This window comes from Haliotis rufescens, unplaced genomic scaffold (assembly GCF_023055435.1).
Source record: "Haliotis rufescens isolate VD_foot unplaced genomic scaffold, xgHalRufe1.0.p SCAF_18, whole genome shotgun sequence".
Lineage (NCBI taxonomy): Eukaryota > Metazoa > Mollusca > Gastropoda > Lepetellida > Haliotidae > Haliotis > Haliotis rufescens.
Window position 1 is genome coordinate 10,799,521 of NW_025963868.1, and position 72,089 is coordinate 10,871,609.

The following is a 72,089-nucleotide window of genomic DNA, read 5'->3' on the forward strand; positions in this document are numbered from 1 at the left end:
TTAACAACTTCATGAATGTGTAAAATCTGTCAGATAACATGTTTATATACATCGGGAAGCTGAACTTGTATTGACTTTTCAAGTGAGCAAATATTTGTTAGGATATATGCTTGTTTTCACAAAGTTATTTTTTTTTATTATCCTGCCTGATTAAGAAACCTTCTACTTCTTGGGGGATACGAGACTTTATCAACCCCTACAGCGTTGTAGGCAGAAAGAATGATAGATAGTAAGATAGATAGAAAGAATGAAAGATGAAACATCCAACAATAAAACACAAAAAGCCAACCTTAATTGTTATAATATTGTAATAATACTATGGTATTGTTTGTTGTTTATCTCCGCACTCAGCAATATTCCAGCTATATGACGGCAGTCTGTGAATAATCGAACCTGAACCAGACAATCAAGTGAATGACATCATGAGCATCGATCCACGCAATTTGGGGATCAATGACATGCATCAACCAAGTCAGCGAGCCTGACCACCCGATCCCGTTAGTCGCCTCTTACGACAATCATAGGTTGCTGAAGACCTTTTCCCTACCAAGATCTTTAGGGGTCGTGTAGTACATGTAGCATGTGTAGTGTCTCCTTAGGCAAGTGAGATTTGTTTCATTATTTTTTTTTTAATGGGCCTCTGTTCACCCAGGATTGATGCGCATGATGTCAATCACTCCAGTCTCGATTATTTACAGACTGCCGTCATATAGCTGGGAATATTGCTGAGTGCGGCGTTAAACAACATACAAACAAAGTTCACACTGAATCAAATTATTTAAGGGGTGCACATGATACCCAAGTCACGCAGTTAATATGTTAGGTGTCTGACAAAAGGGGATCCACACCCTTCCTAAGGTACTGTCGGAAATCCTAGAAAAATGCTTTTTGCCTGTTAAAAAGGGATGTAATTTTTCACAGACTATTGTTATTGAAATATCGAGTATTTGCCGATCGACCTACCTGTGGTTTGAAGTATTTCAGTCACAAGGAGTCCTATCGACAATTTTATAGGAGATAGATTCGAACGGAAACAGTAAGTTTACATTTATTCTAAGTCCAATGATGGCAGTCTGAAACGGACTACAAAAATATGCGCACGTGACGCCGTTATAATGACAATAATGTAGTCTTCATAAAACATCTAATCCACACTCAAAAATCATTTGGAGAAAAGTCTATTTGTGCATCTTCTAAAATGACAAAATGTCGCTGCGTTTGTTGTGTTAACATTGCTCCCATGATGCATGTTACATTACACTTGCATAGCCATAGCCATGGTACACGACATGGAGTTTGTACTGGGAAATATATACAAGTTCTTTCCACTTTAGAGAGATAAAGGGAAACCATTTATTAATTTAGCCCAAGCTATGGGGTTTTCAATTCATACTATCAAGTCTACGGAATGAAAAATAAAACAAAACTATAGAGCTGGTCTCAAAAACAAAACTGGTAAGTAAAGGATATTAGACATCTTTGTTACAGGGGGATTAGGCGTATAGTGTACAAGCATTGTGAGCAGAAAATACCCTGACTTTTAGTAGAATGTGGAAGAAAATTAAAGATACAATTAATGTTTCCCATACTGCAGTAACTATTGCTCTCCAAGAGATAGGATGAAATTCGGCTAAATAAGAATCCAGTTACGTACGGGGCATATGTGCTGGCGGCACAACACGGTCACGTTGTCTTACGTCTGTCAGTCAGACATTGTGAGCTTAACCCCGTTGTGCCCATCTTGGCTAAGTGTAAAGGATTCATGGCAAGACATAACACAACATCCAAAAGTACAGGTTCATATACTTTATCAGCGGACATTTATAAATGCTCCCTCAAGAAACCATCTGTAGAACAACAAATACTTCTTGATTCCAAAACCGCAACTTTCCAATACTCATCCCGTTTCATAGCTCTTAACTATTCCATCATGTTTCCAAGCAAATATAATGCAGTACATATCCTTAATTGTTACCCTATCAACGCACATGTCAATTAAGTACCATAACAGCAATATTTTGAAACCACCCCCAACTCGGTGACATTTGCACCTGGGAGAATGCACGGGACGGTGTGAGGTCATCACCTCAGGTTATAGGCCAGTTCATACATTCATGACAACACGAATGCTTCTAAGTTTATCATGATTTTACATGTAAAAGTACATTTTAAGGGTAATTACAATGTCTGTTAGGACAGGCTAGATAGGTCAATTTGCGTTATTTTGCTATATGCTCTTTTCATAGTCCTATGACTCTTATTTATTAAATGAAGCCAGAAAAGCATTTTTCCCTCATTTCCGACAGTACTTTAGATTCCCCCCCCCCGGCCAAATATCCAACACCGAACCCCGGACCACACAAGTCCTGGGGATTTTAAGTGCGCATGAAGCACTATTATCCCGCAACCACTTGTACACGCGACAGAAAACTGCTATACGATACTTTACATGATATTTCGCCATCATTTATATGGATATAAATTATACTATAACTATATACGCACACAGAAATAAGGTAAATGTTCACTCGGTGTACATGTGATATATAACAAAATAATAATAACATAATAATTTATATATATTACAGAAACACTGTATTTATGTTTTTGTAAATATAATTTGATTAACACTTCTGAAATTCGAAAGAAATAAACAGTCGCATACATGTAATTCACAACTGCTGATGGGTATCTAAGATTTGTATCTTTATCTTTGATCCATAACTCCTTTTGAGTTGTATATTTACGAGTTCTCTGAACTCGTCTATTAGGGCCCTAGACATTGAAATGGATTTCCCAGTGTGCACACTGTACTAACAACAAAGACAATAATATATAGTTTCTGTATAGTCTAATGTTTATCAAGGATGGGATCCGGGGTAGAATAGGCCTTCAGCAACCCATGCTTGCCGTAAAAGGCGACTTTGCTTGTCGTAAGAGGCGACTCACGGGATCGGATGGTCAGGCTCGCTGACTTAGTTGATGCAAGTCATTGTAGCACAATTGCGTGGATCAATGCTCATCCATAACTGGATATAACAATGATACTAGTATTTGAATCAGCGAGCTTCAATGCCAACATACTGCATCCTTAAACTAGTACATGTGCACACAACTGCATCAGAACCCGTGGCCAAGGATCAACACACCCAGCAGGGTTGAGATAGCTGTTACTTGTGCGGGTGCTCCAGACGAATGTCCTGAAAGAAAAGGCACCAGAAATACTGAGTGAGTTGGGTTCAACACGACCTTGAAGCTTGTAGTAACCTGTTCTCCTGTCAATCGTACGATCGATAAAGAATGAATATGTATCCGTGTCTGTAGTCATCCCTGTTGCCCGACCTTAGAATGTACTAAGTGAAAGCGAGAAGCTGTTTCAGATTAACCTAAAACATTAAAAACATTCTAAAAATTCTTCAACCAATCGTCATTCTACCCAATGCCGCACTTCGCAATGGGTAAACAAAATTAATATAAAATATATCCGATTTTAAGCAAACCATCTGCGATCATTTTCCTACAAACACCTATGGGTGTGATGTCCTATGAAGATTCCGGGGTAGAATAGATCTTCAGCAACCCATGCTTGCCGTAAAAGGCGACTATGCTTGTCGTAAAAAGGCGACTAACGGGATCGGGTGGTCAGGCACGTTGACTTGGTTGATACATGTCATCGATCCCAATTGCGTGGATCGATGCTCATGATGTCAATCACTGGATTTCTGGTCCAGACTCGATTATTTTACAGACCGCCGTCATATAGCTGAAATAATGCTGAGTGCGGTGTTAAACAACAAACAAACAAAACGTCCTATGCATCATGAGACCAATGTATGATAATATGACCCTGTAGCGACCTTTGTAAACCCCCAGTGAAGTTATCCGATTTTCTAGTCTGGTTAAAGCTCATATTCATGCCTGGGATATTGTAACGTGTGAAAGTCACTCGCTGGAGATTTATTTATTTTACATGTGAACACAATCTACAGAAGGAAATGTGTGGAATGATGTTCAGTCAAATGACCAAAGTCTTCTGAATCTTTCAGCGGATGGAGCTTGCTACCTTCGTATCTGTAGTCCTTCGAGTGACCTACTTGGCTACAGAGGTCTTTTAAGTATATTTTTGTACAACTGCTGACAAAGAACACTACAAGAAGACATTGACATCAGGAGACACCAGCCAGCCATAAACCGTGACCAGGGAACCTATATATCTGCCCAGTGCTTGGGACTTATTGCTTTGATCATTGTCGGTGCCAATTATCTCACGTCCAACTTGATCTTTGTTGTTTGGTTGGTTGTTTTGTTGTTTTACGCCGCACTCAGCAATATTCCAGCTATATGACGGCGGTCTGTAAATAATCGAGTCTGGACCAGACAATCCAGTGATTGACATCATGAGCATCGATCCATGCAATTGGGATCGATGACATGCATCAACCAAGTCAGCGAACCTGACCCCCCGATCCCTTAAGTCGCCTTTTACGACAAGAATAGTCACCTTTTACGGCAAGCATGGGTTGCTGAAGACTTATTCCAGCCCGGATCTTCACGGGTCACTTGATCTTTGTACATGTTCGCCCGGAAAAGATATTTTACGCCCGTTTCCTACGATTCATGGAAAGTATGTTTGAAACATAAGAATGTTGACGAATACTGTGTCAGATCTTTTGTCAGTTTATAAGTTAGATAAAACACTTCCTTCAGGTATTTTTATGAGATTTGAAAAAGCCTCATTTTCGGAACGCCCATCGGTTGAATCCCTCATATTTGGATTTTGAATATGACAAAAACCGTAGGAGGTGTTTTATTCAACACATTCACTCCTGAACTAAACATGAGGGAACCTACTTCAACAACGAACACTGGTCTGAGACTACACCTTAGAAATATCGCACTCTCCACATGACATATGCTTTACATGGGGTCGAAAACAGATGATAAAATTAGGAACATCTTATGAAAGGAAGCAGTTTAACTTATCGTTCAGTAACCATCCAATAGCCGATTCCCTTTTTCTCGTGCCCACCCCTCCCACATAAAGAGATAGTTCAATAGTGAGTGAGTGAGTGAGTTGGGTTTAACGCCGCTTTTAACAGTATTACAGTTATATCACGGCGTGTCAGCTTAATGTGGGAGGAAAGCCCGAAGTGATGCAGGTCTCAGACGTTTACCACTTCGGTTAAACCCACGAGCACGGGTATGGTGCTGACAAACCTAGAAACATAATCGGGGCGAAACGGGATTCGAACCCACAATCATAGGTTTCTGGCGTGCCCAAGGGACGCAACTCTGCACAGCGAATCGCGGCGCCTTAGACGACGAGCCCCCCCCCCCCCCCCCCCCCCCCACGAAAGTTCAATACGAATTAAACTTGTATATATGTATGTAGAAGGTACGGTTAGTTGTTGTTTTTTTAATTAGGATAACAAATGTAAAACGTCACCGTCTGGGATGAATTGTTCTAGCTAATACAATCTTCTTTGATTCTTCGCCGACCGAATTTCATATTAAATTTCATATGTCATATTTTTAACAAAAAAGTAGTCACATATCTTACTTGGGTGCCTAATCCGCGGGGCTCCAGAGTTTGTTGAAACTAGAAACATACAAACCATGTATGTATTGAGTAGTAAAAGTAGGAAAGCCTCATGGTCCCAGTTTCGTAGTATAATTGTATTTTTTTAATCGATATTTCGAGTAGTTTTCTAGATTTTCAATAATTACTTCTATTTCCGAAACTTCGAATACTTTCTCATTAGTGAAATACTTTTTAAAGTTTGTCTGGTAATTTTATTTATGATTCGTTTTTTTCACAATTCTGTTTTTGTATGGGAAAACAAGAGACAAGGTGTATACGATGGACGGAGGAACGGACATATTTCAACTGCATAAAAGAGAGAAAGAAATCGAGAAAATAATCGAAATTAAGAACGGGAAAAAATGCAAAATTCGAAAATAAATTAAATAATTGAAATAACGTGAAAATGATTAAAATACCACGAAAAACCCGAAATATCCGTATATAAATTAAATATTCAAAATAACGAGAAACTCGAAATTACGTTACCAAAGTGGCACAATTAGGCTTTCGTATAAAATAAAATTAAAAACAAAATAGTTTTCAAACGATTAAGTGATACAACACACCAGAAACACATGTTAAATATATTAAGATAAATACATTAAGAAATATACTTTTGACGAGTTTCCGACATGAGATGTGCCAAAAAGTTGAAAAGTCTGATTCCATGATTATGTTTGTGTTTGACTCAACTTTACACAGTGTCATTTTACAGACAATCTCTGTAGACATCGATGACAATGACACTTACGTGGATGTCTGGTCGTTAGGCGGGCTGTGGTTGTATCTGTGGAGTAAACAAACTGAGTGCAAACAGCCATGTCCGAATGCAAATAATAAAACTGGTTTAAAGTAAATGAACCTGGTTCCATTAAGTAACTGATTTATCCATGCTGTGTCATAATGTGTCCCCAGGCACTCCATAGCTACTCGTGAAAGGCGACTACAATATAAATTGGACTACCCGTAAAGATCGAGGTTAGAATTGATCTTCAGCAACCCATGCTTGTCGTAAAAGGCGAAGGATCGGGTGGTCAGACTCGCTGACTTGGATGACACATAGCATCGTGTCCCAATTGCGTAGATCGATCGATGCTGATGATGTCAATCACTGGATTGTCTGGTCCAGACTCGATCATTTACAGACCGCCATCATATTGCTGAAATATTGCTGAATGCGGTGGTATACAGCAAACAAACAAGCAAACGGATAACCAAGAGATCATGATGAAACGTCACCCTCAACCATTAAAGTGAGTGAGTTGGCTTTATTGCTGCTTTTGGATGTATTTTATCAGGACTGTCAGATTAATGGATGAGGTAAAGCTACAGTGACTCATGTCTTAGACATATACCCACAAGTAATGATACAGTACTGATAAGCCAAGGTGGATACTCGATCAGACTCTGGGACAACTAAGGAACACGCTCCCTTTATCACGTAAAGGCGTGTCACAGTTACCTTCAGATTATGCCTGGAACATGTTGAGGAAATTTAAAACAAAATTTAATGTTCGGTCCCCTTTCCAAATCGGGGATCGGTTGGCTTTAATGGATATACACCAATCTGCCCGTTTCTGGTAGGATGAGTGAGTGAGTATGGTTTTACGCCGCTTTTAGTGATAGTCCAGCAATATCACGGCGGGGGACACCAGAAATGGGCTTCACACATTGTACCCATGTCGGGAATCGAACCCGGGTCTTCAGCGTGACGAGCGTAGGCTTTGACCACTTGGCTACCCGACCGCCCCTTCTGGTGAAGTGAGGTGAGATGAGGTGAAGTAGAGTTTAACGTCACATTCAAGATTATTGCACTTAGATAGAGACGTGCATGCGCGCCTGAGTCTGATCGAGTATCCACCTTGGTCTATCAGCACTGTGTCCTTACTTGCGAGCGTGCGTGCGTGCGTGCGTGCGTGTGTGCGTGTGTGCGTGCGTGCGTGTGTGTGTGTGTGTGTCTGCTTTGTATTAATCCGGACTAAAGCTGAGTTGATAGTATCATGCACACCCCACTTAGACACAGTATACTGACTCCGAGCCAACTAACTCTTGTTTTAGTCCGTTATTGCCGAGCGCCAGGCAGGGTAACAACAAGTGCCATATTTTAACGTCTTTTGGACGCGTCCGAGGATCGAAATCACGACCTTCAGCTCTCCGGGCAAACGCTCTAGCTACTTGACCATGGAGGTGGTCGATGAGGGTAATAAACGTACAAAACTTACAATTTTCAAAAAAACAAAATGGATTTCATCTTTAATAAAAATCCATACGTTTTTATCAACGATAAATGCATTAACTTTCTTCGAATAGGCTTGGTTCTAAATAGTATTTCGTTTACATCCCTACGTGCCATCTTATAAAAAAATCACTTTTCGCACTTCATGTGAGGACAAGCGGTGATATTATCTTGAATCTTGGATTTGAATCCGTCACTTGGCTAAGGGAGGCTACTCTGCAAAGCATCTCAGATTACGTGTGGGAGCCTTCTCTTCGCCACGTCGCCCTTAAACTATAACACCACAACCTGCATGAGATGACGTGTACCCTCTATCCGATCCCTATCGATTACTTTTTTTCATAAGTCAAGGGTGAGTGAGTTGGATTTCACGACGCTTTGAACATTCTGGAAGTCAAATAATGGCGTCAGCTTGATGTCGGGGAAGGCCCGAAGTGATACACGTCTTGACGTTAATATTGCGTGTTTCTTTGTTGTTTAACGCCACACTCAGCAATATTCCAGCTATATGACGGCGGATTGTAAATAATCAAGTCTGGACCAGACAATCCAGTAATTGACCAATTGGGATTCGATGGGTCTAAACATCCGATCTCGTTAGTAGCCTCTAACGACAAGCAGTGAGTGAGTGAGTATGGTTTTACGCCGCTTTTAGCAATATTCCACCAATATCACGGCGGGGGACACCAGAAATGGGCTTCACACATTGTACCCATGTCGGGAATCGAACCCGGGTCTTCGGCGTGACGAGCGAAGGCTTTAACCACTAGGCTACCCGACTGCCCCTAAGACAAACAGAGTCACCTTTCACAGCATGGGTTTCTGAAGACCTATTTTTACCCGGATCTTCAGGGGTCCGTTCTGATAAGAAATGCATTCAATGCTCAGACTGTATTCACTCAGTCAGTATTCACTGAGTTGTAATTAATTAACAAGTCGCCTCTTCGGAAAGCATGGGTTGCTGAAGACCAGTTTTACCCCGGATCTTCACGGGTCTAGACGCTATTAAAAGATCATGGATTTTCTTCTTGACAATGTAGGGGAATCAGGGGTTACCTACCGTAGCATGTCCCCGTCACTTCTGAAGTGTCTTCAGTTGCCTTGACCTTTCCCCCTGAAGTGAACGTCGCCGTGCAGTAATATTCCGTGACGTCATTACACGTGGCCGGTGACAATGTTGCTTCTAACCGCGACATCGAAGAATTGTTAATTTCACCAATCAAAGTTAACCGTTTAGAAACAGACCCGTCCATGGGCACAACATGGGTGGTGTTGAGGGCGGCAATAAGCGACTTCTCGCCATGGTGTTTCCGCCCTAACTCAAACGTATGCAAATCCGATGTAAGCTTCTCAAAAATACACGTTATTGATATGTTGGTTGTCTGGCCCGGGACGAATGTAGACGGTGTTATTTCCATCGTGACATCAGATCCTGGGAAAAAATTAAACGGCAAAAATAAATTAATTTCATTTATTAGCATAAGATTGTAAATAAATGGAAAATGGAATAAAAAACTATTTAATTTTTTTGATGTTTTTGTAGAGAACAGTTGTTTTGCAGAAGAGTGTTTATTGTATTGTCTCTAAACGGATATTCAATCGTTGTGAGGTGAGGTGAAATGGGGTTTAACGTCGCGTCCAAGATTATTGCACTTATATAGCGACATGCATGTACGTGTGTGTGTTGGTGTGGCTGCTTGTACTAGTCCGGACTGATGCCGATTTATAGTGCTAGCTGACTGAGATACCATGCCGCAGTTTAACATGAATATCCCACTCAGACACAGTATACTGACTCCGAGCCGACCAGTCCTTGTTTTAGCCCTTTAATGCCGAGCGCCAGACAGGGTAACAACAAGTACCATCTTTTAATGTCTTTTGGTATGACGCGGCAGGGGATCGAACCCCGGACCTTCCGCTCAACGGGTGGACGCTCTACCACTAGACCACGGAGGCGGTCTCAATCGTTGTGAGATGAGTGGCGGGATCAGGACATCCTCACTCTTTCACAAGCACCACTACTTTGCCGTGTCCGTCACTCAATTGGTCAGTATACGAAGCATTCGTGACCGACTCGTGTTATTCCTGGACAAGCCGAATAGCGACTCGTGCCCGTCTCGTGGCCATTTTTGCGACTAGGTTCCGTCTTAGCGCAAACGGGCATACCTAAAACAATTGTCAACTCGTTGCGTAATGGTTCACATATATTTCCCCATATATTATATATATTTCTGATGCAATCTAAAGGACATCGGGACGTGCGGAATTATAAAGTATGATTGAACACATTTAACTGTGTCTTGGGTATATTTTTAGGTGCAAGACATATGTAAAATCAAAAATTATTTCTGAGGGATTATTTGACAAAGAACTCGAAATCATACGCGCATTCTGATTGGTTTGTCGTATTTTCGCACATAACATTCATCGAGAGGGGGACGAGTCTTCTTGCAGGTTACGGAAAGGGGCGAGTGGTGACGAATGTATACGAACCTTTTACCGACACCATCCTTCTATCCTCTTGAATACTCTTCCGCGAAGAGTTACCAAAGAATACCACACAGTAGTATGACGTCACGTCTTCACAGAGTACATCGGTGACGTTGACCTGAAGATGTGATGACGTTGCTTCGATTCGACCTTGAGATGATATGCGATGTCTGTTTGGTTTATCGAGGACGCGAGCTGCGTGGGGTTCCACAGCAGACAGATATGCCACTGGATAGTCTGCATGTGCATGACGTCCAATCTCCATAATGTAAACGTCTGTGACGTCGCTTGTATTACAGCTGAGAATGAACCATGGCGGACGAAGACCGTGTAAGTGAAGGTGATGTGGCTCGGCCGTGAATATAATATCACATCCTGCTTCAAAATATAAACTTTAAGATACTTTAGGTCACCGTGTATTAACGTTGTTCACATAAAACATTAAATGATGAAGCATTTTCGACATGTACTCAATCTGCAATCTGGTAATTTCGGCTCAAACAGCTATCGACAGCTGTCGACAATATCTGTCCGTCGACCCGGCTTATCCGCTGCTTGCCTTAAAATGTGACCACTCGGGTAAACTCGGCATATTCCGGAATCGTGGTAATGCATGACGTCACTGTAATCCGTGTAGTTTCGGATCCTGCCACATGTAATTAACGGTCGATTTTGTAAAGTATTTATTTATTGTTTCGGGATGATGACACGCTGTGATAGAACTGAAATACTGTTCCAAGCGGTGTTAAATCCAACTCACTCACTTCATCACAGAAAGGACTCTAATATATACGTACCTGATTCACAAACCCAGACTAGGGACAGAAGAGAAGCCCACATGGAATACATCCTCCCTGTTTGTGTATGTCCACAACAGCTTGGCTCCGCGCTACCCCGAACAGACACTGTGTACTGTTATAAGGCTATGGCAATCAACATTCGTTTCTTGTGCCTTGGTCGGCACTGTGACCCAATGGTGAAGGTCGCTGCATATTGCTGAGCAGAGTTGTTTCCCTTATCTCTGCCTTTCGGTTCGAGCCTCGGGTTTACCTAGTCCCATGTTACCTGTGAAGTTATGGGGCAGAATAGGTCTTCAGCAACCCATTGCTGTAAAGGGCGACTATGCTTGTCGTGAGGGGCGCCACCCGGGATCGGGTGGTCAGGCTCGCTAACGTGATTGATACATGTCATCGTATCTGAATTGCGTGGATCGATGCTCATGATGTCAATCACTGGAGTGTCTAGTCCAGACTCGATTATTTACAGACCGCCGTCACATAGTTGGGATATTGCTGAGCTCGTCGTTAAACAACAAACAGACAAACAACCTAGTCTCACATGAGCTAGTGAGAGTGAACAAACTTGGTTTAACGTCGTTTTGAACAGTACTCCAGTTATATCACGGCGTGTGAGCTTATTTGGTAAGGAAAGCCCGCAGTGATAAGGTTAAGCACCCAATTACGGGTTATTCAAACGTGATGTTGTCACGCCTCTATTTCACTGAGGGGGCACGGGTGGCCCAGTCGTCTAAGGCGCCGCGATTCGCTGTCCAGAGTTGCGTCTCCTAGGCATGCCAGAAACCTATGATTGTGGGTTCGAATCCCGGTTCGCCCCGATTATGTTTCTAGGTTTGTCAGCACCATACCCGTGCTCGTGGGTTTCACCGAAGTGGTAAACGTCTGAGACTTGCATCACTTCGGACTTTCCTCACACATTAAGCTGGCACGCCGTGATATAACTGTAATAATGTTAAAAGCGGCGTTAAACCCAACTCACTCACTCACATTATTTCACTGAAATAGTTTCAAGGTTGTTTTGCACTCAAATCGCAAGATGTCGAAAGGCAAAACAAAAAAGAAATATTTCTGCAATACCAATAGTATTTGCATTGCCATCATTAGGCGAACTATTGTGGCTCCGGGAATATAGCCTTCACCTAACACGACAGACTATTTTCCTCCGCTCGCGGCGCATTTCTTCATCTGCGGGGCGGTCGAGTAGCCTAGTGGTTAAAGCGTTCGCTCGTCACGCCGAAGACCCGGGTTCGATTCCCGACATTGGTACATTGTGTGAAGCCCATTTCTGGTGTCGCCGGCCGTGATATTGCTGGAATATTGCTAAAAGCGGCGTAAAACCACACTCACTCACTCACTCTTCATCTGCTCACTACTCGTTTAACATGACGCTGGGCGAAAGCAGCACACTTACTCGGGGACGAAATATGCTTCACACGGAGTCTACATGGAGGGACTCGAACACGGGTCTTCAGCGTGACAAGCCATCGCTTTAACAGCAGGACTAACCTGCCACCTTGTTCAGTATTATTACGTGTAAACGATGACGGGTAGAGTCAATCGCAGTGGGATGGTGTCAGCTGCAGTATCCTGCATAACGAGAGGCAGCGCCGTATGGCGTTGGTACCCCGTTGATCCGTTTATAAGGTGAGGTGAGGTGAAATTGGGTTTAACGTCGCGTCCAAGATTATTGCACTTATATAACGACGTGCATGCACGTGTGTGTGTGTGTGTGTGGCTGCTTGTACTAGTCCGGACTGATGCCGATTTATAGTGCTAGCCCACTGAAATACCATGCCGCAGTTTAACATGAATACCCCACTCAGACACAGTATACTGACTCCGAGCCGACCAGTCCTTGTTTTAGCCCCTTAATGTCGGGCGCCAGACAGGGCTACAACAAGTACCATTTTTTAACGTCTTTTGGTATGACGCGGCTGGGGATCGAACCCCGGACCTTCCGCTCTCCGCCGGGCGGACGCTCTACCACTAGACCACGGAGGCGGTCGATCCGTTTTAAGAGTGAATGAGGGATTGAGAATGAATATTCCCTTAAGTTGCATCAAGATGTACTAGGGTATGGTGCTGTCAAACCAAGGGTCGTACAGTAAACTACGGTTATAGCGAACACGCTTATAGCGAACTGACGGATATAACGAACTTACTTTTTGGGTCCCGATTATTTGCTGTAGTTATGATGTATATATGCTTATAACGAACTACGGTTATAACGAACTAAAATTAGTAGTCCCTTTGAGTTCGTTATAACCGTAGTTTACTGTACTTGGGCGACACTTGGATTTTTATAAACCCGTGTAGGTTAAGGTTTAACTGTTTTTTTCGGCTCTTGGTGAAGTCTTTTTTAAAATAAAGAAACCGATAAAAATATCAGTGTCATAGACATACTAAAAATGATATTTCCATTTTGGAATAAAGAGCAACATACGATCGGGGGGTTTTCACGTTGGAACCACCATTAGAAATATGCTTGTGATTACTGAATGCGTGAATGATGTTTCACGTCACATACAGACAGACATATTCCAGCTGAAATACGGCAGTCTGTTAATAATCGAATCTCGACCAGATAAACCAGTGATTACAATCAGGTTCACTGAGCAACGGCTCTCAGCCTCGGGGTACGATGACCTAATACTCCAGATCAAACAGTGCAACCACCAATATTTTTTTAGTAGACCGCCTTCGTGGTCTAGTGGATAGAGCGTCTGCCCAGAGAGCGGCAGTACGGTGGTTCGATCAGCAGCCCCGTCATACCAAAAGACGTTAAAATATGGTATGTGTTGTTACCCTGTCTTGAGCTCGCCATTAAGGGGCTAAAACACGGACTGTCGGCTCGGAGTCGATATACTGTGTTTGAGTGAGTGAGTGAGTGAGTGAGTTTGATTTTACGCCGCTTTACGCCGCTTTTAGCAATATTCCAGCAATATCACGGCGGGGGACATTGTACCCATGTCGGGAATCGAACCCGGGTCTTCGGCGTGACGAGCGAACGCTTTAACCACTAGGCTACCCGACCGCCCCTACTGTGTTTGAGAAGTGTATCCTGTCTGAGTGTTAAACTGCGGGATCGTATCTACGAGGTCTAAAACTACAAGATAGGACTTTTACACACACACACACACACGCACGCACACGCACACAAACACACACACACACACACACACACACACACACACACACACACACACACACACACACACACACACACACACACAAAATAACCATAAACGCTACGTTAAACCCCATTTTACTTATCAGCCTGGGAATTCCCAAGTGATCTTTATCATAACAATAATAACTGTAAGAATCTACAAAGAGTAACGGCGAGTTACGCGCGAGAGAGTGGTTGTGGTTCAACTTCCGCATTGAACCGTTTTCCTGTTATATCAGCTCTTAACTGGGGAGGAAAGCCCGAAGTGATGCAGGTCTCAGACGTTTACCACTTCGGTGAAACCCACGAGCACGGGTATGGTGCTGACAAACCTAGAAACATAATCGGGGCGAACCGGGATTCAAACCAACAATCATAGGTTTCTGGCGTGCCCAGGGGACGCAACTCTGGACAGCGAATCGCGGCGCCTTAGACGACTGGGCCACCCGTGCCCCCGATGCAGGTCTCAGACGTCTACCACTTGGTGAAATCCACGATCATGGCATGGTGCTGACCAACCTAGAAACACAATAAGGTCGAGCCGAGATTTAAAGTCGTCACGATCATAGGATTCTGTCACGGCAAAGGGAAGCAACTCTCTGAGCGACGCACGAATCGAGAAACATATAATCAAACATGGCCTCAGCTGAAGACAGCAATCTCCGTTATCAGAAGACATTATTATATACACATTACTTACTACGGCTACATGCGGCGAGTAGCGTTGCCTAGATCCAGGTACTCATTGTGCCTATAGGAGCAAGGAGTACATCTCGGCAACGCTATACAGGTTTGTCAGTTAACCAGTCAAGCAGGGTTAGCAATGCGATAAATGGAACACGTAATGGAGTTTTAAAGCTGAGATTTATTTTTGGTGAGATTTGAGTGTTGTCATGATCAGCAGCATACGGAAGCCCATTAGAGCCATTTGTTTTTTTTTGTTTTTTTTTTGTTTGTTTGTTGAATATCAAGGTATTGAGTTCAAATTTCAAGATACTAAGTTGATATTTCAAGATACTAAGTTAAAATTTCAAGATACCAAGTTGAAATTTCATGATACATAAGTTGATAAGATATTTTTAAATCGTCATTTCCCGGGCTAGTGCAAGCAAGCACACACACGTGCATGCACGTCGCTATATTAGTGCAATAATCTTGGACGCGACGTTAAACCCCATTTCACCTCACCTCACCACCTCAATGTATTTATAAGGACGAGGTCAGATAAGGATCCTATTTGGTCTACTGGTAATGTGTCGATTCAATATTATAACATTTTATGAGCCATACATCATTTCTAAAAGTTTGAATTAACTAAAGTTCAATGTATTTCAACTGATATAACCTTGTTTATTTTTTACCCTCACTATATTTTTGCTCGATATCAAAAGGTTGTCCCAACAGTTTAATCTTTTATTTTTGTTTCTTCATCGTTATATAATAAAAGTTGATTTTCCCAGTACAAACGCGTGGAAATGATATAAGAAAGGTGATGCTAGAGCCATGTCCCCTGATATAATCTTTCCCTGCGCCGATAGGGCACGGTGATATAATGGTTTACACCGTGGTATTGCGTGGTGTCCGGCGCAATGTAACTGCCCCGGGTCAAGCACCCCGAGGGTGGGTCTGATCTGAGCTTCCCCACCCAGGGGCTGTGTGCTATCTGTTACCTTATTCATGTTATCAACACATGAAGTGTTACCATTGTGGTCGCGGTTTCTGATAAGCCTATGTTAAAGAATGGGAGTTACGATCATCTTTGCGCTAAGATCGCTTTGTGCAAGGGGGCCCTGATGTAATTCAGACCTCGTGGATACCCGTGGAAGAATACGACTCCCTGCTTGTGGCAAGAGATGACGAAATGGATCGGGTGGTCAGTAACATTGGATTGGATCTTTGTTTGAGACTACTTTTCTCCTTAAAAGGAAGTGCGGCACAATTATACGTTTTTAAAAATACGTTATCAGAACATCTAGCATTTTTTCGTAACACACGAGGCACTATTAATTTGAGTTTGTATTTTATTCTAGCAATGTCGTCCTCAGCTGATAGTTGTCAGTATCTGGACGTGTATAAGAGAACGGTAAGACCCTGAATGTTTTTATATAAGAGGACGGTAAGGCCCAGAGTTGTTATAGATAAATAGCGAGGAGGAGACAGATTAAAATAAAAAAATGCAGCAAAGAGGGTTTGGATGATCCTGGCACAGTCAGGCTAGTTAGGCTCATCATCAGCTCAGGGCCCTTGCCCCCTCTACACGCAGCCCAGACATCAAATGGGACTTCTCCCAGGAAGCTCCGCCTTGTCAAACCCACCCAGAACGTTGGACCTCTGTGTCAAAACCACAAGCATGGCGAAGACGGCAACACACAACATCGTCATACTTGATATAGATACTGACACTGACACCACAACATCGCCATACTTGATATAGATACTGGCACTGACACCACAACATCCTCATACTTGATATAGATACTGTCACCGGCACCACAACATCATCATACTTGATATAAATACTGGCACTGACACCACAACATCGTCATACTTGATATAGATACAGGCACTGACACAACAACATCGTCGTCCTTAATATAGATACTGACACTGACACCACAACATCGTCATACTTGATATAGATACTGGCGCCGGCACCACAACATCGTCGCACTTGATATAGATACTGGCACTGACACCACAACATCGTCGTACTTGATATAGATACTGACACTGACACCACAACATCGTCGTACTTGATATAGATACTGACACTGACACTACAACATCGTCGTACTTGATATAGATACTGGCACTGACACCACAACATCGTCGCACTTGATATAGATACAGGCACTGACACCACAACATCCTCATACTTGATATAGATACTGACACTGACACCACAACATCGTCATACTTGATATAGATACTGGCACTGACACCACAACCACGTTATAAGGCGGCGTTAATCCTAATTCACGCATTTACTTAACCTTTGGTTGTAAGACCGTGTATTACAGCGTCGCTCTCAATAATTATCCACATGAGTGAACCACACAAGTATATTTAACAAGATTATATTGACAGCAACAATCAAACAAATTGCAATAAAATAAACAAACAGAATAAAAAAACTGTTTCCATTTTTTTAAATTAAAAGAGTACGCCAGTGACGTCATATGAAATATACCTCTAAATTCTTGAACTGTAAACTTATTTCAGCCTAACAAATGCCGCGCTAATTGCATCTGATATGATGGCGCCTGCAAGGACATGTATCCGTTAGCCACAACATCTATTTCTGATTGCCCTGACGTAATACGCCGATCTATGTCTCGGGGCAGGGGAGGCCATCTACCAGTATCGTGTAGTTACCATCATTCCCGAGGCTTAAGGTAGGAAATAACGATCCGATTGGCAGCCGAGATAAGTAATGCTGGCTGTATAAATACAGCCACAGAACTGAACAGTGTATCATTGACCACCTCGACAGCTCCATCACCCACAACTGTAAGTTATTCATCTCTTCACTTCTAAAAAAAGTTTGCGTGCTTGTTTGTTTGATTAACGCCACACTCCGGCTATTTCCAGCTGTATGGCGACAGCCTTTATAAATCAAGTTTGGACCAGATAATTCAGTGATTGACATCATGAGCATCTATCCAGTAAGGCGCATCTTACAACCAGGAGAGGTTGGGCACCAAATGTGTTCCACACAGAGATCAGTTAAAATGAATGGTTACCACATTTCTAAATCCGGAGAATAGCGCTGACCATTTCTTTTAACAATTCAATTCGACATCTGTGAGTACCTGGTGCATAGATACGTGTGTATGATACTCGGGTGACCAAATGAAAGTAGGGTGTTATTTATGCTATACGTGTCTTTAAATGGTTTACACATTTTCTAGTTCCAGAAATACTCCTCAGAATGGTTTCCAAACAAGTCCTTGTCGTCGCTGTGTTCTGCAGCATGTACGCAGTTGCCGGTATGTTCACTTTATTTATTTTTTTGGGCGGTGGTAGTCTAATGGTTAAAGCGTTCGCTTGTCACGCAAACGTCCAGGTTTGATCCCCAGATGGTGTCTTAGTATCTTAGTATTGCTAAGAGGGGCATGAAACCATGCCTGTACTGTGTATTGTATTCGTGTAATTAACGAGCGTGCCTGAAGTAAGGGGTCGAGTTGCCCAGGTGTGTTAGGCGCTGCCACTCTCTCTGTGACTGTGAAGTTGTCTCCCTTGGCTGTAACAGGATCCGCCTGTCGGGTTTTAGAAAACTTTTTCGTCCCGATAATGACACTTTGTGTGTCGGTACTTTAAACCTCGTGTTTCTTCCTACGTTATGCTGACACGTCGAGATGTAGGTACCACTGTACCAGACCCGTGAAGATCCGGGGTAGAATAGGTCTTCAGCAACCCATGCTTGCCGTAAAAGGCGACTATGCTTGTCGTAAGAGGCGACTAACGGGATCGGGTGGTCAGGCTTGCTGACTTGATGTCATCGTATCCCAAATACTGTCGCTTTGCTGCAATAACAGTATTGTTGTGGTGTGTTGTAACTAAAAAAAAATCACGATTTTACAATGCTCATTTAAATGTTTGAATATATCACCACGATATTAATGACGGGAACTCACACGCCATAATGGTCACTGCAAGAGAATAGACTATTTCTTGAAACACAGTGGCTTATTTATGCAGAAAAGTAGTTTTTGTGGTAATTAAAAAACAGAAAAGTTAATTATGACGTCATCGCACGTGTTAATAGTAAAATGAGGCTATTATTCATGACGTCACAAACGATTGTATCTGGTATCCTTAGGACAAAATCTGTACCCCAGTATATACAAAAAAACGATTAATAATGATAATAATAATGTCAGTAACTTCTACGGCACCGTTACCTTGCTCCTGTCCCGTGAAGATCCGGGATAGAATAGGTCTTCAGCAGCCCATGCTTGCCGCAAAAGGCGACTATGGTTGTCGTAAGAGGCGACTAACGGGATCGGGTGGTCAGGCTCGCTGACTTGGTTGATGCATGTCATCGTATCCCAATTGCGTGGATCGATGCTCATATGTCAATCACTGGATTGTCTGGTCCAGATTCGACTATTTACAGACAGCCGCCGTCATATAGCTGGAATATTGCTGAGTGCTGCGTTAAACAACAAACCAACAAACAAGGCCCCTGCTGAAGTCGCTATACACAAGAGTGAGTGAGTGAGTGAGTTAGGTAAACACCACTTTGACCATCATTTTAGCTACATGCATACCTCTATTCGGTCTAATACCCCACGCACTAAATTGACATCGTTTAGGCGAACACATTATTTAGACACTTTCCCTCCTTCAGTCGCCTCAAACCCGTGCATCGCAGCGTGTTCAGGCCGCCCCAACGGTGACTACCAATCCTGCAACGGCTGCGACGTGTACGCGACGTGTGCCAACGGTTACCTGTACGACAACCGACCCTGCGTTGCTGGCACAGTGTGGGATGACACACTCAAACGCTGCGAGATGACTTCAACCACCTGCCCCCCGTGAGTACAATGAGTGAGTGAGTGAGTGAGTTGGGTTTAACGCAGCTTTGAACAGGATAACAGTTATAACAAGGTGTGTCAGCTATATGCTGCATTTAGACGCTGAAATTCATGAGCATGGATAACCAAGAAACATCAGGGTGAACCCACTATCATGGGTTTCTGGGACTCCAAAGGGACGTTACTCTGCACAGCGAATTGCGGCGCCTTTGGCTACTGGGCCAGCCGTGGCCCCACTTTAACACCAGATATTAGTCATGACAAAAAGACTAATGTGGACCCCCACAGTGTGTCACCTGAATGTGTTATTGTAACTCGATGGCGGGGATCTCTACTTTTAACCTCTTTTGAGAGTAAATTATTTATATGGGCGGTTATATACCTGTAAGATTGCTGACTCACATGAAATTTACGCACTAGATATTTTTTAAAACAAACAATTTGAATTCCTTTGCAATCCAATCAAGTGTGTGTATTTAACTCCCTAAGTAAAGAATTACAAAATAAAGGGTCATGGTAGATTAAGGTTTGGGTACAAGACATGAAAAGTCCTACCCATTTAAACTGGTTCATTGCAATGCAAATATGAATATTTCTGCCTCAGAGACCCCTGTGTCAGTTCCTGCAACGGCCTTGCCAACGGTGACTACCAATCCTGCAGCGGCTGTAACGTGTACGCATCCTGTAACGGTGGCTTCATTATCGACAACCGACCCTGTCCCGCTACTCTAGTGTGGGACGACAGCCGCAAGGCCTGCGATACATCCTCCACAACATGTTCTTAAAACACAACCAGTTTGACATGTTCTGACAAGGCCGCCTGTGTGACCTGTTTTTCAAACACCACCTCTGTGACCTGTTTTGAAACACCACCTCTGTGACCTGTTTTGACACACCACCCCTGTGACCTGTTTTTGAAACACCACCTCTGTGACCTGTTTTTGAAACACCACCTCTGTGACCTGTTTTTGAAACACCACCTCTGTGACCTGTTTTTGAAACACCACCTCTGTGACCTGTTGTTGAAACACCACCTCTGTGACCTGTTGTTGAAACATCTCAGATTATTGATGTTAGCTTCTCGGTGATACAGTGACGAATGTATTTATTAGATAACAAATAAACTGCCAGTCGAATATATAATGTACTGAAATGTATTTAATAACAGGGGATGCATTTCTTCCTATAACGGGAAACGATAGTTTAACTATACTTGAGATTTTGAAAATAAGATACATGCATCTGTGTTTTAATTTCATCATTTTAAAAAACTTTTAATTCTCAATTTCACTTATTTCATTTCCTTGCCTGTTCAGGTATTTTGTTCGGTAGCATACCCGCACATCAGTATCACAACGTATAACGTTAATCAAGGACGGTAAACTGGCATTATAAATTTTGACGAAATCTGTCCATTTGTCAAAACAAATCTGATAGAAGTCATTTAATGAAACTATTTATTATTTCAAACAACAAATGTATCATTACCTGGCTACATTATTTTTATACCGTATTTCGCGCTTTTCACTTATTTAACGTTACTTAGTTTTGTTAATCCGTGTATGTTTTCAATATCTTTTTTGTACATCCATATTTAACAATTATTATCATTCAGTCGCGCTGTATTATTTATTATATATTATGATCAATAAAATTCATTTAAACTTTTGTTTTGTATATATATTTTTGCCGACAAGAACTGCCATCACACAAAGTCCGTGTTTGGAGAGGCTTGTCTGTGTTTTCAACTTTTATTAAACAGTGGATGGACCTCACCCCGAACTTACCTTGACTAATGTTCTCTGGCAGAACCAGCATTTGGTAATTGATTATTCGGTCATTGTCACTTAAGTTAGAACGCGGCTTTCAGTGAGTTAAGATTATAGCCAATGTCGCTTTGAACAGTATTTCAACTGGATGAAGACGCGTTGGCTGAATGTGTTAGTGAGATAATTCGGTTTAACTGAACTTTGAACAATATATCATTTACGTCACGACGTGACTGTGAGTGACTGTACGTGCGTACGGGTTAACGCCGCGTTAGTGTTATGTGGCAGTGTATATTATTGTATTGTTTGTTTGTTTAATTGTTGTTTAATGTACTCAGCAACATTCCAGCTAAATGATGAATGCAATTGGGGTCGATGACATGTATCAACAAAGTCAGCGCGCCTGACCACCCGATTGAGTCAGTCGCCTCTTACGACAAGTTCGTTCTCAATATCTATACTTAGGGCTCCGTGAGAGAAAACGCTTGCGCAGACAGTCACTTGCGAATTAGCTAATTAATTGTTTCGACATGCTTCATTTACACTTTTCAAGTTTTCAATTGAATGTTATTGTGTGATCCACAAGTAAGTAATACGGAAATTTCATGAATTAATCTGATATCGATAACCGCCGGCTAAGTCTGGACTGATCAGTACTTACGAAAATGTCTGACCCAATTTGTTTGTTTGTTTGTTGTTTAACGCCGCACTCAGCAATATTTCAGCTATAAGATGGCGGTCTGTAAATAATCATGTCTGAACCAGACAATCCAGTCATTTACATCATGAACTGCGCAATTGGGATACGATGACATGGCTCAACCAAGTAACTACAAATAATTAAAAGCTAAAACGAGATTTAAATGTTAGGCAAAGTGTGAGCATAATTCCATCGATATATCAATAATACTTAGGGGTCCCGTGAGTGAATGTCTTCAACGAAAAATGTTTGAATCTTTCTATTCTCAGTAATGGGCGGGTGGGCACGTTACCCCTCATCTCCCCGAGGCAAGAGTGTTAACTGACTATAAAAGTCAAGTTTCCACCCTTGCCGAACTAGGCTGGTATTATGGAGTTACAATTTGGCTGGACTAACGTGTCTATGCATAGTCCAATCAAAATCGCGCATCGAAATCGAAATCGGTTCGTAAACTGTCATGCAGATCTCGGTCGATTGCAGGATTTGCAAAGCATGTGCACCGCAAACTCGTTGTCAGCAGATTTTTTCCAAATCTTTCCATGTATTTAATCAAGGTCCTTACGTGATTTGATGCATTTCGCGATGTAAGACACAATATGGATCTTGATTATCGATCAGATCGTCCTGACTGGGCGCCACCATTTTGTGTGAAGCAAACGCATGTGATACGAGAGGTGGAATCTGATTGGTCCATAGGAGAGGCTTAGAAGGGACAAAACTGGTATTATTACCCACGTGCTGAAGATACAGGTGGTAAGATAATAAATCCGTCGAGCTGTATCCATTTACAATGTACGACTACTGATCATAGTGCGAGGGTCCCCATGAGCGTGGCGCACCCGACCACTTTCGCAACTTTCAATTTGATTTAACGTAAAAGGATAAGCGTGGTGAAATGAAGTCTGTTTAAACTATCTGGACAGATATTTAGACTTACTTGGGATGATCCGGTTGTGCCATCAGTGTCCCCTTCGAAGCGTATTTTGTGGCGCTGTTACGGGAGGTGTTGTTCATGAATGAACGTACACGACTGCACGACCAGATGACTAAAAGTTCACAGTTCTGATACAAGTCATTCGAAAACTCCGTGGAAGTGTGCCTGACTTCTGATTTTGTGGCCCCAAACATCCCAAATGTGAACAATAACATTCCCTATCTCTAGCGTAAAACACTGTGAGTTGGCCTAGATCACGGTTGTCTTTTCTTATTCCGGTGGTCACTGACATGCACGCAGACTTGAGTTTGTTGATTTTCATGTCTTCAGTATAGGGTGGTACAGTTAACATGAATGTCTTTGGCGAATACTCTGATTTCCCTTTTCCAAAATGGTACGAACATGATATAAATTCAGCTGATAGATCAAGGAAACCGAACCATGTTGATTGCACAGACGGGACACCGGCAGTGCGAGTGGCCGACTGTAGGTCCGATATTCAAAGCGCGGCGCTAATGTGACTTTTGAAAACAACGAAAGTTGTTATGTATTTACACTTAAATATATATTTAACGTGGGTAATAAATAAAACACCACACTCATTCTCGTTAGATAGCATTTTGACGAAACTTGTCCACTCGTTTCCTAAAAATGGTATCTAACGAGAATGAGTGTAGTATTCTCTATATAGCCACTGGTGGCGCTACGATCGAGCCCAGTAATACCAGCCTAGTTCGGCAAGGGTGGAAACTGGACTTTTAAAGTCAGTTAACTCTCTTGCCTCGGGGAGATGAGGGGTAACGTGCCCATCCGCCCATCACTGAGAATAGAAGGGAATCAATCATTTTTCGTTGAAGACATTCTCTCACGTGACCCCTAAGTATTATTGATATATCGATGGAATTATGCTCACACTTCGCCTCACATGTAAATCTCGTTTTAGCTTTTAATTAATTGTAGTGATTGCCAAGGGGCATAAACTAATTGAAGCGCTGGTAAAATATATCAATAGATGTTGTCGCTAGGCTTGAGCAGCAGACATCGGCAGCGTGTATAAATGAGACGTATTGGCCCTGGTTGTTGTTGACAAATATTGCAGACTTGATCGTTCGAGACCTGTCGGGATACGACAGTTTCTAGAAGGTTGGCTGAAAGAGCAAATAGAGGGCGATTCGATGCGGTTTTCACGAACTGGCTTGCGTCTGATCCGGTTACCAGGTGCTGAAGGGATATCTATCCGAAAACACCGAATTCCCGCTAGCTTTCAACACTGCTCCGGATTCATAATCAGTCAGTTAAACTGCGGCATCGTATTTCGGCATATCTATGAAACAGGCATACGTTCTGGCAACTACAAGCAACCACCCACGCACGCACGCACGCACGCACGCACGCACGTCGCTATATATATAACTGCACGCACGCACGCACGCACCCACCCACCCACCCACCCACCCACCCACGCACGCACGCACGCACGCACGCACGCACGCACGTCGCTATATATAACTGCAAGAATCTTGAACGCGACGTTAAACCGCATTTCAAGTCATCACCTGATTTGGACTAAAGCCTTTTCAATAGCAATTCATTCAAACAAAATGAACACCTTCTTCAACAATGTTTATCACTGTAGATCAATTTTGTATTTATATACATGTTCTGGTGGTGTTTAAAAAATATCTGATATTCTAACATTCAATTAAATCATTATAATAAGACTAAACAAGCAAAATGCTTATTATGTATTAACAAATGCATTGAATATTTAAATAACAATGTATATCTTGTGCTAAAACTTTCATTAAGAACCTTACTTTCAAATTCTCAGAATGACAATCAGCAATTAGACCTGCCCCAAAGGACGACTATGCTTGTCGCAACAGACATCTAACGTTGGTTTGTTTGTTGTTTAACGCCGCACTCAGCAATATTCCAGCTATATGACGGCGGTCTGTAAATAATCGAGTCTGGACCAGACAATCCAGTGATTGATATCATGAGCATCGATCCACCCAATTGGGATCGATGACATGCATCAACCAAGTCAGCGAGCCTGACCACCCGATCCCGTTAGTCGCTTATTACGACAAGCATAGTCACCTTTTAAGGCAAGCATGGGTTGCGTAAGACCTAGTCTACCCCGGAATCTCCACGGGTCAGACGTCTAACGGGATCGGGTGGTTAGATGTCACTAACTTGGTTGATGCATGTCATCTTATCCCAACTGCGTGGATCGATGCTCATGATGTCAATTACTGGGTTGTCTGGTCCAGACTCGATTATTTACGACCGCCGTCATAAAGCTGGAATATTGCTGAGTGCGGCGTTAAACAACAAACAAACATTCTGACATGGAGGTATGATAACAACCCGTCACCTGGGACCGGTTGACAACTTCGTGTAAAAAAATGCCCATCTCCTTGCAAATCAGTAAAGAATGACTCATATAACTACACTTACCCTTACAGCTTTTGTTGGTCTGTAGTAATCTTCATGGCGCAAGTTTCTTTTGACGTCGAAATCGGCAATTTTCAAAACGTAGTCATTGGTTACAAGCACATTTCTGGCAACCAAATCACTACGAATACACAACAAACAAATCACTACGAATACACAACAAACAAATCACTACGAATACACAACAAACAAATCACTACGAATACACAACAAACAAATCCGAGGCGACACAACACTATAAACTACCGTCCAAAAGAAACTTGGCAGCCTATTTGAAGTTCGATAGCGAAACAACACCAAAACATAAACGATCAGAATATACTGTATTGTAAACATGAATATTTACCACAACCTTAGGCAGAAAGTCATAACAATAACATGACAAGTGAATTAAATATGGCTGGTAATGTTCAGGTGGGGCCGGTTATGCAAAACAGTTTTCATTACACGTGCAAATGACTAGCTCGGCACAAAATGACTATAGATGGTGTTTGTGTCACCCTAGTAGCGTGTGTGACCTCCATTGGCTTGAATGCAGGCAAACACTCTCCTACGAACTGAATTTGTCAGTCGCCTGATGACATCACGTGGGATGCGTCGCCATTCTTCGTGGAGGGCCTGGATGAGTTCATTCCTGGTGGTTGGAGGTTGTTGTCGTCGTCGAATTTGCCTGTCCATGAAATCCCAAAGGTGCTCTATGGGATTAGGGTCTGGTGAACGAGCTGGCCAGGGCAGCACATGGAAATTGTTGACATTAAGAAAGTTTTGCACAATGTAAGCAGTATGTGGCCTAGCATTGTCATGCTGGAACACAATACCCTGTGGTTGTTAACGAAGAAATGGAAGCACAACAACGCGTAAAACCTCATCCCTGTAGCGTACGGCATTCAAGTTACCGTTAATGATGACAAATGGCGTCCTCTCATCAGCACAAATGCCACCCCACACCATGACACTCATACCACCGAAGGGTACGACCTCTCCGACACAACAACGAGCAGTACGTTCGCCTCTTCGACGATACACACGGTGTCTGCCATCAGAATGGAACATGCAGAACCTACTCTCGTCAGTGAAGAGGACACGCTGCCAATCACGTCGTTGCCAACGCCTAACTTCGCGCCCATCTCAGTCTTCGACGACGATGTTCATTCGTCAACAGTTGCCCTCTGTAAGGTATATAGTCTCTGATCCCTGCTGCCCTTAGTCTTCTGCCTATTGTCTGCCTGCTGACCACACGACCCAACGCATTCACTGCCGATGACCTCACAGGTAGGAAACCATTACACAGCTGCAATGTGCGTAGGTAGAGATCTTCATGGGTCGTGGTCACCCTTGGTGTGCCTGTTCTTGGCATGTCTGATGTGCGACCTGTTACTCTCAATCGCTGGACCAAGTTGACAACGGTATTACGGGAGCAGTTGAATGTTCTTGCAACATGCGATTGTGTTGCCCCCATTTGCAGCATTCCTATAGCCCTCTCACGTTGTTCTTGTGTTAACCTGGGCATTCCTTTGGTGTTTTTTCTTCATACTGCATTTCTAAGAGATAAACTTCGCAGTTTTTTCTAGCGATTGTTCACGTGCAATTTAAAAAAACCGCGAATAATGACTTTACTTACAAAATCACTTTCCCACAACAACACGTGCACTACACTTCAGTAATTGCACGAGTTTTTATTCGATGGGTTTAGGCGACTTGTTTTGGCTTTGTTGCGTTTGGGTGAAAGTATCTGTGTTTCAATAATTTCATTTTTCAAGTTGCCAAGTTTTTTTCTGGACGCTAGTTTAGATACTGGCACCAGCACCACAACATTGTCATACTTGATATAGATACTGACACGGACACAACAACATCGTCGCACTTGATAAAGATATTGGCACCGGCACCACAACATCGCCATACTTGATATAGATACTGGCACTGACACCACAACATCGTCATACTTGATATAGATACTGGCACTGGCACCAGAACATCGTCATACTTGATATAGATACTGGCACTGACACCACAACATCGCCATACTTGATATAGATACTGGCACCGGCACCACAACATCGTCATACTTGATATAGATACTGACACTGACACCACAACATCGTCGCACCTGATATATATATTGACACTGACACCACAACATCGTCGTACTTGATACAGATACTGACACAGACACCACAACATCGTCCTACTTGATATAGATACTGACCCAGACACCACAACATCGTCATACTTGATATAGATACTGACACTGACACCACAACATCGTCGTACTTGATATAGATACTGACACTGGCACCACAACATCGTCGTACTTGATATAGATACTGACACTGACACCACAACATCGTCATACTTGATATAGATACTGACACTGACACCACAACATCGTCGTACTTGATATAGATACTGACACTGACACCACAACATCGTCATACTTGATATAGATACTGACACTGACACCACAACATCGTCATACTTGATATAGATACTGGCACTGACACCACAACATCGTCGCACTTGATATAGATATTGACACTGACACCACAACATCGTCGCACTTGATATAGATACTGACCCAGACACCACAACATCGTCCTACTTGATATAGATACTGACACTGACACCACAACATCGTCGCACCTGATATATATATTGACACTGACACCACAACATCGTCGTACTTGATACAGATACTGACACAGACACCACAACATCGTCCTACTTGATATAGATACTGACCCAGACACCACAACATCGTCATACTTGATATAGATACTGACACTGACACCACAACATCGTCGTACTTGATATAGATACTGACACTGACACCACAACATCGTCGTACTTGATATAGATACTGACACTGACACCACAACATCGTCATACTTGATATAGATACTGACACTGACACCACAACATCGTCGTACTTGATATAGATACTGACACTGACACCACAACATCGTCATACTTGATATAGATACTGACACTGACACCACAACATCGTCTTACTTGATATAGATACTGGCACTGACACCACAACATCGTCGCACTTGATATAGATATTGACACTGACACCACAACATCGTCGCACTTGATATAGATACTGACCCAGACACCACAACATCGTCACACTTGATATAGATACTGACACAGACACCACAACATCGTCATACTTGATATAGATACTGACACAGACACCACAACATCGTCATACTTGATATAGATACTGACACAGACACCACAACATCGCCATACTTGATACAGATACTGACACAGACACCACAACATCGTCATACTTGATATAGATACTGACACAGACACCACAACATCGTCATACTTGATATAGATACTGGCACTGACACCACAACATCGTCATACTTGATATAGATACTGGCACTGACACCACAACATCGTCATACTTGATATAGATACTGGCACTGACACCACAACATCGTCATACTTGATACAGATACTGGCACCGGCACCACAACCACGTTATAAAGCGCCGTTAATCCTAATTCACGCATTTACTTAACCTTTGCGTGTAAGACCGTGTATTACCGCGTCGCTCTCAATAATTATCCACATGAGTGAACCAAACAAGTATATTTAACAAGATTATATTGACAGCACCTTCACAATCAAACAAATTGCAATAAGATAAACAAACCGAATAAAAAAGCTGTTTCCAATTTTTTAAATTAAAAGAGTATACGAGTGACGTCATATGAAATATACCTCTAAATTCTTGAACTGTTAACTTATTTCAGCCTAAGCAAATGTCGCGCTGATTGCATCTGATATGACGGCGCCTGCAAGGAAATGTATCCGTTAGCCACAACATCTATTTCTGATTGCCCTGACGTAACACGCCGATCTATGTCTCGGGGCAGGGGAGGCTATCTGCCAGTATCGTGTAGTTACCATCATTCCCGAGGCTTAAGGTAGGAAATAACGATCTCCGATTGGCAGCCGAGATAAGTAATGCTGGCTGTATAAATACAGCCACAGAACTGAACAGTGTATCATTGACCACCTCGACAGCTCCATCACCCACAACTGTAAGTTATTCATCTCTTCACTTCTATAAAAAGTTTGCGTGCTTGTTTGTTTGATTAACGCCACACTCCGGCTATTTCCAGCTGTATGGCGGCAGCCTTTAAGTGTGGACCAGATAATTCAGTGATTGACATCATGAGCATCTATCCAGTAAGGCGCATCTTACAACCAGGAGAGGTTGGGCACCAAATGAGTTCCACACAGAGATCAGTTAAAATGAATGGTTACGCCATTTCTAAATCAGGAGAATAGCGCTGACCATTTCTTTTAACATTTCAATTCGACATCTGTGAGTACCTGGTGTATAGATACGTGTGTACTGTGCTCGGGTGACCAAATGAAAGTGGGGTGTTATTTATGCTATACGTGTCTTTTAATGGTTTACACATTTTCTAGTTCCAGAAATACTCCTCAGAATGGTTTCCAAACAAGTCCTTGTCGTCGCTGTGTTCTGCAGCATGTACGCAGTTGCCGGTATGTTCACTTGATTTATTTTTGGGGGCGGTGGTAGTCTAATGGTTAAAGCGTTCGCTTGTCACGCAAACGTCCAGGTTTGATCCCCAGATGGTGTCTTAGTATCTTAGTATTGCTAGAAGCGGCATAAGACCATGCCTGGGCTATGTATTGTATTCGTGAACTTAACGAGCGCGCCTGAAGTAAGGGGTCGAGTTGCCCAGGTGTGTTAGGCGCTGCCACTCTCTCTGTGACTGTGAAGTTGTCTCCCTTGGCTGTAACAGGATCCGCCTGTCGGGGTTTAGAAAACTTTTTCGTCCCAATTATGACACTTTGTGTGTCGGTACTTTAAATCTCGTGTTTCTGTCTATGTTATGCTGACACGTCGAGATGTAGGTACCACTGTAGCAGATCCGTGTCGACCAGGGGTAGAATAGGTCTTCAGCAACTCATGCTTGCCGTAAAAGGCGACTTTGTTTGTCGTAAGAGGCGACTAACGGGATCGGGTGGTCAGGCTTGCTGACTTGGTTGATGTATGTCATTGTATCCCAGTTGCGGGCATCGATGCTCATGATGTGAATCACTGGATTGTCTGGTCCAGACTCGATTATTTACAGACTGTCATATAGCTGGAATATTGCTGAGTGCGGCGTTAAGCAACAAACAAACAAACAAACAAGGCCGCTGCTGATGTCGCTATACACAAGAGTGAGTCAGTGAGTGAGTTAGGTAAACGCCACTTTGACCATCATTTCAGCTACATGCATACCTCTATTCGGTCGTATACCCCACGCACTAAATTGACATCGTTTAGGCAAACACATAATTTAGACACTTTCCCTCCTTCAGTCGCCTCAAACCCGTGCATCGCAGCGTGTTCAGGCCGCCCCAACGGTGACTACCAATCCTGCAACGGCTGCGACGTGTACGCGACGTGTGCCAACGGTTACCTGTACGACAACCGACCCTGCGTTGCTGGCACAGTGTGGGATGACACACTCAAACGCTGCGAGATGACTTCAACCACCTGCCCCCCGTGAGTACAATGAGTGAGTGAGTGAGTGAGTGAGTGAGTGAGTTGGGTTTAACGCAGCTTTGAACAGGATAACAGTTATAACAAGGTGTGTCAGCTTTATGCTGCATTTAGACGCTGAAATTCATGAGCATGGATAACCAAGAAACATCAGGGTGAACCCACTATCATGGGTTTCTGGGACTCCAAAGGGACGTTACTCTGCACAGCGAATTGCGGCGCCTTTGGCTACTGGGCCAGCCGTGGCCCCACTTTAACACCAGATATTAGTCATGACAAAAAGACTAATGTGGACCCCCACAGTGTGTCACCTGAATGTGTTATTGTAACTCGATGGCGGGGATCTCTACTTTTAACCTCTTTTGAGAGTAAATTATTTATATGGGCGGTTATATACCTGTAAGATTGCTGACTGACATGAAATTTACGCACTAGATTTTTTTTAAAACAAACAATTTGAATTCCTTTGCAATCCAATCAAGTGTGTGTATTTAACTCCCTAAGTAAAGAATTACAAAATAAAGGGTCATGGTAGATTAAGGTTTGGGTACAAGACATGAAAAGTCCTACCCATTTAAACTGATTCATTGCAATGCAAATATAAATATTTCTGCCTCAGAGACCCCTGTGTCAGTTCCTGCAACGGCCTTGCCAACGGTGACTACCAATCCTGCAACGGCTGTAACGTGTACGCATCCTGTAACGGTGGCTTCATTATCGACAACCGACCCTGTCCCGCTACTCTAGTGTGGGACGACAGCCGCAAGGCCTGCGATACATCCTCCACAACATGTTCTTAAAACACAACCAGTTTGACATGTTCTGACAAGGCCGCCTGTGTGACCTGTTTTCAAACACCACCTCTGTGATCTCATTTTAAAACACCACCACTGCAGTGACCTGTTTTTGAAACGTCAGAGATTATTGATGTGAGCTCCTCGGTGATACAGTGACGAATGTATTTATTAGATAACAAATAAACTTCCATTTGAATCTATAATGTACTGAAATGTAATACAGTAACTATTTAATAACAGGGGATGCATTTCTTCATACAACGGGAGCCGATAGTTTAACTATACTTGAGATTTTGAAAATAAGACACATGCATCTGTGTTTTAATTTCATTATTTAAAAAAAAATTCAATTCTCAATTTCATTTATTTCATTTCCTTGCCTGTTCAGGTATTTTGTTCGGTAGCAAACCCGCACATCTGTATAACAACGTATACAACAAATATATCATTACCTGGCTACATTATTTTTATACCGTATTTCGCGCTTTTCACTTATTTAACGTAACTTAGTTTTGTTAATCCGTGTATGTTTTCAATATCTTTTTTGTACAATCCACATTTAACAATTATTATCATTCAGTCGCGCTGTATTATTTATTATATATTATGATCAATAAAATTTATTTAAACTTTTGTTTTGTATATATGGTTTTGCCGACAAGAACCGCCATCACACAAAGTCCGTGTTTGGAGAGGCGTGTCTGTGTTTTCAACTTTTATTAAACAATGCATGGACCTCACCCCGAACTTACCTTGCTCTCTGGCAGAACCAGCATTTGGTAATTGATAATTCGGTCATTGTCACTTAAGTTAGAACGCGGCTTTCAGTGAGTTAAGATTTTCTTCACATCAGCAATTTTTCGGCATATAGCCACTGTCGCTGTGAACAGTATTTGAACTGGATTAAGACGCGTTGGCTGAATGTGTTAGTGAGATAATTAGGTTTAACTGCGCTTTGAACAATATATCATTTACGTCACGACGTGACTGTGAGTGACTGTACGTGCGTACGGGTTAACGCCGCGTTAGTGTTATGTGGCATTGTTTATTATTGTATTGTTTGTTTGTTTGTTGTTTAACGCCGCACTCAGCATTATTCCAGCTATATGACAGCGGTCTGTAAATAATCAAGTCTGGACCAGACAATCCAGTGATTGACATCATGAACATCGATCCACGCAATCAACCGCAATCAACCTAGTCAGCGAGCCTGACCACCCGATCCCGTTAGTCGCCTTTTACGACAAGCATAGTCGCCGTGTACGGCAAGCATGGGTTGCTGAAGACCTATTCTACCCCGGATCTTCACGGGTCCAATGTCCAAATGTCTCCCTCTGCATCATAAGGCTTGATTCTTCGTTTTGTGTCACAATTAACGTGTATGTGTTGTTTCGTCGCAAAATCGTTAAACATAGTTGCAAAGTCATTGCCTTACTCAGATTTTTCCCGACAGCCCAACTGTCAAGATGTCTGTTTGTACCGTTTCCCAGTGGGTCTACCTACAAATACCGTGAAGGAATATCAATGGTCAGCAGCAAATAACGTACACCACGTTTCATTCGAATGGCCACTGACGTCAGCTAGGTCCCTATCCCACATTTCATCTAATTCAGTCACGTGAACGCTTAACCTAGGTAGCTTATATCGCACATATTAATGTGAAGAATACGCTTCTTGTAGAAAACCTGTTATTTCCTTATAGGTGATTGTGTACACGAGTGTTTACAGCATTATGCAATTTGTTGACACCGTCAAAAGAGTCAAAGAGTTACAAGGATCACAATACTCTTCTAAATTCTTGCTATGTTCATCTGTCTCCCCATTTGACAAGACGATAATGACACCAGGGAAGATCCGGGGTAGAATAGGTCTTCAGCAGCCAATGCTTGGCGTAAAACGCGACTATGCTTGTTCTAAGGGGCGACTAACGGGATCGGGTGGTCAGGCTCGCTGACTTGCTTGATGCATCCCAATTGCGTGAATCGATGTTCATGATGTTATTCGCTGGCTTGTCTGGTCCTGACTCGATTATTTACAAACCGCCGTCACATAGATGGAACACTGCTGAGTGAGGTGTCAAACAACAAACAAGCAAACAAACAAACAATCACTGGATAAGTTTGTATCATGTTCTGATAAAATTTCAAATTTCTCTAACCAGCATGTTTATAATAAGACCTTGCGTGCAGGTAGGGTTATGGAATGTATTGTTACCAGAGACTCACTTCAAACCAGTCTCATTCAGTTGGGTCATTCAAGTGCGGATTGAAACAACTAACAAACAAACAAAATCTACGACAGTGTCACCAATAATTTTTCCGGACGAAATACACTGCAATATAAATACAAATAAAAACAACTGCCAGTGTCAGCCCAAGTCCTAGAGAAAGACCTAAGGACGAGCCATCGAATGTCGATGGGGAGACTGGTGGCGTGGTGTTGTCTGACCGGGTTCTGGTTTCTGAAATAGAAAAATATACACGTTAATTTGACAGGTAAAATTCGCAGATAACATCATCTCTACTCAAAGGAAACTCTGAACAGATTCTACCGAACTTAATATGTTCCATACTTTAACAACCGATCCGTATAAGATATAGTGAAGATCCGTCTAAGTATAAAGGAATATTCTTCAGAGTTTGCGAATACAATGACATGTTCTTAAATTAAATAGTGACCTTTAATTTTAACGAAATATTTAACAACTATAATAGTAATCATTTGATATTAGAATACCAATTTTGTAAATATAAAATGTCAACTCCAAAGAATAACCAGTTTCGGGTATCCGCCGACACATTTTCCTTGGGAGGCAAAAGGCAAAAAAGCGGTAGAAAATATATAAATGGATCACTCAGAATCAGAGATGAGACCAGGTGCTCGAGAAAAAGTAAACATGTCCTACCCTATCGGTATTTCCCGTCTATCACGCAATTTGCACGTAAAAGAAGTGTTTGTGGCCTCACGCCCCACAGTAGTGTTGCCATGCGACCGCGTCTTGTACACAAACCGGACAATCATGTGATGGACCAGAAATTTTTTTTTTTTTTTTTTTGGTCTCATAATTCTTTATTCATGAAACAAATAGTCACTAGAAAGCTGTACAAAAAGTATAACAGCCATGATTGCTTTGGTCCACTAAACAGTACAGGACAGTAATAAGTACCATTATTTCTCTATCTCAACCACACAGGAACATAGTGAGTGAGTGAGTATGGTTTTACGCCGCTTTTAGCAATATTCCAGCAATATCACGGCGGGGGACACCAGAAATGGGCTCACACATTGTACCAATGTCGGGAATCGAACCCGGGTCTTCTGCGTGACGAGCGAACGCTTTAACCACTAGACTACCCGACCGCCCCCACAGGGACATAGAGCATGACGCTGGACAAGGACTATACAGACTTGCAAACTTAATCTCTTTGGAAAATGTTAAGCATCAATACAAAGGTTTGAATACCATGTTTTTAGTAATTTTGTGTGACATAAGCACTCATTTTAAAACTACATCACTGTTTAAGATTGAAAAACTGAAGAATTGTACAGCATTTTCCAGATCGTACTACAAGAGGTCATTTGATTTTGTGGACACAATTTTGTTTCACATGGAATTCGCTCTAATAGGTCGTTAATTGATTTCAAAACTATTCAATGCTTTCGTGCTATTTCACTGTATAATATACATTTTTCGGTTACCCTCTAAAAATCGTGTTGTTAAGTTATCAGCAAAACGACAGTCTGACATCTTCCTCAACAGTACATATTTGACCCGTGGAATGGTAAGAGCATAATCATTGTTGTCAATAGGTCTTCAGCAACCCATGCTTGCCGTAAAAGGCGACTATGCTTGTCGTAAGAGGTGGCTAACGTGATAAGGTGGTCAGGCTCGCTGACTTGGTTGATGCATGTCATCGTATCCCAATTGCGTAGATCGATGCTCATGATATCAGTCCCTTGATTCACTGATCCAGACTTGATTTATTACATACCGCCGCCATATAGCTGGAATATTGCTGAATGCGGCGTCAAAAGACAAACAAGCAAACAAACACGGTCCATTCCCTGATGTTTGTGTTATATTGCCTGAAGCGACGTAAAATATTACAGTTCCAAACAGTAGTATTGCCCTAGTTTGTGGACACACTCAGGATGCACTTACAATATATTTGGCAAATGATTTTTTTTAAACTATGCTTCTGATAACGTACCGAATGATGTGGGCGTGTCACTTGATGTCGTAGCAATATCTGAAAGGATTCAACGAAACCCATGAGAAGTACATCATATACGGGATATATACATTGACCTGTAGCATAGATGTATATAGATCATGGTATATCATGCTCAGACCGATGTTATGCAACATGGAACATTATCATCATAGGGGTGGTCGGGTCGCCTGGTGGTTAAAGCGTTCGCTCGTCACGCCAAAACCCGGCTTCGATTCCCGACATGGGTACAATGTGTGAAGCCCATTTCTGGTGTCCCCCGTCGTCATATTGCTGGAATATTGCTCACTCACTCAGTATCATCATAAATGCATCCTGTTAGTAATTTTGAAACAGGTGCGGTGGTGTAGACGAGTTGTTAAAGCGTTGGCTCGCTACGACGATGACCCGGTTCGAGTCCCCACATGTGCACAACGTGTGAAGCCCATTTCTGGTGTCCCCCGCCATGATATTGCTGGAATATTGCTACAAGCCAGTCATTCACATTTAAAATAATGTTGTTCTTGTTCTAATTCTTTATCAATCAGTCAATTGATGCTTGCACGATGCGGGTCATCAATGCCTTATTGTTATGACATTTCGACACAAATATTTATAATACGATAACTAACCATGTAACTAACTATACAAAGAGAAAATTGCATATCAGACTCAAAGTAACAAATATGTAGCCACATGTACATATTTAAGCGAACTTAATTAACGCCGTACTCAGCAATATTCCAGCTATATGACGGCGGTCTGTAAATAATCAAGCCTGGATCAGACAAACCAGTGATTGACATCATGAGCATCGATCCACGCAATTGGGAGATACACATGTATTTGTCATGACACGAATTGATTTATCTGTACTCACCTGAGATGCTCAGCTGACACACGTCATGCGACGCAGTTGATGCACCATCTGCATCTTCCATCACCCACGTCCCAGCATCTATCATCCCAACACTGTCTACAGTGAGTGTCGAGTGTGTGGCGTCCAGGGTTGCACTGTATCCAGCGATAGGACTGCACGTAGGGTTGCAGGTGACGACATACTGGCTATCACCTGGTCGCACCCATATGAAGACGGTGTAGTTTATGGCAGTAGTTATGGTGTATGTTGTAGTGGGTGCCGCCGCTCCACCTGGGCACGGGGCTTGTGCCGGGGATACATCTACAGCAGCAATGAAACACCAACTACTACAAGGCGGGTCTACATAAGAGGTACTTCAATAATATACGCGTTTATGGAGGCATTAAAGTTACAACCGATATTAACACTGAATGTACACTGATATTTGAGTCAAAGGTAATAACTTCACATATTGCTCATTAACACAAAACATCTATACAAAAATAAGAAATCAATGACATCTTACAACGTAAACGAAATAATGGAACACAAGCCCCTCCCACTCCATTATTAGCCAATCAGGAAACAGTAGTCCGCTAGTGGGCGTGGAATAGATTCAGTAGTCCGCTAGTGGGTGTGGAATAGGTTCAGTAGTCCGCTAGTGGGTGTGGAATAGGTTCAGTATCCCGCTAGTGGGTGTCGAATAGGTTAATGGAAACGCAGACACTGTTGTTAGGTTAGCCAATTAAATGACCTGGAATAACTTGCAATTTGTTTATTTGTATGATTATGAAAGTAAATAAATAAAGGATATTCCATGTGTCGAGTGAAATATCATGGGAGAAATGTGATGGCTACGCCACTATTGAAAATATCCCCTTTCCCCGTCGCTCGATGACAGAAATTATATTTTATAATTCAGTGTGAAAGATTCTGCTTTCTGAAGTTGAGAAAATAAAATTCTCATAGCAGTGAACATGACACTTGAAATTTCACTGCAGTGAACTTAACACTTAGACGGAACTATTTCCTTACAAGAGTTACTCCCCGCAAATTATCTCCTTGCCTCGCCCGTACACAAACTGTTGGCCTTTCTTTTTACGTTAGTTTCACATAGACAAGGCAAAATAATGACAGATTGTCATTTATGGAGTTAATATCGCTTCTTCCCGTTTCTTATTCTCTTATGTTTCGATATAAACTGTAAATTTCTCATTTAAGTCGTCAAACGAAACTGTACGCTACGCAAAGCGCCATTTTAGTTTCTTGACCCGCGTGTATTCTTTCTCTTCCAAAAGCGGTTTATACATATATGTTTATATTTTTAATGATTTTGCAAACACGGATCTACTTTTGAAGTTGCAAATACAAGGGCTGTTAAAACGTCCCTGCGTGTAAGAAAGGGTGAATTTTGGTTTCAAGGTTTTACATTTGTAATGAAATAATTTAATTTACCGTAAACTACTACACAAAAATGTATACAATAAATAGGATATTCCATGTGTCGAATGCAACATCATACACAATTATTAACTTAAATGATATATAAAACCTGCAACATTTTTCTCCGAATGTAACATGATCATTAAACGTACCAATGATAGACAGAGTCAGGACCAGTCTAAGAAGTACTTCATGTTGTTTGAGCACCATTTTCAACAAACTGGAAAGAGAAATGCACAGTTTGATTATTTGTTGTCCCTTCACACATGTAAACAATGACACAATTGGTCCTATCTAACCTTTGGACATTTATTAGCTATCAATGTATTACATTGAATAGGGCTTTGCTAAACGTGGTAACATGTTAAAGTCTGATGAAGTACTGACTACCAAATGGCGATCACATACGAATATATAGTCTAATTAAAATTTGAACGACTTATTCAAAGCAGCAGCATACACTCACGTATTATCCTCAACTTGATGGACCCAAAGACAACAATTCCTGTTCTTGTAAGTCGAGGCTGCTACACGTATATTTCCATGAACTTTGTCACATGTGATGCCAATGGAAACGTCTGTTTTAGAAAGTAGTGGAAATGCTGAATATCAAAATTCTGCGCAGCATCAAATAATCCATCATTCCGAGGCAAGGGAGTTAACTGACTGTAAAAGTTCAGTTTCCATCCTTGCCGAGCTAGGTTTGAATTTCTGGGCTCTATCATAGCGCCACTAGTGGCGATTACGAGTTATGTCCCTGCTATGCCTCTCCTATTGACCAATCATATTCCACCTATCATATTACATGCATTTGCTTCAAACAAAATGGCGGCGCCCGGTCAAGACGATCTGATCGAAGATCAAGATCTGTATTGTCATAAAACGGGTCTTACCGCGCGAAGTGCATCAAATCACGTGAGCACCTTGATTTAAAAGATGAAAAGATTTGGAAAATATCTGTCGCTATCCATTTGACAGTACACATCCGTTGTAAATCTTGCAGTCGACCGAAATCTGCACGTTGAAATAAATCCATGTTGTTTACGAACCGGATGTCGATTTAGTTACACGATTTTGATTGGAGTGTTCATAGGCTTGTTAGTCCAGCCAAACTATATCCCTGTCATCCCAGCCTAATTCGGCAAGGATGGAAACTGGACTTTTACAGTCAGTTAACTCCCTTGCCTCGGGAAGATGCAAATAATCATTTATGAGATGAGAATGAACGGTGACACTGCGTGGCGGTTAATGCGTTCAGTCGTCACACTAAAGACACAGGTTTGATACACCACATGGTATAAGGTGAGAACCCCATTTCTGGTGTCAACCGACGTGGCTTTCTGGAATATTACTAAATGCGGAGTAATGTCATTGAGTTGAATGAAGGAAGACATTGCAATGATAAACGTTCTGCACAAAAAAAACTTCTGTAATCTAATCTAACAATAAATCTTTATATTTCATCTTTTTTCTACTCTCGATAAATGCAATCACATTTTATTATGATTTATTCCAGACACATACAGGACACAAATATCTATTCTTCATGCTTCATGCTTTCCACACGTGCTCCGTGCTCTTTCTCCAGCTGGTACTTGTTGTTAAGTTGCCTGGCGCTAGGCATTAAGGGAGTAAAGGAAGGACTGGTCGGCTCAGAGTCAGTATACACTGTGTCTACATAAGGACCGCCTCCGTGGTGTAGTGGTAGAGCGTCCGCCCGGAGAGCGGACGGTCCGGGATTCGATGCCCGGCCGAGTCATACCAAAAAGGTTAAAAGATGGTACTTGTTGTTACCCTGTCTGGCGCTCAACATTAAGGGGCTAAAACAAGGACTGGACGGTTAGGAGTCAGTATACTGTGTCTGAGTGGGGTATTCATCTTAAACTGCGGCATGGTATCTCAGTGAGCTAGCGCTATAAAATCGGCATTAGTCTGGACTAGTACAAGCAGCCACACACACACACACACACGCACGCACGCACGCACGCACGCGCGCGCATCTTCGTCGCTATTTGAGTGTAATAATCCATACCTATTGACGAAATCCGTTTTCTATACCCGAGTGCAATACGTATTCCCTGTATATCGTTACCAAGACCCGATTGCGAGTGCCTTACCTATTCTCGATATCCGTTTTCTTTACTCGAGCGCCATACCTAGTCTCGATTACCGTTTCTATACCCTAGTGCCATACTTCTAGATACCGTTCTCAAGACCCGTGCTCCAAACCCCTTCTTAATTACCATTCATCCTAGACGCACAACATAACCTTTCTTCTTACCCGAGCACTATACCCGTTCTCCAGTCCGGGATGCGACTGGGAGTAATTTGCCGTGTGGAGAAACCTACAATCATGGGTTCGAATCCCCAATTTGCCCTCATTATGTGTTTTCAGCACATATGCGTCTTCGAAATCTTCACTAACTGACGTTTGTTACATTAAGGACTGTACTCGTCAAGATGCGGGGTGGAATAGGTCTTCAGCAACCCATACTTGCCGTAACAGGTAACATGCCTTGTCGTCAGAAGAGACTAACGGGATCGGGTGGTCATGCTCGCTGACTTGGTTGATGAATGTCATCGTAACCTAATTGCGAAAAATGTTCCACTCGTCGCAAAATGCTAAAGTTTCATTCAACTTTAGCCAAGTATCCCTCTTGTCCCAGTAGCCAAGAGACCCGTGAAGATTCCGGGGTAGAATAGGTCTTCAGCAACCCATGCTTGCCGTATACGTAAAAGGCGACTATGCTTGTCGTAAAAGGCGACTAACGGGATCGGGGGGTCAGGCTCGCTGACTTGGTTGATGCATGTCATCGATCCCAATTGCGTGGATCGATGCTCATGTTGTCAATCACTGGATTTCTGATCCAGACTCGATTATTTACAGACCGCCGTCATATTACAGGAATATTGCTGAGTGCGGCGTTACACAACAAACTAAAACAATACTCAACATTAAGGACTGTCTGGCGTGAGAACACTTTTGTAATTCGATAACGCTTTGCTCGTTTGACAAACAACAAATTCTGGGTATTTCCATTATGTGCAGTACCCTTTTGCACTAGCTTCATTTGATTATGTTAAAATGAACCGGTTTAGAATAACCCGAAGAGGTCAAGTTTTTTAGATGAATTATTAGAATATTTTGTGCGCCATATATTGCCAAGACATCTGGCTGCAATATAGAAAACCAAACACTCAGTGTCACTTTAGTCGTGCGTGTTTACCCAAGCGCGATTTGATATGATCGTCAAAAGCAACAAAGAAACAGATCGTAAGACAAGACAAGACAAGAAAACATTCATGGCATAGCCACATGCCAAGCACAATAAACACGAAGAAACAGTTTTGCGTACAACAGGTACGATCCCTTGGAGGTAACGGGTTATCGAGCTGTGACAACACTAACAATAACACACTCGTCAATGGTTGTTGACTTAGAATATCAGTAGCGAGGCAAACGTGACTGTTTATCAGCTTTTGTCGTGCCTAGTGCTACAGGATTTGTCACCGTCGGCCTGACACCCGCTTGTGTCACTGTGACATAGTCAAAACGCGATATTGTTTTACAACTAAAAAATAACACAAGAAGATTTTTATCTGTTGAGAAATCCCTAAGGTTATGCCCATTCTGTGACATTGTTGTCGAAGATGAATACCATTTTATGTTTATTTGTCCAATTTACGAAAATCTAAGAAACAAGTATATACCGCAGTGTTTTTTATCTCATTTTAATGACATAGGTATTTCTTCATTACTGTCTTGCAAGGATCCTCTAATACAACATCAATTCGTTTTGTACATACCTCATGCATTTGTGTTATGAAGTGAATTGGTACTTTGACTTTGTATCTTATAAAATATGTTTAGTTGGTTGGTTTGTTGTTTAACGCCGCAATATTACAGCTATATGGTGGCGGTGTTATTTAACTCCGTTGTATATGGGCATGTGGCCTTTCATACAATTAAGTGAGTGAGTATGGTTAGAAATATTCTAGCAATATCACGGCGGGGGACACCAGAAATGGGCTTCACAAATTGTACCTATGTCAGGAATCGAACCCGGGTATTCGGCGTGACGAGCGAACGCTTTAACCACTGGGCTACCCGACCACCCCTATGTCCAAATTGAAACGCGGCATCCTGCAATATTCCAGCAATACGTCGGCGGGAAGGATGTCTCCCAGACCCGAGCGTGAGTGAGTGAGTGAGTTAGTATGGTTTTACGCCGCTTTTAGCAATATTCCAGCCATATGACGGCGGGGGACACCAGAAATGGGCTTCACACATTGTACCCATGTCGGGAAACAAACCCGGGTCTTTGGTGTGACGAGCGAACGCTTTAATCACTAGGCTACCCGACCGCCCCCCTACAATAAAGAATATACAATATATAGCATGCAATGTAATGAGACGTTTTAGTAACCCATACTGCTGAATGTTTGGACTTTGCCTATGACACTTGTCAGAGATTGTGCAGAGATTAATGGGTGTATGACTGGGTATCCGTACCCTCATTTTTTCAGACATGTTCAAACATAAAGCGAGTGCATATTGATTTACAGCTTTCAGTAACATTCCAACACAGCGGTGAGCTCCCAAAGTTGTGCCCATGGGGGCAAAGGAGCCCAGGCCTTCGGTGTTGAGAACGGATGATGTACAGAGTTTGATAGAGTGAGGAGAGGCGGAGAGAGAGAAATACTGACATGAATGAAAAAGAGAGATTCACAGATTGCGGAGAGAAATGACGAGAGACAATGCTAGAGGGTTTAGATAGAGTGATTGAGTAGAGGGTAGCGAGAAGCAAGTCACATGAGTGAGTATGGTTTTACGCCGCAATATTCCAGCACTATGACGGCGGGGGACACCAGAAATGAGCTTCATACATTGTACCCATGTGGGGAATCGAATCCTGACCTTAGGTATGGGTTAGCCCTGGGGTTATGGTAGAGGTAAATCTGCAAGAAGGAGATGTTTGTATGTTTGTTTGTTTGTTGTTTAACGCCACACTCAGCAATATTCCAACTATATGACGGCGGCCTGTACATAATCCAGTCTCGACCAGACATACCAGTGATTGACATCATGAGCATCGATCTAAGCAATTGGCATACCATGACATGTATCAACCAAGTCGGCGAGCCTGACCACCCGATCCCGTTGGTCGCTCCTTACGGCAAGCATGGGTTGCTGAAGACCTAACCCTGATCTTCACGGGTCGGGTAGGAAGGGGTGTGAGGAGACGTTATAGGATTATACCAAGGCGAGTTTCACATTTAAAAGTCATAAATAAATTATATTTAAGGAACGAATGACATGTGCAAATGTAAACAATGAAGATAAAGATTTTGATAATGGCAGGAAATGCTTGAAATATTGTCAAAATGATATTATTATTGTTACTTTTTGTTTCTACTATAATATGCATAAATTATATAACACCCACATCCAAACCCACAGCCTCACCCACACCAACCCCCACACTAACGCCCCCCCCCACCCAAACCCACAGCCTCACCCACACCCACACTACCCCCCCCCCCCCCCCCCCCCCCCCCACACACACACACACACAATCACACACACACATAATCACACAATCACACACACACCAACATGAGAACAGCCTAGCGATTATTCAATAAATCTTCGGGTATCAATAAATATTTATCATCATCGGTATTTCCGCCTCGAGGCATGCGTGCTAACTTCGACCACGTTTATAACGTACAGTCGATTTGAACACTCACTACATATAACAGTATATACATGAAAGTGATTATGCACATGTTGGTGGGGATATATATATATCATATTAAGGACAAAGTGAACATGGTTCGCCTACCTGGCTACCTGGTTGAGGTAGCATTCCCAAGCTAGGTGGGTATCCACAAGATCAATCCACCATGCAGAGACGTTGTCCCGAGTGTCCTGTGTGTAAAGTTGGTTCGTGCAATGGCGTGTCCTTCATTTGGCGGCAGGGGTAACACCTTTTTGCTTGTATTTACAGTCAGATTACAACAATCATACTTTATGAACTTTAAGGTACGAACCTAATACTATCTAATTATGTTTTTCTCAAGAGAGGGTTAACTACAGATGCTTTAAAATGACACTGACAATGTCACCGTGACATCCATTGACCCGTGTACTTACACGTATATTGTATGCGACTGTTCCAACCATAGTGGAGCGTAATATGAGAACACCGCAATGCTTTGTCAGTGTACAATTGGGTAGAATACAAATGGATCATGGAACACGCAGCTGAACCTACGCCAATTATTGTCAACAACCATTTGTCCCTGAATATAAACTGGGTGTTTACCAAGCATTTTGCGCATCGAAGAAACATCCGGAATGTACATGTAGCCGGGGTAGTGGTATTTATCCGGCTCGGGCCGTTGGGAAACACAGACACAGGCAGATGGTGATAATGGATTTATTTCAAGGGGGGTGGCTGCTGTTGAAGAACTACCTGAAGAAAAGAATGTCCTTCCTCCTCAACAGCAGCACATGAAGTCATATATTTGCAAGTTTACAGGTATTATTTATCTTAAATATAAAAGTACAAAAGCCATTGATAAACTATACTAAAACTAACTTTAATGTTAAATTACTGTTATATGTTCATTATAGGATACTTGGAAAGCACATGGTCCAAAATGGACCATGTGGTTAATTATTTTACAAGCAAGTTTTATAATATCAATATTCCATTTACTAATTTAATATTACTTTAAATGATATTATATATATATTATTCAATTTAATTCAGCACCCTAATATAGATATTAATTTCTGACAGAAGCAGATGAAAACAGATTGAAATATGGCCATTCCATACCTGAAGAAAAGAAAATGTCCTTCCTCCTCAACAGCAGCACATGAAGTGAGGAGGAAGTCAGGTATGGAAGGAAGCTACCTGTAGAGGACCAGGGTGGCCAATTAGAAGACAGATTGCATTAAGCATCAAAGGAAGTGCTTAATGCAAGATATAAATAGACTGAGGGAAACCCTACAGGTGTAAAAAATGTCTAAAGATAGACAGAAGGTTGAAGGGGAAGATCTGGTGAGAGATTCCCAGAGACTGAAAATAAGGGTGTTGAGTTGTTTAAAGAGTTAGATACTGATATTCAACTGTAGACAAGACAAACATTGAACATATAGATGATTATGATGATGATGTATGAATAATGATATAACTATAGGAAGAATATAAGGTACCCTGCTACACGCACCCCCCTTTTGGGAATGGTGCCCTCACCATACGCAGCTGAAAACAGACGAACAGCCAAGGAAAGGAGCAGGATAACAAAAGGTTGCAGAAAATTAAACCTGAGAAAGCAATAACATGTGCTCAAACATATATACAATGGACTAAGTAGAGAACTATACCCAAACCATGTTCTGTTTCACCACCCATTGACCGTCAGTCATCCACTTTGGTTTCTGGCGTGACCTGCCAGGTCTTGTAACCACTGGTGGGGTGACAGAAGATAATTCTGGAACAACAGAAGTGGAAGGGCTGGAAGGCACTGGGGAAGTCGAAATTCCTCCAGGCAACTCGAGTGACGGCAACACCATAGATGGCGTCGTTGAAGAGGGAACACCAGATAATTGAGCTGGTGGTGACCTTGGAAACGAAGGAGTTTCAACCGGCTGACCCAATGGAGAACCCCCAGGCACTGGAGATAAAGGAATTTCCACATCCAGGTCGGTTGTAGAAATCTCCAAAGCGGTGTTGGAGGTATCACCAGGTACAGCGGAAGCTCCTAGAGAAGGCGGAGGGCTCCGAGGTTTAGGAATGGGACGGCCATCCGAACCAATGGGAAGGAGTAAATTGCGGTGAAGTACACGATGCTCCCTAGTGCCTTCCTTGCGGACTTTAAACACAGGAACATTAGAATTCGGCTGTGATTCCACCACATAGAAATCTTTCTCCCATCGGTCGGCAAGCTTCTGTTTCCCACGAATGTTGACATTGCGGACCAACACAACATCACCTACCTTAACAGTAGCACCACGAGCCTTCAGATTATAAGTCTTCCTCTGTTTGGCCCGGGCCTTGTCCATGTTTTGAGTAGCGAGCTCATACGCAGTTGTCAACTTGCGCTTCAAATCAGCAGCAAACTGCGTATAAGATGGCGATGAAGTGTTGGCGAGAGACGTGCCAAAGGCAACATCAACAGGCAGTCTAGGATGTCTGCCGAACATGAGAAAGTAGGGCGTGAACCCAGAAGACTCGTGCAAGGTACAGTTATAGGCATGGACCACATGAGCAATATGGTCCTTCCAACGTGCCTTTTCCTGATCCTGCAGAGTCCCGAGCATCCCAAGAAGTGTCCGGTTAAACCGTTCACATAACCCGTTCCCCATGGGGTGATAGGGAGTTGTCCTTGTTTTCTGTATCCCAAGTATGCTGCACATTTGTTTGATAACATCACTTTCGAAATTCCGTCCCTGATCTGAATGTAACCTTTCAGGGAGGCCATAGTGTACGATAAAGTGCTCAAACAAGGCCTTTGCTGTTGTTCGCGCTGTTTGATTACGAGTTGGAATCGCAACAGCATACTTGGTGAAGTGGTCAGTAATGACCAGAACATTTTCGTAACCACCAGATGAAGGTTCCAGACTGAGATAGTCAACACACACCATTTCCATGGGTTGAGTGGTCTGAATGTTGACCAATGGTGCGCGCTCAGTCTGATTAGGAGCTTTCCGAAGAATGCACCTCTGGCAGCTACGAATGTGGTTCTCGACATCTCCCATCATTCCTGGCCAATAAAACCTCGTCCGTAGGAGAGCCACAGTCCTGTCCCTACCCAGATGCCCCATCCCGTCATGAAGATGAGTAATGACGGATTCTCGTTGAGGCTCTGGGACAATGAGTTGAAAGTAGGGATAATCACCTTCTGTAGTCTTCTGTCTCCTATAAAGGAGATTGTTATTGATGGAGAGAGCATCCCACTGCCTGAGGATTGAAGCTGTGTCACGATCAAATGACCTAAGAGACTCCTTTGAAGGGCGCTGATCTTTACGGAGAAGGTCCACAATCGTGCAGATTGAGGGGTCCGCCTGCTGACAAGATAGCATCTGATGATCAGTCCCAACATTGGTAGACTCGAAATCATCAACTGCTAAAACACAGTTCAATACCTCATGACAAAGTGAGAGCGTCTCTACAACACTAGACGTCTGCTGACTGTTGCAAACCGCAGACACAGATTGGATATCCATGACCTCACGTGGCAACCTGGACAACGCATCAGCATCCTTGTTCCTTGCCCCTGGTACATACTCTACAGAAAAGTCGTAAGCAGCAAGGTCAGCGAGCCAACGATGTCCAGTTGCATCCAATTTCGCTGATGTTAAAACGTAAGTGAGGGGGTTGTTGTCGGTCTTAACGGTGAATGGGTTGCCATACAGGTAGTCATGGAACTTCCTGGTGACAGCCCATTTCAGAGCTAGAAACTCTAATTTGTGAGCTGGGTAGTTGCGCTCTGATTTGGAAAGCCCTCGGCTCGCATAGGCTATCACTCGTTTCTGGCTATTTTGGGTTTGGTAAAGTACCGCGCCTAAGCCATCGCCACTTGCATCAATGTGCAGTTCGAATGGCTGAGTGAAGTCTGCGAAAGCCAAAATGGGAGCGCTGATAAGTTTACCAACAAGCTCACTGAAAGCCGACTGCTGCTCCTCCCCCCATATCCAGTTCTGGTCGGGTTTGCTATTTTTCCTTTTCTTGCCGGATTGACCAACAAGTAAATTTGTCAAGGGCTTTGCAACTTTGGCATAATTAGGCACAAAGCGACGATAATATCCAGAGAAGCCAAGAAAACGACGAACATCATCCACATTCTGTGGAACTGGCCAGGTCTCCAGTGCCGCAATCTTCTCAGGGTCTGTCGTGATACCCTCCTCAGAGATTACGTGACCCAGATATTTCACAGAGGTCTGCAAGAACTGGCACTTAGAAGGCTTAAGTTTGAGGCCATTCTTGCGCAATCGAAGAAAGATTGCACGTAATCTCTCCAGATGCTCATCAAAGGTCTTTGAAAACACAATGATGTCATCAAGGTAAATGAGACACTGTAGGAGATGGATGTCGCCCATACATCTCTCCATAAGACGTTGAAAAGTTGCGGGAGCATTTGTGAGACCAAAAGGCATCGAGTTACACTCGTAAAATCCTAATGGACCAACCGTAAAAGCAGTACGGGCTTTATGTTCCTCAGCAACTTCGACCTGCCAATAGCCCGACTTCAGGTCAAGACAAGTGAAGTACTTGGCACCATGAAGTGCATCAAGGGTCTCCTCAATCCGTGGTAAAGCATAAGAGTCTCTAACTGTACGACTATTAAGTTGGCGATAGTCTATACAGAAACGTAAAGACGAGTCCCTTTTGCGAACAAGAACCACGGGAGAGGCATAAGGACTAGAAGAAGGACGAATAACCTTAGCATCCAACATGTTCTTCAGATGGTCCTTAACCTCTTGATACAATGCAGGTGGAATGCGCCTATGTCTTTCCCTGAAAGGACGTTCATCAGTTAGTTCAATCCTGTGAGTGACTAAGTCTGTGTGGCCCATATCCATATCAGACTTGCTGAAGATGTCATCAAACTCACTAAGAAGATCGCGAAGCTTTGCTATTTCCTCTGGAGTATGTATCTGACCCAGGGTTTCTAAATTGAAAATGTCTTTAGGCTCGGGGCCAGATGTGAAAGCCGGCTCATCCGTAGAGGAGAGACCATCTAAGACATCTACTTGCTCTAAACAACAAAGTACTGTCTTGGCTGGAATAGTAACAGCCTTGGTAGATGGATTGGCAACCTCAACCTTAATCCTATTTGTAGACTGTCCTGGTATAAAATTCACAACCCCATTAACAAGGTTAAGTGAACCAGGTAGTGTGGGGGCAGCTGTAGTACAAAACTGCATGCCAATCCGAGGTGGTTTACCCCTGCTTATACCTGCAATAATCTGATTACATAAAGCAGGGATAACAATTGGCTTGGTTGTCCGCACACACTCAGTCCGGTTAAGGTCTTCCCGACGCCTAATGAGCCATTGCTGAGCCTGACTCCAAGGTGATGCAGTGGCTGCTATTGGTGCACCATGCAGGCTTTCAGCAGCAGTCATGACATTTGTCCCTAATAGTAAAGGCACCTTGAAGTGGTAGTCAGTATTGGGCACTACAAGTATCGGTATAGTTACCTCAACTTCCTGACCTAAGAAGTCACTAGGGATTAGGATTATAGCTTCAACATACCCCAAGTAGGGTAGCTTAGCTTCCCCGGCTCCTTTTAACTTCAAGAGTGAACCTAGACTATGGAGTGTATGTTGAGGGAGGTTATTTGTGTAAAATGTCTCGGACATAGTGGTAACCTGGGACCCTGTGTCTACAAGAACATTACATAAGTGGCCTTCTACCCTAACAGATGTGACGTTTGCGGGACCAATCAAATTTGATGGCAACCCAGAATTGGAGCTAATGTCGGAGTCCAATGTTCGCCCCATAACATTGACTCCTAGGAGTTTAAAGCGGGGCACTGTGGGTGACGCCGCCTAACCCCTATCTTCCCGCAATCATAACAGTGTACCTCAGTTTTTGAGGCTAACTGTGATTGAGAAGCATATGGTGTACGTGATGTGCTACCTTGTGTAACTACATTTGTAGTGGTAGACCTAGGGGGTAGATTCTGAGCCTGAGATTGGGCCTTATTGGCTTGATTCTGGGCTGTATTTGAGGGCCTATGAGATTTATACTCCAGGGTGTTAACCCTATCCCCAACAGACCTAAGGTTCTTATCAATCACCTTTAGGCGGAATAGCACATCATCCAGTTGTCTGTTGCTAGTTGTAGTGGTAGTCAATTGACATGATTGTGCATCCCCAGGGGTGGCTAACTCCTCCTCAACCCTACGGACAGCAAGCAGCAGCTTGTTATAGTCCGTACCTGAATCAAAGTGATGGCGAGTCGCTTGCTTCAGGTCATCACGAGTGAGACCCATCCAGAACCGGCTTCGAAGCAAGCTAGGTGCAGCATTGTGTGGTAAAGTGCCAGATGCCTCTATCTTGGAGATCAAATCCCGGAGGCGGCAACTCCACACAGCGACAGACTCATTCTTTTCCTGGCGGGCAGTGTAAAAACGCTCCATAAGCGTCTCGCCAGGCATCACATTGCCAAACACTAAGTCCAACTGCTCAATAGCAGTGTCAAGGGTAACAGTTTCTGAAAGCCCACTAAGTAGGTCAGCAGCTGAACCCTTGGCGGACCTCCGCATGGCATTTAGAATTGAAGTGTCCGAGAATGCATTCTCCCTACGACACCCAACAATCTCTAAATGCCATTGCTTATACTTGACCTCACCCTTGGTCCCATCCCCAGAAAATGATGACAACCGTGGACTGGGAGAATTGATAATGGGCATGTAAGTAGGCTGAAAGGGTGTGACAAGTCTAGGAGGAGCACCTACACTATGGCTATAAAAGGTAGTTGGATTATAACCTGGATATGGTGTTGGAATAGTGCGGCTAGGCCAAGACTCATGCGGTGTGTGTGAAGGTTGTGATGGGTAACTATTCAGGTAAGGTGTAGAAGTTGCCCTAGGCTGAACAAAGTTGTAAATTGAACCATGAGGCCTAGGCAGTGAAGCTGGTAGGTCCATCATAGGACTAAGGTTCACAGTCGCCGGAGAAATCTGAAACAGATTCTCAGAACCTGTGGGCATAGGTGACCTTGATGGTGGCGTATGACTAAGCAGATGAGGTACCGGCCTAGGGGAGTGAACAGGTAATGCCACCCTAGGACTGGTATATATTGTAGGTGGAATAGTGTAAGTATTGGACAACCCAAGACCTGGTGCACCAGTACCAGTAACACGATATGTCGTATTGGGATGCTGCAGCTGATTTGCAATATCATCTGCTAGTCTATTTAGCACACCATTGCGGACCGAAGGATGCAGATGCTGAAGGCAGCTAAGTACCACATCGACCTCCAGGTCCCCACTTACATTAGCTTCAGCCATGGTGATACAAACTAAAGTGCAAGGATGTTTGATATGAGAGGAATATGAACTATATGACACTATCAAAACTGAAGTACCTCCTAAAAGGCGACAAGAATCTCACAAGTTAAGATCCAACAAACATCTGAACATCAACAAACTATGAGCTCCTCACCAAAGGATACAAAATGGATGCGTCTGAAGTTCAGCATCTAGTGCACCACAAGGTACAAGAACAATGAACTGCAGCTAGCCAAAAATAGAAGTAAGGGAACCAAAAGTCCTCACTGAGCTAAACTGGAAAAGCAGAAACCAAATACCAAAATACGAAGTATCTGACAAAGTCTCCAGAACAAAAGGGAAAAATACAACTTTAGTTTGCTAAGGTAAGTAATACGAAAAAGGTAAGTGGCAAGGTAGGTGTAAGAACAACTGACCACTTGTTGTAATAAGAAATATTACATGACTAAGCTACCACAATCTGGTTACCAAGCAGATGTGTAGGATAAACTAAGTCAATTACGGCAAAGATCACAACAATCTTACCAAAATGTTGCGAGCAGGAATATATATAGGAAGAACTAAGTATGAAGCAATATATAAGTTGCGAACGAGAAGTAATCAACACAAGAGTAATGAATTTGTTTTGATTTGAATGATGAACTAAGATGATGAAATGGTATGAATGAATAGGACGGCACAAGGACAAGACATGATATGGCAAATGTTAGTTGAGCAGATAAGGAATTTCCCAGCAGTGAAAAATATTTCAGACAGGAAAGAAGAGTGAGAAATTTAAAGTAAGAAATATGAAATAACTATTTTAGGGTACTTACTTTGCCAAAAGGTATCCAAGTGACTTAACAAATTAAATGGCTTATCTTATACCAGTAAACTGCAAATTAATTTAATAAAATTCATTGAATGAAGATGAAAATTACAATATATCACAATTAGCTATCACAGTTAAAGGGCAGTATAAATAGAATTTATCAAAATTCTGTAAAGATATAGGTTGATTTTAAATAAGAATTTAATTAAATGAGAATTCTGCAATGATAACTCAGAATGGCAACAAGTGGGTCACACAGCTGTACAACTTTACAGTTGTCAACAGTGCTTCCTAAGTGGAAAATATGATGATCACAAGTGTGACAAGATAAAGTTTCAAAAATGTTCAAGTAATGGTGATGAACATATCAAGCATATATATATATACAATGAAACAGTCAACTAATGACATTCTGATAAAATTTAGTTCAGAATGTAAACAAAGTTCATGGTCACAGTTCACAGATCAAAAGTTCATGTGTGAACAAAATGACAAATACATGTAAATCAGTTAAAATAAAAGTCACACTTCCAGGAATTGGAGGAAGCACCTCAATTTTAGCACTGATGCAGACGAAAAGTTCAACGTCATAACAAAGTGTAGATCACTGACGATTGAGGATCAAGATTTAATTTTAGTCAGAGTTATAGCTCAACGCTACACACAAAACTTCCACAAGTTGCATGGAAGAAACATCCTGAATCTTCAATGAAGAATCCTTCAACAGTGATGAAGGATTACCCCCAGAACACGATGAAGTTGATGAAGCCTGTGTCCAGAGTGACAGCCAACGGCCCCACGTTGGGCGCCAAATTTGTAGCCGGGGTAGTGGTATTTATCCGGCTCGGGCCGTTGGGAAACACAGACACAGGCAGATGGTGATAATGGATTTATTTCAAGGGGGGTGGCTGCTGTTGAAGAACTACCTGAAGAAAAGAATGTCCTTCCTCCTCAACAGCAGCACATGAAGTCATATATTTGCAAGTTTACAGGTATTATTTATCTTAAATATAAAAGTACAAAAGCCATTGATAAACTATACTAAAACTAACTTTAATGTTAAATTACTGTTATATGTTCATTATAGGATACTTGGAAAGCACATGGTCCAAAATGGACCATGTGGTTAATTATTTTACAAGCAAGTTTTATAATATCAATATTCCATTTACTAATTTAATATTACTTTAAATGATATTATATATATATTATTCAATTTAATTCAGCACCCTAATATAGATATTAATTTCTGACAGAAGCAGATGAAAACAGATTGAAATATGGCCATTCCATACCTGAAGAAAAGAAAATGTCCTTCCTCCTCAACAGCAGCACATGAAGTGAGGAGGAAGTCAGGTATGGAAGGAAGCTACCTGTAGAGGACCAGGGTGGCCAATTAGAAGACAGATTGCATTAAGCATCAAAGGAAGTGCTTAATGCAAGATATAAATAGACTGAGGGAAACCCTACAGGTGTAAAAAATGTCTAAAGATAGACAGAAGGTTGAAGGGGAAGATCTGGTGAGAGATTCCCAGAGACTGAAAATAAGGGTGTTGAGTTGTTTAAAGAGTTAGATACTGATATTCAACTGTAGACAAGACAAACATTGAACATATAGATGATTATGATGATGATGTATGAATAATGATATAACTATAGGAAGAATATAAGGTACCCTGCTACATACAGTTAACTCCACATTAAGGTATGGGCGAAAGACTGTTAAAGACATTGTATTCATTCATGTATACTTTTAACCCCTGCGACTCCATGCTTGCCGTAAAAGGCCACTGCTTGTCGTAAGAGATAACTAACGGGATAATAATAAGAAATAAAGATCCACACTATTGATCATCTGAATTGTCATAACAAACTGGGCCCGTGAAGATCCGGGGTAGGACAGGTCTTCAGCAACCCATGCGTGCTGTAAAAGGCGAATATGCTTGTCGTAAGAGGTGACTAACGGGATCGGGTGGTCAGGCTCGTTGACTTGGTTGATGCATGTCATCGTACCCCGATTGCGTAGATCGATGCTCATAATGTTAATCACTGGATTGTCTGGTCAAGACTCGATTATTTTACAAACCGCCGTCATATAACTAGATTATTGATGAGTGCGGCGTTAAACAACATACAAACACAACAACATGCATATAACTATCAGATATTGACACTGTGGATCGACTTATGCTGCTTAACCACTCAGCGTTTCCTGCAGGGAGTGACTGAGTGAGTAATGTTTACGCCGCTTTCAGCAACATTCCAGCAATATCACGGCGGGGGACACCAGAAATGGGCTTCACACATTGTACTCATGTCGGGAATCGAACCCGGGTCTTCGGCGTGACGAGCGACCGCTTTAACCACCAGGCTACCTGACCGCTCCAGCATTTCCTTGAACACCTACAGGAACTGACCATTCTCAAAAATTGGAAGAAATAAAATGCACGATCTATCTATCGCTAGACAAACCAGCAAGACACTTTGATCTTGTTTGTTTATTGTGCAGATCGCGTTGTGCTTCAGTACATTCTTTATGCTTGAGTACATGACCCGGCTGACTTCTCGGCTCACGCCGTCACTGGACGCGTTTAACCGAGAAAGTGAGCCTGACCTTGAGATGTTGATCATAAAATCAATCTCTGGTTTGTCTGGTCCAGGCTTGATTTACAAACCGCGTTATCTCACCTTACATTTAAATACTAGCTTCTGATTGGTTAAAGAGCGGCCAATTATTTTCGATGGAACCTGCTGGGAAATCAATTGGAACACACCTTAAGTAACTTGCTTTATATCACGCATGAGTATCGTCGAAATGAGACGATGTTTATCCGAATGAATTTGGTGAAGATGAGTAACTCGGTTCGGTTGCGTCGTCTGCTAGCTTTCAAAATGGCTGAATCAAAGCGTGAACCTCGGATACATACTCAATTTCAAAAGAAACGCAAACCCAAAGTATGGATGTCGGCACCTGCTGATCATGTGAGCTGACATAGGTTGGGTTCCAACTGTCTGTGTCTGGCAAGTGGCAGGAGTTAACGCTGGTAGGTGGCGTTGACGTTAGTGAGAAGGGACTATAACCCAATCTTGACGTAACGACGTTACATGTCCGCGTCCGCGTCTTGGGCAATCCTTCGCACTGTTTGTCAGTAAGAGGGTACATGTTAGTTTGGTGAACCTAGATTTCTTGCTACTCGTGATGCCGTCACACCACCTTCAATCACACCGGGAGCACTGGTGGCCCAGTCGTCTTAGGCGCCGCGATTCGCCGTTCAGAGTTGCGTCCCTTGGGCACGCCAGAAACCTATGATCGTGGGTTCGACTCCCGGTTCGCCCTGATTATGTTTCTAGGTTTGTCAGCACCATACTCGTGGGGTTTCACCGAAGTGGTAAACGTCTGAGACCTGCATTACTTCGGGCTTTCCTCCCACATTAAGCTGACATGCCGCAATATAACTGGAATACTGTTAAAAGCGGCGTTAAACCCAACTCTTTCACTCAATTACACCCAACACTCGATGACGATTGTAGGTGCCTCATCCGGCCATAGTGCATTCCGTGTCAATGAAAGAACTGACTGTTGCCCCATTTGCCGTTTCGCTTTTATGGGTACCTTCAACACCAGACCGTCCATGTTCTACATTAACAGCGGGCGACTGCTCAGAAACACACGCTCTGGTTAGTCTCATGGATAGGAAGAGTCCATGTGTACTGAGTTGGCATCAAAAAACGATGAATAGGACGTTTCTGGACATGTTATTCTATGTGTGTCTTTTGTTTTGTAAATAAATAACTGTTATTGGATATTATTGAGATTGGAATTTGCAACATGAGATTTACGTTTCTTTCGGAGCTTATACATTCCGGGTCTGTATGGATGAATGGCGGTGAGATAAATTCATTGTCAACCGATCCCTCGAGACTTATGGTATATATGTATATTATATTGAATATCCGGAAAAGTTAGTTGATTGGTTTGTTGTTTAACGCCGCCCTCAGCAATATTCCAGCTATACGACGGTCTGTAAAAAAATCGAGTCTGGGCCGGACAATCTAGTGATTGACATCATGAGCATCGATCCACGCAACTGGGATCGATGACATGTATAAACCAAGTCAGCGAGCCTGACCACCCGATCCCGATCCCATTAGACGCCTTTTACAGCAAGCATTGATTGCTGAAGACCTATTCTACCCCGGAATCTTCACGTGTCTCTGGAAATGTGTTCAATGCGGAGTAAAGCTGCAGACAAACTAAATATAGTGTAATTATATTTTGCGTCATTTATTAATAAGTTTTATGACGAAAAGTATATACATTCACGTACACATTTAATCTAAGTGAATGTATTTGCAAACATAGAAGTAACCCTTTTATCACCGTTTCCACGAAGTTCCCCTAATCGCAACCCCCTATGCACTTACAGTCCGAAAAAACATACCTCTTGACCTTCACAACTTCTTCAGATACAACTACACAAGTCGAAGGATTCCTCGCGTATATGTGCAAACATAACTGGCAATGCTTCATGCAACCATATTTTACAATTACGTCATTTGCCCTTGACTAATAATTACGATATTTTTTAAGTAATCGTTGTTGTTGTCGTCGTCGTTTAACGCCGCACTAAGCAATATTCCAGCTGAATGACGACGATCTGTAAATAATCGAGTCTGGACCAGACAATCCAGTGACTGGAGCATCGATCCACGTAATTGGGATACCATGACATGCCTCAACCATGTCAGCTGGCGCACCCACCTAGCGTCGCCTCTTACGAAATGCAGGCGCTTTTTAGGGCATACATCGGTTGCTGAAGACCTATTCTACCCCGGATCTTCACGGGTATTTTAAGTAATTGAGTTATATGTCTGCAGTACTGCCGAGCTTCATACAGGAACAAATGGTAATGTTCCATACTTCCACCGTTTTAGTCTTATGTAGATTAGTGTTCAGAAGTATGTCAGTCATAATCATTCGTTCGCATGTTTGAATAATTATACTTTTAGAAAATTATTGTTTATTGTACTTATATTGTTTTATGTTGTTCAACCCCGCACGCAGCAGTATTTCAGCAATAACCAGTGATTGACAACATGAGCTAGATATTGTCTAATACCATACACCCTCATTAATCTGTGAGGTGAGGTGATGTGAAATGGGGTTTAACGTCGCGTCCAGGATTATTGCACTTATATAGCGACGTGCATGTACGTGTGGGTGTTTGTGTGGCTGCTTGTACTAGTCCGGACTGATGCCGATTTATAGTGCTTGCTCATTGAGATACCATGCCGCAGTTTAACATGAATACCCAACAGGGTATCAACAAGTACCATGTTTTAACGTCTGACTCGGCCGGGGATCGAACCCCGGACCTTCCGCTCTCCGGGCGGACGCTCTACCACTAGACCACGGAGGCGGTCCATTAATCTATGAGACACACCATGTAACACTGCACTGACAAAAATGACGTGAGTGGGAAACCGTAAAAGATAATACCAATATTCAAATCTCTTGTGTGTGGTGTACGTGCGTGAGTGCGTATAATGTCTTCAGTTTTGAGTCATAATTCAATTCCTATCCGATCTTAAATCATATTGGATATATACTCTTCAAAATAAGTGTGGATGCACAGCCATAACTTAATAGTTTTCTAAAGTGTAAGATATAATAGTTTCCTGTAATAGTTGATCATAATGATCATAATGAACGAATCGGGAACACATTACATCCGGCAGTGAAGTATGACAGTAGATCTTATGACCGCCGACGATCTTGAAGGACGATTGGGGTAAGATGGGGAATTTCAGTCGCCATAAGATCAGTATTGCGTAATACCGCCACTATTCTGTAAAATGTTGATGGGTCTTTCAAAGGCGATTTGAGGAAGTCTGTCCCCTTCTCTTGCTGCACCTAGCCAGGTTTAGCCAACGTGTTCGGCGGCCTATGACGTTGACGCGCACGGTGGGCACGGGCGTTGTCGTCCTGAAAGACAAAACGTCGACCAACACGCCTTGCAAAAGGGACAACTAAAGGGTGTCAGTACGTTGTCGCGATAGTACTGACCAGTGAGCCTTCCTTGCACAATATGGAGTTGGATTCGCTGAGTCATAGCATACCACCCCACACCATAACCGATCCATCGCCAAATCTTTCATGAGGTCTCAGGTTGACATTTAGTCGACGCAAGACATGACCACGCCTATCAAGAAAGTGCAAAGTGAACCGGTACTGGTTTCGACGTTGTGTACACCGTTTTTGGCAACATGAATATTTGTAAGCAGGGGGTCAACACGTGGCCATGGAGAACTCGTACAACAGGGCCTGATTAAAACTTTGCAGGAATTTGATTTGCCGTTTGAGTTTGATTTAGTTTGTTCTTTATTGCCACAATCAGCACTATTTCAGTTACATGACGCCGGTCTGTAACTATTCGAGTCTGGACCAGGCGATCCCGTTATTGCTATTGCATCGACCAACGCAGACCAACCGATCCCGTTAGTCGCCTCTTAGGACAAGCAGTTGCTGAAGAGCAAGTCTAACCTCCCTCTGAAGTTCTACTAAAAGACATTGCAAGATGGTACTGGCCCTTTGGCATTAACGGAGTTAAAACAAAGGACTATTCCAATTCAAAGTGAGGGTTGACGAGCATATGATGCATGATGGTAAGAAGAGCGTCAGTACTTGTGATACTTGGCTGGTTTTCAGACGTTTTCAAAATCAGGCGATTCAGGTCTAAGACGCAACATGACATTGAGCGACAGGCTTTTTTTCCAAATTGAATCTACTTATCGAGTACGATTTGGAGCACTCTTTCAAGTCCTTCAACAGTAATAATACAATATAATTTATGGATTATAGATTGATTCTGGGTGGTCATTTACTGATGTCACAATTCACTGAATTCAGGTCTGTGCGAAACAATTTCTTTAACCTCTGCGTTTCAATTTGGACATAGGGGCTGTTGGGCAGCATAGTGGTTAAAGCGTTCGCTTGTCGATTCCCGACATGGGTACAATGTGTGAAGCCCATTTCTGGTGTCCCCCGCCGTGATATTGCTGGAATATTGCTAAAAGCGGCGTAAAACCATACTCACTCACTTTATTGTATGAAAGGCCACATGCCCATATACAACGGAGTTAAATAACACCGCCGTCATATAGCTGTAAGATTGCGGCGTTAAACAACAAACCAACCAACCAACCATATTTTATAAGATAAAAAAGTCAAAGTAACAATTCACTTCATAACACAAACGCATGATGTATGTACAAAACCACTAGATGTTGTATTAGAGGACCCTTGCAGGACAGTAATGAAGACAATGTTATACCATTAAAATGAGATAAAAACCACTGCGGTAAGTACTCACTCACTCAATTTGGACATAACCTGTTACTCCTGTCACAGAGTGCACATTATTCACATGATAGGCGTGAATCCACATCAGAAGTGGTTCATATAGGTAAAGGGGCGGTCGGGTAGCCTAGTGGTGAAAGCGTTCGCTCGTCACGTCGAAGACCCGGGTTCGATTCCCGACATTGGTACAATGTGTGAAGCCCATTTCTGGTGTCCCCCGCCGGGATATTGCTGGAATATTGCTAAAAGCGGCGTAAAACTATTCTCACTCACTCACTCATATAGGAAAGGGAGGTCACTCTTATTACAACCTGGAGCTATCGTGTTTTTGCATTTGCGAAAAATGGCGTCAGCCATGCTGCACGTTGCTGTGGGCCAAACTATCTATTGGCCATCTTATCCTTAAGGTAAACAGTATTCTAGATAAAATGTTTGAATATATTTTATATGTATTTTTCCATCCGTACCATGCAGAACAATATAAACGGTTCTTGCCAACTCGTGAACATTACATTTCCTCAAATGTTTGTTTGTTGTTTAACGCCGCACTATATGCCGGCAGTCTGTAAATAATCGAGTCTGGACCAGACAATCCACTGATTGATATGTTCAGCATCTATCCACGCAATTGGGCTCCTAGCTACTAAGATGACAGTACAACAATGGAGTACATGTACCTATGAAATAATTCTGATTTACATTAGTTGTAAACAACAAACTGTATGTAACATTGCCAGACACGATGCAGGGTACCTTTCGAAACTGCATGTAGATATTTATGAAGTAGAATTTATCCATCGCTAACAATATATTTCAGTTTTGAATCAATATTTGCCCTGACTTAAACGTCAGTGCCATTCCTGTGCTCTGAAAATAGGTTAACTGCCAATACTTGCATCACCTGCTTTCTCCAACATTAATCTACCACACTACGATATAAGTGACATACTGAATAAACACCAACATTCACTCAAAAGTGCTCATTTATGCTTTACAATCATATACATTTAGACAGTGGAATTTCTTCATAAATAATCAGTTGGGCCCTTTAAGCAGATACACCCTAGTTATCTTAAGATAGAACAACAACTTCCATAAATGAATAAATAAGTAAATAAGTACATGCATACATACATATATACATGTTTGAAACATACAGTTTGAAACATTTTACACCTAGATCGTTGTCATATATTAATAACAAACAATTACTTGCATCAAATTATGTATCTGTAGCTTATGACTAGGATTTATATGTAACGCTAAAATAGTTCATCAGACAGGAACTCGTTTTGGATGGTAATGTTTCCGTCTGCATGTGTCCGTCTGTCTGTCTGCCCCAATCCTCATCTACAGCACAGACAAGAGCTATGTCTGTTGTGACCCTGAATACTGGGGTTCGTGTCTTTCCGGGGAAGATTTTAACACTTTGAGTGATTGATGTGATAGTACTTGCTTCTTGTCACAGATGGATTTTCATTTATCACTGTGGCGTGCTGGAAATGTCTTGTTTAAATTTGGTAAACAATTTAAGTAATATTTCTTTCAGTTCATTTCCAGCTTAAAGAAAAGCATTCGTACCCTCATTATCTTGTATGCTAGTGTCAATGCCTTGCTGCACGAGAAACCTGAAACACTGGATATTATCTCGTTCTGCTGCATAATGGAGGGCGGTCATTCCTTGTTGATCTTGCATACCAATAGTGCCACCATTATCGATAAGCAGTGCCATGATATCCTGTTTGCCAGCCTCTGCAGCATGATGGAGGGCTGTCATGCCCCTCCTGTCTCTGATATTGACTTCACTGCCATGGTGTAAGAGTATATCGACAGTTGCTCTGCGCATGAAGTGAGATCCTAGCCCTGCTGCGTAGTGAAGGGCTGTTTTCCCCTGCTCATCTTGTTTGTTTGGGTCAATACCTTTCAGTAAAATATGCAGAACATTTTCAGCGAACCCTTTCATTGCAGCATAGTGAATGGCTGTCCTGCCACTATCGTCCTCTACACTGGGATTGGGCACTTTATCGATTAAAAGTTTCAAAATATCCATATTATATGACTCTGCAGCATAATGAAGTGCCACCTTTCCCTGACTATCACATTCGTTTGGGTCGAAGCCTTTCTCTAAGAGCAACATAACACTGTCAAATATCCCTTCCTGTGCAGCACAGTGAAGAGCTGTCCTGCCAGTGTTGTCTTTTACAGTCAGGTTAACATCCTTATCTAACAGCAATTTTACGCTACCACTGGAGTATCTCCTTACAGCATGATGGAGTGCCACCTGCCCTGCTTCATCTTGAGCATTTGGGTCAACACCTGTCAGTAAAAGAGCCTTAACACTGTCAGCTGTTCCGGACATTGCAGCATAGTGAAGGGCTGTCCTGCCACTTTGGTCCTCTACACTGGTGTTGGTCCCTTCATCGATCAACAGTTTCAAAACATCCCCCGCGATTCCCACTGCAGCATAGTGAAGAACCGTTCTGCCATTGTTGTCTTTTACAGCTATGTTATCACATTTTTCTAACAGCAGTTTAACACTACCACGAAAATCGCTGTTTGCAGCATAATGGAGAGCCACCTTCCCTGTTTTGTCTTTGATGCTTGGATCAACACCTTTCTCCAAGAGAAGTTGAACTGTCTCTTCAGATCCTGTCTCAGCAGCATAGTGAAGGGCTGTTCTACCTGTATCGTCTTTCAACGTGTGATCAATATCTTTTTGTAACGCCAGTTTAATCGCGTCTGCACCACATAAACGTGCTGCATAGTGAAGTATTGTCCTCCCTTGTCCATCTGTTACAGTTGGATCAACTCCTTGTTCCATCAGTAGTTGCCATACATCTTTTGACCGTGCATAGAACCACAATGTACGGCCCTCACAGTCACGTAAGTTAGGATCTGCCCCTTTATCGAAGAGTAACTTAATGCTCTGGACTGATGAACGTTCTGTAACAAATGCAAGTGTTGTCATGCCTTGTTGGTCTTGTATATTTGGGTCCACGCCTCTATTTAGGAGCATTCCTACATAATCGTTATTCACACGAATTGCAGCACAGTGGAGGGCTGTCCTCCCTTTATTATCAACCGTTCTTGAGTAATTGCCTTTATTTGTGTTCTCATTTTGTCCTTGTACACCTTGAGAGTCGCCATTTGCAAGCAGTAGTTTAACAATGCTATTATTCTTGCTGGTGTTCAACATAGTAACCGCCTTATGAAGCACAGTCATTCCGTCATTATCTTGAATCATGGGATCTATGCCTTCCTCTAAAAGCAATTCAACACACTTTTCCCTTTGATGTTCTACAGCAATGTGAAGAGCTGTCTGTCCTTTGTTATCTTGAACGTGTATATCGACGTCTTTCTCGAGGAGAAGAAGAATATTGAAGATGCAGTCATTATTTGAAGCATAATGTAATGCTGTTTTGCCCCCAAGATCTCGCATATTGGCATCACACCCTGCATCTAAGAGGCGTGAAGCAATTGGCCACGATTAAAACGTTGCTGCAAAATGGAGGGCGGTTTTCCCATTGGTTTCTTGTAAATTGAGATTTACCTTCTGTTGCAGTAACAACATTACTCTATCAATTTTCTGTGACATAACAGCATGGTGAAGTGGTGTCATCCCCAAAATATCTTGTGCTTCAATACCAGTTTCCTGTTCAGTTTCCTGTTTTAGAAGTAGTTTCATAATGCCAAGGACCATCTTCTCGTCCCTTGAAATGACTTCTTTTGCAGCATAGTGGAGTGCTGTCATACCCTGGTTATCTTTTATATTTAATGCAATACCTTTTTGAAGCAGTGCCAAAACACAGTCGATATTTGTATGTCTTGTAGCAAAGTGAAGTGCTGTTCGACCTTCAAGATCTTGCTGATGGATATCAAGATGTGCATTCAAAAGATGTGTTACAGTTTCTGAGATGTACTTATAGCTTTCACCTGTAGGTGCAGGAGATTGCATCGCCAAATTTCTGTTGGAGTTATCCTTGCAGTTAACACTTAGTCCTTGGTCTATTAGAAACGTAACAAGCTCCAGATCGCCTGTCTCTGCTGCTGATATAACAGCTGGAAACAGTGCTGTTCTTCCTTCATTGTCTGTTGTATGAAGAAGAGCACGTTTCACATTAAACAGATATTGAAGTTTTTCTACTCCACCAATGTGTGATGCTGCTGCTGCATGTGCAACTGTTTTCCCATCCGTGTCAACTGCATCAACGCTGGCTCCAATTTCACATAAAAATTGGACCATATCCACGTCAGCATGTCTGCAAGCAGCATGAAGTAACGTCTCCTTGCATCCAACATACGAAGGTTGCAATATCTCAAATGAGATTTGAAAAACTGACCGAGAGTACTTGTGGTATTTTTCCATATCCATATTGACATCAACGCCTCTACTACACAATAACCTCAACAATCCCATGTCCCCAAAAGCAACTGCCTTAGGAACAAGCATGTTGCGTTCTTCATCTTTCATATGTTTATTTGACTTCAGTATATTTTTTATAATATCTATGTTTGTGCCTGAGGATGTTTGTATTAGCAACAGTGGTGTCTGTCCATTATTGTCACGCATAGCAACAGATGATCTTTGTTCTATCAGCAGTTTTACACATTCTGTATGATTGTGTGACACCGCCAAGTGTAATGGAGTCTGGCCAATGCTGTCCTTGGACATAACAGGATGACCCAACTTCAGCAACATCTCAACACACTTTGTGTTTCCATGTTTGGCTGAAATGTGAAGCAAGGACCCATTGCTTTCCTTACTTGGATTTATGAATGGATCTCTGTTAAGTTCTAACAGTGATTCCAAACAATCTGCCCCACCATATGCCGCAGCCTGATCAAATGGACCTCCATAATCTGGTTGTATGCACTGTGTAATACGTGAGGTATTCAATGCAACTTTAACAGTCTTGATGAATTCAAGAATCAGTTTCAGAGCTGATGCATCAGAGTGTGCCGATGCTAACCAGCACAGATAACCAGTATCATTGGCATGATAATTGTTCAGTAGAAGCTTCATTATCTTTGTCAAGTTGTCCATGTCGTATGGTTTGAACACAGGATAAGGGTTTGTTGTCTGCAGCTCACACAATAAAGCTTTCAAAGAATCTTCAAATATGATGTTGTTTTTTCTCTCGTGCTTCAGTTTATCTGTTAGCAGTTTCACAACGGTATAGTTCCCATTTAGTACTGCCAATGAAAATGGTGTCCAGTTGAACATATGCACAAGACCCGCGTTAGCCTTGGCCCACTGTGCTTGTATCTTTTCAACGTCATCCCAAATGTTGGTAAACAGTCTTTCAGTGGTGTTTGTGTCGATGCCTCTTGAAACACAAAGGGCGCTGAAGCAGCTCCCATTTGGTTTAACTCCTTGGGCTAAAAGTGTCTCTATGAGTAGGTTACTCCCTACATAGATAGCACAGGGCAAACAATCCTGCAACACATCGGTGGAAAGGCTGCACTTTTCTAATAGGGTGGAGAACATGAACGAATGTTTGTTAAGAACGAAAAGCTCCAACAACGTTTTGACTTCTAAATTCTGTGTGTAAAGATAATGAGATGCAGGAGCAAATATGATCACTTCCCTTGACTTTTCAAATTTATGAGAAACTATATCCCCAACATTTTGTTGTGAAAACCATCTATCTACTACGTGATTTACAAATGTTTCATTTCGAAGAGATGGGTGTTTCAAAATGGTGACCACTTCTTCACTGACCATCAATTGAATTATTCGATCGGCAAATGCTTCATAATGGTCCTCATTCAAGAACACTAGGTTTTCTTCTATTCTCACTCTCCCTTTCTGATGTTCTGACAAATTCTACAAGTATGTTAGCGGGACACAAATGAATGTAAATGTCAGGATACACTTGTGATATGTTTATGAAAACTGCGTCGAATATTGACTGGTGCTGGAAAACATATCCCTTTTCAGTGTGCCAAAGGTATGAACCACAAAGTGAATCAGCCTTCTGTTTGATCTCATACAGACTTCGATTGTTAGGAATCTTTGAGCATAACTTTGTCAAGTCATCTAACATTTTTTTAAACTCTTGTGGACTTTTGTGAGGTTGAAGATTCTTGGTATCAAGATATCCTTTGCCAAACAACACAATCAATAGAACAAGATAGCCAAGCCCATCACTTTCTTGCAAGCAGCGTACTTCCTCCAGCACATATTCGTTTGGTTTTTGGAAGAATCTGACCCTTTGAGCCTGGGCTTCCTTACTTCCTGCGAAATATCGACAACATTGAGGGAATCCAAGTGTTGTCTTTAACTGTACTATTTCATTTATCTCATGTTTAGTAAACTTCACTTTTGTTTCACAAATGCTTTTCAGCAACATCATCTTTTCCCTAGGTCGGAGTGTCAACTCATCTTCATCTAAGGTAAGATAGAACATATGACGAGTGAGTTTGTATTTGTTCAGTCGGGCCTGACATTGGTGACTAATGTCTGGCCGAGATGCAAGCACCAGCATTACATGGCCAGATTCAACAGAAGGATGCATGACATCAAACACTCCAGTCCATTCATCAAAGCGAGACTCAACAAAATTCGTTGATCCGAAAATGTCATCTATCATGACAACATACCTATTCGCTGGTTTTCCAGATTCTTCATCATTTTGTTTCTGAGGGATATCTCTCCACTGTTCTGCCGATGTCAACACTACGGGTTTCCTGTCTGTTAGCCTTGAGACGTCAGCAAGAAGTTTTAACCCTAATCTAGATTTCCCAGAGCCAGGTCGTCCTTTCATAAATATGGCACCACGCTGCTGTAGATGTTTTAAGGCCATCCTCTCGCCATACGTTGATACATACACTGTGTCATGCTGTCCTATCATTGCCTGTGTTGTTTCTGGAAAAAGAATATAGATCACTCTAATTCATGTACAGTTAAAGCCCAGCGTATCTGGCGCATATGTTTGGAAATGAAGCCTTCTTAAGACATTCATCCGGACACTAGTCTATTGTTATACATGACCAGATCATTTTCATTAAGAGGACAGGTATGGCAATCAACTAAGATGAATAAATGTCACTTACATGGTGTTATCAGTTTAAGTATTGTGTAATTACGTTGTGTTTCTGGCACACTTCAAACAGTTATCCTATCCTACCTCATAAGAAATAGTTTGAACAAACATTTTGGTCTTTTCCAATAAACTTATTACAACAATTACAAAATATGGTAATAACATCACAGGGCAAAATACACTTATCGATGTCTTTACAACATTGCAATGACATCGGTAATGCACATGCCATAAGGCCGAGTGGAGGAGACAAAATAAAAAATTCTGTATCTTTGGCCAGTCAGGTTCCCACGTGTAATGATAGGCTTTGTTGTCCGCTGACCACAAATACTGCACCATACCATGACGCCGCCTCTACCATAAGGGTGTTCATCTATGATGTAGTTAGGTGCCAGTGGCTCTCTCCTACGTCAATAAACGTGGACTAGGCCACCATTTGGGAACAAGTAAAATTGACTGTCGTCTGTGAACAGTACCCTTTCCCAATCACGCCGCTGCATCGACTTACAGTCCTTGCCTGTTCGTCTGGCGATGGGGTGTCCAAATGCCGTCGCCGTCAATTATCGATTCCGCAGGTGGATTGTCCAGATGTAGCGATCTTCAACTGGCGTTGTGACCCTTGGTCGAGGCTCACACAAGAGGAACGTGACTGAGCTATTGGTATGGCCGATATGAGGGCCTCTTAACAGCAGATTGCAACAACCTTGAGCTGCAGTCAAACCAGTATCTACAAGTTGTTGAGCCGTTATCAGCAAACAGGCCAGACATAAGACCACTCAAGATCGGTATCGTTGTCTGATAACGTTGTAGTTTAACTCAGATAAATCTTAATTGACAAGTGATAAGCTTCTTTTGCCCAGTGGTTTAGTTTTCCAGGATAGTGTCTTTGTGAGGGGTAACTCAAGTCAGTTTCAAATTCCGGTAGTAGATGTATTTAGACGATTTTACAACAACTGTTGTCTCCTGATAAAGAGGGGAGTGGGTGAATGATTCCTGGAGCTGTAGTCAGAAACATTCTCAAACTATCCTTAAAAATACTCTTAACCCTCTAAGACTATTGCTTAATGCTACACCCAGAAGTGTAGTTATCTTTATTTGATTGTGAATCATGCTCATGATAGAGTCGGAATCGTGATACCCTGAGAGATTTATTTTGAATGTAGAACGTTTCTTGTTGCTTTTATTGTAACAGCTGTGAGATGACTGTTAGTTTGGACATTTCTTGTAACCAGGGGGAACCTGTGCTATATTTAAAACTTCGAGTGCTGTTCAGGCTGAGATTAGGATTTGGTATCATCATTTGTTTCTTCATTCACATGTAACTTTTAATTCTGAGGATGTTTATAACTACGGCCCCTGGACATGGTACATTGATCATTCTATGATATTACAATATTAAGGTTGTGTTAATTGATTTTGGCTTTGACATTAGCAATATCCCAATTGCGTGGATCGATGCTCATGATACCAATCACTGGATTGTCTGGTCCAGACTCGATTATTCACAAACCGCCGTCATATAGCTGGAATATTGCTGAGTGTGGCGTTAAACAACAAACAAACCAAAACAAAAACACTTTACATTTCTGAGAAAATACTTTCAAAATCCTCTGCTCAAATTAGCATAGAGATTCAATCTTATGACCGTTGGTTCGAATCCGAGATTCGCCACCGACATAAGTCTTGGTTTGTCAGCACTATAACCAGGTTCAACTGTTTTTCAAAGTGGTAAATGTCTAGGATCTACATTACTTTGGCTAACTTGACACACGGTGAAAAAAAATACTGTCACGGAAAGTGGCGTTAGACTCAACTCACTCACACACTTTGAAACTACTCACCACAGATGTTCTTAAAACGTTGACCTGGAAGCAAATGAAAAAATTAAATATTACAGACAAATGAGATGTGTTGAGATGTGAAACGTATTTGTGAATTAAGCATTCTATATGTAAATATGTAAAATTCTAAAGACAAATCATGACTAGATGTATTGTTACGTATTTGTAATAAAGCATTTAACGAAACAAATATTGATGTTATGTCAATGCTGAAATACTAGTACTTGTTAAATGGAACTAGACTTCAATCAGTTTGTACTTGTAGTCCCGGCAAGTTATTTCAAACACAGAAATCCTGCAATACATATCGTATATTAAACAGAGGTAGTCTCTCGATTTCACATATGACATTAATCAAAACCTCCAGATAAAGAATTGACATTTAAGTCAAATGAGGTTATGCTACAGGGCATAAAACCCTATTTCAATGCACGCCTTTTAAGTTGTGTTTTTGTATGGTTTGAGCAAACGGTAATGCGGGTTAATACAAATAATTGCCAAAAATATAACTTTTGTCCTTTGAGCACATGTATGTCTGATAACAAAATGAATACATCTCCCCGAGGCAAGTGAGTTAACTGACTATAAAAGTCCAGTTTCAACCTTGCCGAACTAGGCTGGTATTATGGAGTTACATTTTGGCTGGACTAACGAGTCTATGCATAGTCCAATCAAAATCGTGCACCGAAATCGAAATCTGGTTTGTAAAGTGTCATGCAGATTTCGGTCGACTGCAGGAAAGCATGTGCACCGCTAAATCCTTGTCACCAGATATTTTCTAAATCTTTTCATGCTTTTAATCAAGGTGCTCACGTGGTTTAATGCACTTCGCAATGTAAGACTCGTTTTATCACAATATAGATGTTGATTATTAATCAGACCGTCTTGACTGGGCGCCACCGTTTTGTTTAAAGCAAATGCAAGTAATACGAGAGGTTGAATCTGATTGGTCAATAGGAGAGGCATAGAAAGGACATAACTCGTAATAGCCACTGCTGGCGCTACGATCGAGCCGAGGAATTCCAGCCCAGTTCGGCAAGGATGGAAACTGGACTTTTAAAGTCAGTTAACTCTCTTTCCTTCCATGAATATGACTTCAGAAATACTACAATAACTTATATCGACTGCAGAAGCATTATCTTCCCACCTATTGCTTCCTGATTTTCTGATGGCACAGGCTGACGCCTCGGTTTTTTCTCTGGTGTTGTTTGGCTAGATGATGGAGCTTTTATGAATGAAAGGCCTTCAGTCGTCAGTGAAGCTCCCTCCTTTGTTTCAGTGATAGGTGATGTCTGAAAACCTGGAACATGTTTCCTTGAAGCATGGAGAGACGGCACCTGTGAGTTTGCTAACGTGTTTGATATTGGAAGATTGGTATTAGTGAGACATCGTTCTCTGGGCTGTTGATTTGGTTGTATGACCTTTAAAGCAGAAGACCCAGTGTCTCTATAACTATTTTCTCCAATTTCAATGACTGCTTGGCGGGAAGAGGCTTGATCGTCAGAAGACAGATTTGCACTACGGACAGTGTGATCTCTTCTCTCGATCTCGGCTAATTTAACCATTCCTCTGTTCAAGTTATCAGTTCCACCAGTCAGGCTGTCTGTTGACCTGTCCAGGTTATCACTTTCACCAGTTAGGTTGTCTGATATTCTGTCCATGGTATCACTTTCACCAGTCAGGTTGTCTGTTGTTCTGTCCATGGTATCAGTTCCGCAAGTCAGGCTGTCTGTTGACCTGTCCAGGTTATCACTTTCACCAGTCAGGTTGTCTGATATTCTGTCCATAGTATCACTTTCACTAGTCAGGTTGTCTGATATTCTGTCCATGGTATCACTTTCACCAGTCAGGTTGTCTGTTGTTCTGTCCATGGTATCACTTTCACCAGTCAGGCTGTCTGTTGTTCTGTCTATGGTATCACTTTCACCAGTCAGGTTGTCTGTTGTTCTGTCCATGGTATCACTTTCACCAGTCAGGTTGTCTGTTGTTCTGTCTATGGTATCACTTTCACCAGTCAGGCTGTCTGTTGACCTGTCCAGGTTATCACTTTCACCAGTCAGGTTGTCTGATATTCTGTCCATGGTATCACTTTCACCATGCAGGTTATCTGATGTTCTGTCCATGGTATCACTTTCACCAGTCAGGCTGTCTGTTGTTCTGCCTATGGTATCACTTTCACCAGTCAGGTTGTCTGTTGTTCTGTCCATGGTATCACTTTCACAATGCAGGTTGTCTGTTGTTCTGTCCATGGTATCACTTTCACCAGTCAGGCTGTCTGATGTTCTGTCCATGGTATCACTTTCACCAGTCAGGCTGTCTGTTGTTGTGTCCAGGTTATAACTTTCACCAGTCAGGTTATCTGTTGTTCTGTCCATGGTATCACTTTCACCAGTCAGGTTGTCTGTTGTTCTGTCTATGGTATCACTTTCACCAGTCAGGGTATCTGTTGTTCTGTCCATGGTATCACTTTCACCAGTCAGGTTGTCTGATGTTCTGTCCATGGTATCACTTTCACCAGTCAGGTTATCTGATGTTCTGTCCATGGTATCACTTTCACCAGTCAGGTTATCTGATGTTCTGTCCAGGTTATCACTTTCACCAGTCAGGTTGTCTGATGTTCTGTCCATGGTATCACTTTCACCATGCAGGTTGTCTGTTGTTCTGTCAATGGTATCACTTTCACCAGTCAGGTTGTTTGATATTCTCTCCAGGTTATCACTTTCACCAGTCAGGTTGTCTGTTGTTCTGTCCATGGTATCACTTTCACCAGTCAGGTTGTCTGTTGTTCTGTCAATGGTATCACTTTCACCAGTCAAGTTATCTGTTGTTCTGTCCATGGTATCACTTTCACCAGTCAGGTTCTCTGTTGTTCTGTCCATGGTATCACTTTCACCAGTCAGGTTGTCTGTTGTTGTGTCCAGGTTATCACTTTCCCCAGTCAGGGTATCTGTTGTTCTGTCCATGGTATCACTTTCACCAGTCAGGGTATCTGTTGTTATGTCCATGGTATCACTTTCACCAGTCAGGCTGTCTGTTGTTCTGTCCATGGTATCACTTTCAACAGTCAGGTTGTCTGTTGTTCTGTCCATGGCATCACTTTCACCAGTCAGGGTATCTGTTGTTCTGTCCATGGTATCACTTTCACCAGTCAGGGTATCCGTTGTTCTGTCCATGGTATCACTTTCACCAGTAAGGCTGTCTGTTGTTCTGTCCATGGTATCACTTTCAACAGTCAGGTTGTCTGATGTTCTGTCCATGGCATCACTTTCACCAGTCAGGGTATCTGTTGTTCTGTCCACTTTATGACTTTCATCAGGCCTACGGTGCTGGTCATTAGAGATACAGTTTTCTGTGACATTGACATGTGGTATAAAAGGTGGCAAGGCATCTGTAAGGACACTGTGAGCTCCACAGAGGACAGCTGGTAGCACAAATTGTATAACTCGTCTCAATGTTGAC

General features: G+C 42.3%; 6 protein-coding genes and 1 long non-coding RNA gene across 9 annotated transcripts in view; 2 read left to right on the top strand and 5 right to left on the bottom strand.

Moving 5' to 3' along the window:
* Window positions 1-443: 443 nt before the first annotated feature.
* Window positions 444-11,193, bottom strand: LOC124121902. 3 transcript variants are annotated; one of them, XM_046485028.2, is made up of 6 exons: window positions 11,108-11,193; window positions 10,314-10,688; window positions 8,881-9,252; window positions 6,336-6,371; window positions 5,561-5,599; window positions 444-3,200 (listed from the first exon to the last, which is right to left on the bottom strand). In XM_046485028.2, exons 1-6 carry the CDS (start codon window positions 11,157-11,159, stop codon window positions 3,121-3,123), a joined length of 954 nt encoding a protein of 317 aa, XP_046340984.2. In that variant the 5' UTR covers window positions 11,160-11,193; the 3' UTR covers window positions 444-3,120. The 3 variants fall into 3 exon arrangements, with proteins under 3 accessions (XP_046340984.2, XP_048254153.1, XP_046340985.2); XM_048398196.1 differs by having other exon boundaries at window positions 10,314-10,685; window positions 11,108-11,167; XM_046485029.2 differs by lacking the exons at window positions 5,561-5,599; window positions 6,336-6,371.
* A 6,517-nt stretch (window positions 11,194-17,710) lies between these two features.
* LOC124119147 lies at window positions 17,711-21,484 on the top strand. Its single transcript, XM_046481561.2, has 4 exons — window positions 17,711-17,786; window positions 18,188-18,265; window positions 19,630-19,816; window positions 20,421-21,484. Exons 2-4 carry the CDS (start codon window positions 18,208-18,210, stop codon window positions 20,599-20,601), a joined length of 426 nt encoding a protein of 141 aa, XP_046337517.2. The 5' UTR covers window positions 17,711-17,786; window positions 18,188-18,207; the 3' UTR covers window positions 20,602-21,484.
* An 8,188-nt stretch (window positions 21,485-29,672) lies between these two features.
* Window positions 29,673-32,314, top strand: LOC124121900. Its single transcript, XM_046485026.2, has 4 exons — window positions 29,673-29,743; window positions 30,138-30,215; window positions 31,044-31,230; window positions 31,847-32,314. Exons 2-4 carry the CDS (start codon window positions 30,158-30,160, stop codon window positions 32,025-32,027), a joined length of 426 nt encoding a protein of 141 aa, XP_046340982.1. The 5' UTR covers window positions 29,673-29,743; window positions 30,138-30,157; the 3' UTR covers window positions 32,028-32,314.
* Window positions 32,315-34,131: 1,817 nt separating this feature from the next.
* Window positions 34,132-44,890, bottom strand: LOC124119134. The gene is made up of 5 exons (XR_007221837.1): window positions 44,384-44,890; window positions 39,004-39,115; window positions 37,116-37,415; window positions 36,236-36,274; window positions 34,132-34,485 (listed from the first exon to the last, which is right to left on the bottom strand). It is a non-coding gene; the product is annotated as an uncharacterized LOC124119134 (long non-coding RNA).
* A 15,818-nt stretch (window positions 44,891-60,708) lies between these two features.
* LOC125381518 (putative ankyrin repeat protein RF_0381) lies at window positions 60,709-63,226 on the bottom strand. Its single transcript, XM_048398198.1, has one exon. The coding sequence runs from the start codon at window positions 63,180-63,182 to the stop codon at window positions 61,305-61,307; it is 1,878 nt and encodes a 625-aa protein (XP_048254155.1). The 5' UTR covers window positions 63,183-63,226; the 3' UTR covers window positions 60,709-61,304.
* A 4-nt stretch (window positions 63,227-63,230) lies between these two features.
* On the bottom strand, window positions 63,231-65,231 carry LOC125381599 (ankyrin-1-like). The gene has a single exon (XM_048398667.1). The coding sequence runs from the start codon at window positions 65,229-65,231 to the stop codon at window positions 63,231-63,233; it is 2,001 nt and encodes a 666-aa protein (XP_048254624.1).
* Window positions 65,232-65,328: 97 nt separating this feature from the next.
* LOC125381517 (serine-rich adhesin for platelets-like) overlaps window positions 65,329-72,089 on the bottom strand; it is a 14,800-nt gene continuing 8,039 nt past the window's right edge. The window contains exons 2-4 of the mRNA XM_048398197.1: window positions 69,778-72,089; window positions 68,631-68,654; window positions 65,329-66,611 (exon numbers count right to left, since the gene is read on the bottom strand). The exon at window positions 69,778-72,089 is cut by the window's right edge and continues 280 nt beyond it. Coding sequence (XP_048254154.1) covers window positions 65,509-66,611; window positions 68,631-68,654; window positions 69,778-72,089 — 3,439 coding nt within the window. The 3' untranslated portion in view covers window positions 65,329-65,508. The remainder of the gene's footprint in view (window positions 66,612-68,630; window positions 68,655-69,777) is intronic.

Coding starts and splice junctions, on each gene's coding strand:
- LOC124121902 (XM_046485028.2), bottom strand. CDS start 11,159: ATGTATTCCATGTGGGCTTCTCTTCTGTCCCTAGTCTGGGTTTGTGAA. Junction 5,600..6,335: donor CCTAACGACCAGACATCCAC/GTAAGTGTCATT, acceptor GTATGTTTCTAG/TTTCAACAAACTCTGGAGCC. Junction 3,201..5,560: donor CCCGCGGATTAGGCACCCAA/GTAAGATATGTG, acceptor CTTTTCTTTCAG/GACATTCGTCTGGAGCACCC.
- LOC124119147 (XM_046481561.2), top strand. CDS start 18,208: ATGGTTTCCAAACAAGTCCTTGTCGTCGCTGTGTTCTGCAGCATGTAC. Junction 18,266..19,629: donor CAGCATGTACGCAGTTGCCG/GTATGTTCACTT, acceptor TCCCTCCTTCAG/TCGCCTCAAACCCGTGCATC. Junction 19,817..20,420: donor ACTTCAACCACCTGCCCCCC/GTGAGTACAATG, acceptor TTTCTGCCTCAG/AGACCCCTGTGTCAGTTCCT.
- LOC124121900 (XM_046485026.2), top strand. CDS start 30,158: ATGGTTTCCAAACAAGTCCTTGTCGTCGCTGTGTTCTGCAGCATGTAC. Junction 30,216..31,043: donor CAGCATGTACGCAGTTGCCG/GTATGTTCACTT, acceptor TCCCTCCTTCAG/TCGCCTCAAACCCGTGCATC. Junction 31,231..31,846: donor ACTTCAACCACCTGCCCCCC/GTGAGTACAATG, acceptor TTTCTGCCTCAG/AGACCCCTGTGTCAGTTCCT.
- LOC125381518 (XM_048398198.1), bottom strand. CDS start 63,182: ATGCGAGATCTTGGGGGCAAAACAGCATTACATTATGCTTCAAATAAT.
- LOC125381599 (XM_048398667.1), bottom strand. CDS start 65,231: ATGTTCTCCACCCTATTAGAAAAGTGCAGCCTTTCCACCGATGTGTTG.